The 54,883-nt window shown below is 33.4% G+C and overlaps 5 protein-coding genes, 1 long non-coding RNA gene and 2 other non-coding genes across 9 annotated transcripts; 3 read left to right on the top strand and 5 right to left on the bottom strand.

Moving 5' to 3' along the window:
- Positions 1-4,255: 4,255 nt before the first annotated feature.
- Positions 4,256-6,678, bottom strand: LOC118052330 (uncharacterized). Of its 2 annotated transcripts, none has more exons than XM_035063274.2 (5): positions 6,174-6,678; positions 5,707-6,057; positions 5,201-5,564; positions 4,976-5,104; positions 4,256-4,868 (listed from the first exon to the last, which is right to left on the bottom strand). In XM_035063274.2, the coding sequence occupies exons 1-5, from the start codon at positions 6,459-6,461 to the stop codon at positions 4,762-4,764; spliced, it is 1,239 nt and encodes a 412-aa protein (XP_034919165.1). In that variant the 5' UTR covers positions 6,462-6,678; the 3' UTR covers positions 4,256-4,761. The 2 variants fall into 2 exon arrangements, with proteins under 2 accessions (XP_034919165.1, XP_034919166.1); XM_035063275.2 differs by having other exon boundaries at positions 5,707-6,054.
- Positions 6,679-26,203: 19,525 nt separating this feature from the next.
- On the bottom strand, positions 26,204-31,109 carry LOC118052331 (guanylyl cyclase 1). Its single transcript, XM_035063278.2, has 10 exons — positions 30,999-31,109; positions 30,421-30,691; positions 30,206-30,330; positions 29,150-29,261; positions 28,891-28,965; positions 28,545-28,633; positions 28,210-28,271; positions 27,644-27,716; positions 26,832-26,907; positions 26,204-26,445 (listed from the first exon to the last, which is right to left on the bottom strand). Exons 2-10 carry the CDS (start codon positions 30,577-30,579, stop codon positions 26,407-26,409), a joined length of 810 nt encoding a protein of 269 aa, XP_034919169.1. The 5' UTR covers positions 30,580-30,691; positions 30,999-31,109; the 3' UTR covers positions 26,204-26,406.
- Positions 31,110-35,784: 4,675 nt separating this feature from the next.
- On the top strand, positions 35,785-39,347 carry LOC118052374 (rop guanine nucleotide exchange factor 5). Its single transcript, XM_035063340.2, has 7 exons — positions 35,785-36,429; positions 36,608-36,724; positions 36,826-36,980; positions 37,468-37,542; positions 37,626-37,916; positions 38,194-38,550; positions 38,660-39,347. Exons 1-7 carry the CDS (start codon positions 36,129-36,131, stop codon positions 39,221-39,223), a joined length of 1,860 nt encoding a protein of 619 aa, XP_034919231.1. The 5' UTR covers positions 35,785-36,128; the 3' UTR covers positions 39,224-39,347.
- Positions 39,348-39,461: 114 nt separating this feature from the next.
- TRNAP-AGG (transfer RNA proline (anticodon AGG)) lies at positions 39,462-39,533 on the bottom strand. Its single transcript has one exon. It is a non-coding gene; the product is annotated as a tRNA-Pro (tRNA).
- A 708-nt stretch (positions 39,534-40,241) lies between these two features.
- TRNAD-GUC (transfer RNA aspartic acid (anticodon GUC)) lies at positions 40,242-40,313 on the top strand. The gene has a single exon. It is a non-coding gene; the product is annotated as a tRNA-Asp (tRNA).
- Positions 40,314-44,665: 4,352 nt separating this feature from the next.
- On the top strand, positions 44,666-45,290 carry LOC118052368 (uncharacterized). The gene is made up of 2 exons (XM_035063332.2): positions 44,666-45,041; positions 45,130-45,290. The coding sequence occupies exons 1-2, from the start codon at positions 44,699-44,701 to the stop codon at positions 45,144-45,146; spliced, it is 360 nt and encodes a 119-aa protein (XP_034919223.1). The 5' UTR covers positions 44,666-44,698; the 3' UTR covers positions 45,147-45,290.
- Positions 45,291-45,934: 644 nt separating this feature from the next.
- Positions 45,935-48,221, bottom strand: LOC118052367 (uncharacterized). The gene is made up of 6 exons (XM_035063330.2): positions 47,814-48,221; positions 47,358-47,424; positions 46,899-47,068; positions 46,641-46,716; positions 46,490-46,552; positions 45,935-46,208 (listed from the first exon to the last, which is right to left on the bottom strand). The coding sequence occupies exons 1-5, from the start codon at positions 47,934-47,936 to the stop codon at positions 46,536-46,538; spliced, it is 453 nt and encodes a 150-aa protein (XP_034919221.1). The 5' UTR covers positions 47,937-48,221; the 3' UTR covers positions 45,935-46,208; positions 46,490-46,535.
- A 3,898-nt stretch (positions 48,222-52,119) lies between these two features.
- Positions 52,120-53,133, bottom strand: LOC118052404 (uncharacterized). The gene is made up of 2 exons (XR_004688173.2): positions 52,570-53,133; positions 52,120-52,480 (listed from the first exon to the last, which is right to left on the bottom strand). It is a non-coding gene; the product is annotated as an uncharacterized lncRNA (long non-coding RNA).
- Between the last annotated feature and the right edge of the window lie 1,750 nt (positions 53,134-54,883).

Raw genomic sequence — 54,883 nt, 5'->3', positions numbered from 1 at the left:
TTCTTTGATCTGTTTTGATTTTGTATTTTAAAAGTATTATTTAAAAAATTATTTTTTATTTATTTTCTATTTTTTTTATATTTTCAAATCATTATATAATAATATTAAAAATAAATTATAAAAATAAAAAATGTTTTACCTCAATAATTTTTCAACTAAAAAAAAAACTTGAAAAACAATAATTATCTCAAAATAACACACGGGCTCTTAGGATTAGCCCCTCTTTTATATATATATATATATAATCACTGACTGGAATGCTTAGTTGTTGGTGGGAAAATAATGCGAGGCAGGTCTTAAGTTGTGCTTGGGATCGTCAGGTAGCAGAAACCAGTGACATTGACCGTTATGATATCATCGGGGATATATAATTATCAATCAAGGCACAATCTTTGCTTCTAAAGTCCGGAAGCCGGGTTTGTTGAACGCGAATTTTAGCCTTCAAGCATAAAGGAATCAAGATTTATGGCAATTCTTAAGACTTAACCCAGAATAAAACGTATTTGCATCACAGCTGCGGCTGCGTTTTATGAATTTTGAACCCCATATGGTGGCAACTGGCAACCGATTTTAGCTTTGCATTCAATGTATTCTCTCGATCTGATTGCTTCGGTTGCTCGAAGGCCATTTCATATATGGAAGAGAGTAAGTTTTAGCAAGTAGAGAAAGACCCTTTTATCCTGCCAGACCAATAAAAGCATATCTTGACTCTACAACTTTGAATTAGGAACCGAAATTTCGGAGCTAACCTCCACCCACTCTCGCTATATCTCGAAGTTAAATACAAAAGATGAGGTGACTTCCACTAACATTGCTTTTATCTGAAAGTTCGAAGCCGGCTTTTATCAATAAGAGCTGTGAAAACAAAAATAGATTAGAGTTCTTAATTGATAAAATTCAATCATGATACAGCATTAAATTAAATTAAAAAATAACTATAATGTTTGAAACTCAAACGAGAAAAATTAACCATGAGGTCCCCCAGCACGAATTTAATATAATATAAGGTGCTGACCATGAAACGGTGCAAATTAAAGATGAGTGGTGTGTGTTTGAATAGCGAAGGGTATCACCGGGTTCGTGATATTCATTACAGGGACAATTTCGAGGGGGGAAAAAATCTTAACTTAATTAAATTGCACCATTTATCGGTAATATGTGTATGCTAAGCAACCAAGCTAATCTTCTAGATTGGCTTTTATTTATCGGTAACGATAAAGAAGATGAAGAACAATTCCATGCACCTAAAAAATCGCATTTAGGGATTGCAAAGGATACTAAGTGTTAGGTTTTATATTATTTATACTATTCAAACATGATTGGTAAGAATTCTAGAATTTGAACTAGATCCAATCAGGTTTTCAGTACTCGTGAGAGTATCTATGACCTGAATCCTAAATTCAAAGGATATAATTTGTAGTTATTTGATAAATAATTAGCTTGATATAAATATAAATTTTTACAATTATTTATTTATTTATTATAGAATTCAATGTTTGTATAGGATAAAAAGATATTTACACCCAGTATAAAATTTGATTTTTTATCTAACCCAGTCAAGTCATAAATTTTATATCAATATAAGTGAATTCAAGTTGATGTCCATGAAATTCATATAAAATTGTCATCCATGACCATGCTAAGAGTTCTTCTAGAAATCTACTTGTTACTAACTAGCACTTTCTCCGAGGAAATGCCTCCGCCTTTCATTCTGAAATTAAAGACTCCTACGATTTGGATGTGTATAAATTCAACATGTACTAATCCTTATATCAAATAAATAAAAAAGTAGAAGAACAATGGAAGTTAAAATAAAAAATAAAAAAAAAAAGAAGCAGCTAGATCTTTAGAAAAAAGAGGTGACATTCTCGTCGCTTGCTCAAGGATGACGATGTCAGAACTAATCGGCATTGAGTTGTGTAAGTATAATTTGTTAAGGTCCAATGATAATATTAATAGCTCATACATAAAGATGGAGACTATATGCCTTGTTTTATGCCACTAGATAACGACAACACGAGTTGAAAGATCCACGTAAAAAGTAATTTGATTTACCCATTAACCACCTCTGCCAGCTGGCTTCCCCCGGTGGCCCCCACCATTTGTCATCGATCATCAATTACTAATTTAAAACCTCCTGCTTTTATCCATCCATGTCTTGCAAGAATTCCCTTCATCTACACAAATAGATGTGGCCGTTTTGTCTGTAATTTTTAAAGACAATCATTTTTATCGATGATTCAGTTAGAAGGATGTTTGATTCTAATTGCTTAGCTTGTACTCCTTTTCAGGTGTTAATTATTTGGCCATGGTTAAGTAAGTTCTTACATTTTAATATCAAGATTCCACGATGAAATTATTTTTTATATATAATCAGGTTTATTCTGATTATCCTTGCACATAATAATGCATTCATCGGAAAAAAAAAAAACTCCCTTAAACTTTAGATTTTCATATTATAATAATAAAAATAACATGATAAATCAATTTACTTGCAAGTCAAATCTCCAAACATCTCTAATAAAATATTTCTTTAGAGCTTTGTTTAGGAATATAGTTATAGTTACTTGAATTTTTTACTCGAAAATATATCAAAATAATATTTTTTTTTATTTTTTTTATTTTTTACATCAGCGCATCAAAATAATCCAAAATATTTAAAAAATTTAAATTTAAAATAAAAAATATTTAAATTTTTTTTAAAAATATTTTTAAAATATAAAAGTAAAGAGGACCTTATGCTTAATTTACATTAGCTGCCTGTGTACTATAACGGCGTTTAAAATTATTGAAGTTCCAAAATACTTCAATTAGTAATAATAATTTCTGTATTTTAATTAATTTAGTTTGTGTTTAGAATTATGATTTGAATTAAAAAAACACACACTCTCTTTAAGGCCAATGATTAGATATTTTCGTTGCACATAACCAATCTTGTTAAAAATTCTCCTGCATCATAACACAGCTCGTATTTGATGATCAGGAGTCCACCGAGTCCAGGGCAGGTCACTCGTCAAAGGTCCTTCCTTGTTAACCTAACTATTGACTTTTTTTTCTTTGAAAAGAAAAATGACATCATTTAAAAAGAAAATAATTTTTCTTACTGATTTGACCCCACCAGTTTTCGATTTCAAAACAAAACTAGTGATAGCATGGAACTGTTAACAAGATATCCCAGTTTATCGAGAGAACAAAAAAGATATCCTTACCCTAAGCATGACACGTGTCATTTATAATATCGTTATTTATCCAGTTTGGCCCGGCAAATTAACTTACAAAATTCAACCGAAATATGAGCTCGGCTGAGTTTTAATTTGAAAAAAAATACTTATCTTGATTAAAAATGATTGATGAAGAATTTTTTTTTTTTTTTTCTAAGCCAGACCCTTTCCTAGCCTGACAATTATGCTCTATGCAGGGAAAGTTTTTGGCAGCCCATTAACCTGTCTCTCTTTTTTTCGTGTAAAGAAATAGTAATTCGTTGGGAGGGAGGCTAACGAGGTTTGACTAAGTCTCCAATATTTTTGTCCACAGAGCACCAAATCACAACTCTATCGGTTACTTTTAGAAAAAAAGAACCGGGAAAATAGACCGGTGATCATGGAAAGTGACACAAGACACATAGCAGCAAACACTACGGGGGTCCCATCAAAATCAGCCAGAAGAACGTACGGAAAATTCCACTCCATACCCTGCCCTCCACCTCAATTTTTTTCCCTTCTCCATCACTCCTCTATCAACTTTTCTTCCACCCTTTTCTTTTTTTTAATAAAAAGCAAGAACTTATTTGCCTGGCAGATTTCCCACTCCTCCAACTCCCGAACTATACTATATATTAAAAATGTCCCTGTTGAATATAGTTTATACGCATGGTTAGCTAATAGAGGACAAAGTGGACCCATCTTATCTAAGTTCGTGACATTGGTCCAAATCGAAACTACAAACTTCGAAATTGAAATTTCACATCTCAAAAAAGGCTGTTCGCTCAATCCCATTTCCAACTTGAGATTGGGTGTTCTCCCATGGGGATAACAAATGCCAGATGATAAGATAGCCCTAAAATAAGAATCGACAAATTAGCTTTTAATAGGTCATGGCTGGATTAGTTTAACAATCCAAGCCCCTCCATAGAACAGAGAAGGTTTACGCAAGGCAAAAATATTCGACTGCAGTGGATGCCGGAAAAGCCACCACCCCCAAACGTCACAGGACAGCAATTACGTGGAAGAACATGATCGGAAAAACAAGTAGTGTCTTCTAATAGAAACTAGTAAAGGTATTTTATTACTTTATAATAGTAGCTGCCGAGGGATATTACAACAGGGAGAGTTTTGGGTTTCTCTCCGACAACCCACACATGAACCCTATTAGGAAGAGCCAATCTCTCCCCACATCAAGTAAAAATCAACACAATCCCACCCGTAAACCCCTCCCTCCGTCTCCCTTCATTTAAACATCATAACTTAACCCCCTTGTTATTACAACAAAATAGGAACAGCCCCTCTAGCTAGAAGCGCCACCACTACTATTAAATGGCTTCCTTTTGACCTTCATCTAAAATCTAGTCCACAAAAGCTTCGTTCAGTCTCCCAAAAAGAAAAAACCTGGAACTCTTATTGATTTCCTTTGAACTAAACTCGCGTTCTTGAATTTCCTTTCCTTGCGAGAACCATAAATCCCTATAAAAACTTATACCTTCTATACTTTGCTAGTTTACTTCTTTATCCAACCAAAACAAACACTATCATTATGATTACTGGGTCAATATGTCCACTCTTGAGGCAGCCGTATTTCATGATTGAGCACGCTCTCTTGCCGTAAATTTCGCTTCTGCTGTGCCACGAGTGCACTTCTTATCATCAAAGCATCTACGAGATCAAAAAAACACCCGGCCCCAGGTCAAATCTTCATTGAAAGTTAGCCGCATTAACAAAAGGGGGGTAAAAAGAAAATCAAAATTGAGATATTTGCTTACCATAATCAGAGGGGAAAGCAGCATTACTGTTGAGGCGTGGCTGAGCGAGGCCGTTGAAATCCATGTCCTCAAAATTCAGATTTAGGCCCTGAACAACTTTAGCTGGGAACAGAGCTGTTGGGCAACCCGCTGTTAGAAAAAATAAACACAAGCTATCATCGTCAGAAAAAAAAGGATAAAAACCAAACAAGAGCAAAAGCTACGATTATAGCAGTAACAATATACCAGATTTTTTCTTCGGTTCAGGGGGGTTGCCATATCTACGAGGCAAAAAAACACCAGTGCCAGCACACTCTCTCTTAACACCAGATCCACCTGGAAAAACAGCCCTCGTGCCTGCTGAGCTAGAGTGTTGATTTTGTGCATGTACTTGAAGGGGAGGCCAAGCAGACTGAGGCAGACCGAGAGAACGCACAAACCTCCCATTTTCATTCCCGACACTTGTGCCTCTGCTCTGGATCTGGTGGTGTTGGCTGTGGTGGTGGTGTCGGGGCTGAGCTTGCCAGCTTGTCTTCACTTGTTGCCTTTCCCAAATTGAAGAGCACTGTTGCTTTAGTGCCTGCTGCTCTTGCCTCACAAGTTGCTGGCACTGCAAAACAAGACAAATTGGCTTAATACAATACTTTCATAGCCTACTATGTTACCCAAACGAAAGGAAATCCATATTTTAACTGGTTCTCCTTCATATTTTCATTCCTCTGAAACCAAACAGAGGATAACAATATCTTTACCTGATTAACTTGTGAAGTATTATGGCCAAAAGTAGAGCTACAATGGCTAGGACAAAACCCAGCATGCTGATTCTTGACTGAAGTGAGACCTGGATTTTGAGTCCTAGCTGGACCCAGTAAACCACTCCTTTGATAGTTAGCACTATTATTGTACTTATGGCCCTCATTATTGTTCATCTTCAACCTTGCAACTTCACCAGCAGCAGCATATATCAGATCCCACGTGTCATTCTTGATAGCGAACGGCGTCGTTGGCGGCGACAACACCCTGTTTGGACTCCCGTTGCTAGAAACTGACCAGCTTCTGAGTCCACTCAGTGTCGATTCCGGTGACCCGGCCATGACCCACTTCTTCCACCACGTCAGAACGATGGTAACACCGTTAGAGAACGATACCAAAGCAGAAAAGGGACGAAAGCAAAAGCAGAGGGTGCTTTAAAGATAGCGTTAAAAAAGGAGAGTAGTACCTCGGGTTTGACAGCGAGTTGCTGAGTAAGACGCCGAGTTAACCCAGCGAGAAAGTCGTCCTCGTCACTGCTCTCTGTCTCGGTGGAGGAACCCATACTGGACTCTACAGGGGAGCTGAGAGCGGAGGGCGAGCCGAGAGAGTCAAACTCGTAAGGGAACTCGGAAAAGAAGCTCAGACTAGGTTTCAACTCAGTATTGAAACAAATTTTGTTAAAGTTCTCTTTGTCCATGAGTAACTTTTCCTTAGTAGGCAGCCAAGATACGACGTCTTCAGGAGCGTCGGCCATCGATATTATGTATCTAGCTATAACGCTACGAGGATCTATCTGAGAGACGGGAAGGTGAATGCCAGAAATGAGAGATGCTGTGGTGACCCAGCAGAGGTGGCCGGGCTTGCAGACTGTTAGGGACCCTGCAGGAGAAAAGAGAGGGAGAGGGGGAGTGAGCAGAGAATGTTAGAAGACAAGCTGCTTTTATTGAGGTTTCTGGGTATGTTCCATACAAAGATTCAAAAAAGAAAAGGAATAAAATTAGCAACTTAAATTAGGATATGATGTGCAAACAACTGGAAGGAAGGGGCCCACAAACATTTGTCCTGCTGTGTAATCCATCTGCCATTTGTTCTGGACTGCCAATAACTTTGATATTATTTGCTGATGTTGGTGTGGGGGTGGGGGTGGAGGTTGATCTTAATTTCAGCAGTCTTCCTTGTGATTGGAGTTGGGGTTTTAATTAACCGGTTCTTGGTTAATTACATTCTTGCGGTGGATTATTGGATTCTGATGATCATTCTCTTTGTCATTTGGTGGGTTTTTACAAATATACGGTCCGGGTGCGGAGTTTTTCTTCTTTATTTTTTATTTTTGTTTGCAATTTTAAAAAACTCGACATTTAAAAGGCCATGAATGCAAATTTCAAATTTCTTAAAAACGGAGAAACAGACAAAATCAAAGAAAAGGATTGAATTTGAAAGCAGGTGACTGCATGTGCCAGGTTAAATATTTAAACATATGCTAGGAATGTACTTGGAACTTAGTTGTGTTTCATCGCTTCTTTTTTTTAAAAAAAAAAAAATTCAAGAGAAACGGCTTTTTGTGTTTTACTCAAGTAATCACAAATGTTAGTGTTCTGAAAAAATATATCTTTTAAAAAATAAACAAAATTATTTTAATATATTTTTAAATAAAATACAATCACTACCATAAAATATCAAACAAGCTCTAGTTGAATAACCTGGTGATTTTCATCTCAATTAATATTATTTGTTATTGGTTGCTTTTAAATAATTTTATACAATAACATCAAAAATTATTTAAAGATATTTTTTAAAAATATTAATTTAATGATTTATTAAAAAAAATATTCATAAAATACATTTCCAATCATGTCATCAAAGACGTTTCATAACTAAAGAGTAGTGAACAGGTTGGCGCAGGAAAAGAAAATTAACACGACTTTTTTATCAGTGAAAAAAACAACCAAGGAGACGTTTAGCTTGAAAATCAATCATAAAGATTCTCCAGAAAAAAAATAAATCACAGAACATGAGTTAAGAATTATGAACTCATTATGTGATGCTCTTTCTGAAAGACTTTATGAGGATAACGGATTAAAGAACCTAAATAAACTTTGCCTGCACACGCATATACATACACACACACACACACACACATACCTGAACTAGTTTTTAAATCCACGCTTTATTCAATTATATATATATATATATATATATATACATAAAAAAAAAATTAATATTGTTATCAAACTTAGCCTAGAATGAACTTGAAATCTTTTGACATTATTTTTTATATGGTTTGTTTCAAATTAAATTATGTTAAAATTATTTTGATGTAATCTAGTTAAATTAAAGTGTCCAAAATTAATTTAAATAATAAATAAAAAGTATAGCTTGACTTAAAAAAAAATCATTATGTCATTTTTTCAAAAATAAATATTGAAATATTAATACATATTTTAGGCCTCATTATTTAATTAACAAACTCCTAATTCAAACCATAAATTTCACTAGCCAGCAGAGTCTTGAGCGAACCCAAGGGTAAGAGCGTAACCTCTTGGTAGCCCGGACGCGGATAATAATCGTGTCCATCACAAAGCCTGCTATGTCCAACTGTCTCCCCAAAGCTAGAATAAACAAAGCAAATAAAGGTAGGGAAGGGACATCGTACCACTTAGTCGGTTTGATGATTTTATTTTTTTTAAATGATTTTTATTTAATTATATAATAATAAAAATACATGCTTATAAAAATAAATATCAATTTTTTTTCTAGAATATGATAATTTATATAAAATAAATTATTAAAATCAATTTAAAATTAATTAAATATTAAAACAAAAACTAAAAAAAAAATCTTAAATGTTTTCATTTATAGTACAACTGTAGTATTAATTAAGAGCACATGCATGCAATGAGCGATTCTCATCATTATTAGGTACAAAATAGTCGAGCTTGGACTGCTAATTGAATTTCAATTCAAGACTTGCAAATCATGTGGCAATTTGTTAAAAAAAAAAATTAAAAATATAAATTTTTTTGATGTTTTTTAAATTATTTTCATATGTTAATATTAAAAATAAAAAATATATTATTTTAATATATTTTTAATAAAAAAAACATTTTAAAAAACATTTATTACTATAGCACCGAATACAACCTTAATCTAATACACGTGGAGGGAGTGGCTTTTAAATAAATAGATTTTTTCCTTTGATTCTGTTATATATTTTATTATGTAGATTTAAATCATATTCTCACATAAGAACTCAGTCAAATTATCATTTCAATAAAAAATCATTCCTTGTGGAATCTAATTCGAACTTAATTTATAAATAAAAATTATTTTGAATAGATGTTGACAAATATATTCATAGCTTAATTTACGTTTGATAGATCCCACCTCATCATTATTAGTTATTATTATATTCCATGTTACGGTGTCGTTGGCATGACCAGTGAATCCAGAAAATCATGCACAATGCATTGAAATCTCGATAAGGTTTCCGGTGGCTGTCATTGCCGAATGAAGGGAAAGGGAAGCATCGAACCTGTAGCAGCCGAACTAAGATTTCACGCACCGAATTTTACCTGGACTGCAATGATGGGCATCTGTCCCGTTCGCATGATCATGCATATTCGCAAAATCATGCAAAAGGCTCCGAGATGATTTATTGACCACGGGATGTCCGACCACGTCGTTATCATGCTAACCACTCAGAATCCCAAAGTTATCAAACCAAATCCACATTCCTCGGCTCTCCTAAAGCCATGGCTACAGTAGCCCATGGTCTCATTCCATGCTCGCTTATCTGACAAATCAATGGATAGGTTTGTGATGCCCTCTCTTCTTTATTGCTGAGGTTTCCGATTGAAGGACTCCTTTTCCCGCTTGGGGTGGGTTAATGGAGGTTATCCAGATCGATCTGGTTGGGCTAGAAATGTCATGCTGTTGAAATCATAAACCATTGCTGCGAGCAAGGACAGGGAGAGGGGGTTTTCAAAGTGCAAGGTGGCGATTTGCCCTGCACATGACGGCTGCCATTAATAAAGGTAGAGGAGTTTGCATCAAAAACCTTCCAGTTTTTTTTTTTTTTTTTAAATGGATATCTTTTGTTAACTATTTTTTAGAGTGATTGCCTCTGATTGTGAATCATCGTGTGATAATTCTGCAATTCATGTTGTGAGCTCACTTTCTAAATCAAAGCTATCACCATCTAAGCAAGAAAAAAAGGTGTGAGCTACGAACAGATTTTAGTTCAAAGGAAAACATCTCAAAGTTTTAAAAAGGAAATAGTACAGAAAGAGAAAACATGGGTCCTAATATCTTGATGTCCTTCTGAGTATGCTGCGGCTACTTCCCGTGACAACAAACGAAGATCACAACACACAAAACCAGGTCTTCAGTTCTGCTTTATGCCATTCTATTTCTTTTAATACTTTGCATATTGGAATATGTGGTCCATTTAAAATCCTATTCGTTTCTGTATTTTAAAAAAATTAAAAAATTTTAATTTTTTATTAATTTTAAATTAATATATTTTTAATGTTTTCAAATTATTTTAATATACTAATATAAAAAATAATTTTTTAAAAAAATAAAAAAATATTATCATCATATATTTTAAAATAAAATATTATTTAAAAAACAATCATCATTATATTATCTAACAAGCTTTAAGCTCTCGCAACATGAAGAGGATTCTGACTTTGCAAACAGTCTGAACGCTAATGCCTGCAGTAATTGTGTAGGAGCACCATGATTAGGCCACCAAAATGTCAAGCCCCGAATTCCATTATCTGAAAGCTAGTGCTGATTCTCACACCATCGATCTCTATTTACGCAGTCTTCTTTATCTCCATCGTTCCTCCTCCCCCCAATTCAAGCCAGCTTTCACTGAAAAATCCAGGAACCAATGAATGTGCCATGAAGATATTAAAAGAGTATAACTTTTATGAAAAATCTAGCCCATCTGCTCTCCAAAATTTGATGAAGGGCATAAAAATAAATCTAGCATCAATGCCTTCATGCCGGTGGATAATCGATAGCACATTTTCAATCGTTGTCTCCCACATGACATTAATTAAATATAGTACCATCTTTGTCAGCTGCCCTAGTCTTGTCAGTAATTGGCTTCGCAGATTCCAAAAAGTAATTCAAATAACCCCTCGTATCATTGACAGCTGCGTTCTTTTGACAGCACGAGCTCTAATTTCAAATTAGGGCATGTCCACTCACCTTCAACTTCTTCCATTCGAGATCCATCACCATTTTTTCAAGTGCATCTTTAGCCGCTTTCAAACGTTAGCCACAACAACAGTACTGGAAGCGAACCTTGTCTCGGCCACTTTCATTAAATTCCCACTTGGAAAGTCGTTTGAAATTCATCAATGGCATACCGTGATTGATAATGAAATTCCGAATATCTTGTACATCAGCTACTATAAATCTTTCAAACATTTACCTTCAGTACATTGAGGGGACTTTTCTGATGGATCACACTTGCTTTTCAAGGCTACATTCAAGCTATGAACCACACAAAGAGTCCAGAAAATATGGGGGGGTGCTTTGCTTCAATGGCCATTCCAGCAGCATTCTTACAATCTGACCCACATTTGCAGCCCCACTTAAATGTATAACTTCAACAAAAGAACTTGCTTACCTGATCCATATCTTTAATGTTGAAACTTACATCAATAGCTTTCAAAAACGCTGGCCCTCCTGCAGATGCTATCATTATATTTAAAATGTATTTAAATAATATTATTTTTATTTTTAAAACATTTTTTAACATTAACCCATCTGAAAATACTAAAAACAATAACCAAAAAAGCGAAAATTTATAAAAAGACACTTCAACCACGGCAACAGACCGATCTAAAAGTCATTATTTGCCTATCTGACCACCCATCAGAGCATGTTGTTCGCTTGGGGCAGCAAGGTTGCTCGAAGCCTATTAAAATAGGGATTTTTTTAAGAGGCTGAAAGGTACAGCACTGTTGTAAAACATTCTGGTACAATCTTTATCACAGTCACCCCTCTCCATCACATTAAAAGCCTTCTCCAAGTGTCCTGGATCTCAAATTTTACGCCTCTCGTGTTGCAGTAGATCTAACCAGCAGGAAGCGATGCATATTCTTCTCTGTTTCTTGCATCTAGTGCCGCCTGGGTCCTTTTTTCTCTCAGCTCGAGGATGCTCTTGGTTCAAAACTTGAAGTATGTCATCGCCAATTGCTTTACGTGATTCAACCCCTCGATATGGAATCTTAAACAAGTGAGCCGTAACTTTTGAATAAGAACCGGCAACCCTTTTATTACAGTAGTTACAACAGCTCCATGTTATGTTTCCCAGAACATGATCTGAAAAAAATATGTGAAATTCATTTGAAATCAGAATTGCAATTATTATTTTTATGCCTAAAATCTGTTTGAAAGCAAAGAAAAATGTTAGCGGGCGTACATGTATATATGAATGAACTCGTGTCTGTCTTCTATATTCTCCCAACTGCAAGAAAAAATCAGAGCTTTCATGGTGCCACTACCTATGTTAAAGCTTTGATCATATATGAAATTGTTAAGAAAAAAAAAGGGAGAAACTAGAGGAGTGGACATGGAAGGGGTAAAAAATGGAGAAGGTACCGAGTAGATGGCTGAATTGATTGATCAGCAGTGGATGAAATATTTAAAAATGAGTTAAGTTAAAATTAAGTCCGTCATCAAAGCCTATAGCCAATATCTTTTTGAGTCTTGACCCCAAGCCTATAAACAAGATCACTTCGCTGTTAAGGCCGCCATGCGTAGATCTCTCTGTTTTTTCTATCAGCGTCTCACCTCCTCCTTCTCCTCCTCCTTTTCATCTTCTTCCTCTGGAAATGAGCTTTCGATGTGTCGTCCCTCCACGCATGAATGTTGATAACTAAAAAACTGTAATGAATGGGGTCAAAATGAAGGTTGGTAACTCCAAATTTTACAGTTTGAAAAATATCAGTGATTTAAATGTTATTTTTTCATCTCTTTTAATATAATAAAAGACCGGGAAATGATTCATCTCACTTTTAATGATGCAATTGAATACCAGAAATTAAACATTTAAAAAATTATATTTTTCATGAGATTCAATTTTAAAAAAACTGACTTTCCAGCTAACAAATATTAGCTTGTTAGAGGTAAGATTCTCCGATTCAAATGCCCAAATAGAGCACCAAACAGGACAAAAGCTGTCGGTATTCTTACAAAATCAGTTGAGATGGTTTTCATTACTATGGATAACTGAATATCAAGATTTTGAGACCGTAAATGAAACCCATAATTATTATTTTTTGTTTAAAATCAGGGCTATGCATCCCTAAAAATTAAATCAAACGTGTAATACAAGATCTAATTAGATCATATTACAAAATTAAATACAAAGTCACCGATCCAATTATCTAGCTAATCATTCAGCATACTGATTTTGCTTCCCGATAAACATGATGATGAATCTTCATTTCCTATTCTTTATCCATCAACCTCCTAGTCTTGTCAATTAAATTATAGTCTTCTCAAGATAAGGTTGATGACAAGAGTTGAATCTGAATCAAGAATTAATTTTGTAATTCCCAAGTTTCAAGCCAATTAAACCCATAATTAACCACGCAACAAAATATCATCATGCCCAGTATCTGTTGAACGACATTGATGTAACCATGTAAAGATTTGCAACGAAATTAATTTTTTGTGTTTATAATGCTTTATATGAATGCATTAGTTTGGTCTCAAGTATATAATGTATATTAAAAATGATTTATGAATAGAAAATGACTTTATAATGCTTTCTGGATGGAAAATTTTATGATACGATTTATTAATGATTTACTTTGAGAAAAATTCAGATACAAAAAAATTAATTATGGGTTTATACATTATTTAATATCAACAAAATTATTATTTTTCTCTTGTAAAAAAACTGTCTGAACAATTCATTAAAAAAATATAATATATATATACGATCCGATGGAGATGGATCTTGCCCTCGGAATTAACATAATTATAATATAAAATGGATAAGAATTTCTTTCTCTCTCTCTTTAACATCCAGATTAATCCTGAAAATTTATCGAGCAAAAACAAGTCATAAACAACCAATCAATGCCCCCGCTTCGGGTTCTTTTTCTGTAAAATGCGATGATTAGGGTATGGGAAGTGGTTTTGATTTCTTTTATGATATCAACCACGGCATAGCATTCTCAGGCCTCGTTACTTTAATTACGTTGATTAGTCTCCCTTGTAAAAGCACGAACATAATCATTAGGATGCTTCTGCATTATTTGCTATCATTGTTGCTTAACATGGTCAAAACATCCAATCATGTCCTGTAGCATTCCCAGAGATGTCGCCATATGTGATCCCAGCTCGAGCTCCTTTTCCCACCAGAAAAGGTTGGGGGGATTTGTCCATCCGTAAAGTCAATATCGTCAGTGAAGTCATGATCAGCAAACGTATATTTCCTTCTGCGGTTAATTATTTTACCCAGAACATGCAGTGAAACTGGAACTGAATTCGATGGATTCCAAGCTCTGCATTTTGATTAGTTTCTGTAATCTAGCTGGTCCATGCTTATAAAGAAAGATGAAGAACAGTTAAAAAGCCCCTCCGAATTCACATTTACAGCAGTGGAAGAATGGATCTCATCATGGGAATTAGGAACCCGTCACTGGTAGTGATTCTTCAGAGAATTTACTTCGTACACCAGGTTTAGAGGTCAGCACAGTGAAGTGGATTTTTTTCTGTTTTTTTTTCTTAATTTCCAAATTATTTCTGCAATTCTGATGTACAAATTGTTGATCATAATTCACAATTAGTTCTCTTTTCTTAATAAATCATTTCCCCTGTATTAATTAAATCTACCTTTTCTTAATTATTTGTTCAAATTAAGTTTCTCAGGGCCAGGTTACAGCCAGTTTATTTGGGCTTAAAGTGAAAATTTATTACATTTAAAAAATCATTTCTGCATAATAGTTTTTTTTTTTTCTTGGAAACTCTTAGATCTTTTATCTTTTTTGAGAAAAGGATGTTCTAGTACGAAACCATGATGGCTTAAGATACATTACACGAGTGCTAAATTTACAGACAACCGTGTAAAGTACCAAGCGAATATATCTATACTCTACACGGTTTACTAGATTAAATAATTAAAAAAAAAAAAGCCACAAACTATCATGGTATTTATCTATCAATTAAAAAAATGGATAAGTACAAACAATATGTTATTTTATTTTTTTTATTTTTTATATATCTTTAGAAACTACATTTTACATCGTAAAGTTTACATGTTAAACAACAATTTATATACTCGACCTTCCATGCCTATCTATTTATTGGTTTGTCATTGTAATTTAATATCTAGAGTGTATCTTAAACCTCAAAATAACATAATTATCCCTTTAATTAATAGCTAATTGCTACTTTATTGACCTTTCAAATGATATTTTTGTTATACTGTGGTTCCTCGTGAAAACATTTTAACAAACAAGTTGTTTGTCTGCTTCAAAAGAAACATTTTAACATTAAATTGGCTAGGTTTCCACACTTTTCCATGCACTCGATGTGCATGCTTTATAATAAATTTCATGTTTTAATTTCATCTTCTAGTAATATATTAACAAACATTTCATAGATTTTTCAAGTAGACAATAATAGAAAATAAAAACAAAAATTAAATTGATTGTTTTTTAATAAAATAAAAAAGATAAAAAATATCATTTAATATTGCATATATTATAAATGTTATTGATTTTTTTTAAAGAAAAATAAAGTTTATCCATACAAGATAATAAAAAACAAAAAGATATACAACTCTTTAAATTTAAATGCGTGAAAAAAAAAATATCATTTAAAAGAGGTTCTCGAAATAAAATAAAAGAGAGAATGAGTATTAATTTAAATATAAATTAAAAAAAAGAAAATCCATAATAAAAATAAAAATAGAAAATAAAGGTTGGATAGTGCTAGGCTTGGCAAGCCAAACCCACCTAGTATTTGTCAAGTGTTTTTTTTTTTTTTAATCACAACGAGTCTCGATTTTAAAATAAAATAAAAATCAGGCAATGCGTCCCTGCTGATGCAAATGAACATGTCATTTGGTGTTTCTAAATTAAAAGTACTGTACTGGCTGAAAAACCAGGACTTTAGTTTTTTTATTTAAAAACTCATTTTTTAATTTATTTTGACTCAAAACACCCTAATAATCATAATAAAACTATTTATGACTACAAAAAAACCAAAAATCAAAATCAACCCGAATAAAAAAAATCAATTCGGACTCATGTTTGTTTTTTTCATGAACCTTCTAGGAAAAAAACATGTAATATGACCCCCTCGTCAAATAAAAGCATTTGATATAAATATTATTTGTTTTGGCAGCTTAAATTAGTGTTAGCAACATATTTCTCTATTTATTGTTAGAATTTGACAACCTCTATCTCTTACATCTTGATCAAAAACTAAAAACTAACAAAAATAAATTTTTGTATCAAGATTGAAGTTGAAAAATATTGAAGGTACGAAAATTGTATAATCTACATTATTTTTTAAGTTTAACGACTAAAATGTATTTTTTGCGAAACTCATGGCACATTATATATGTTTGATTTTTTTTTTCATTTTGATCCTTTACCTTTTAATTTCATCATTTAATAAGAAATCAAAATCAATTGATTTTTAATTATGACTAAATTGCTAGGAAAAAATATAAAAATAAAATTGAAAAATAAATAAATTACACAATCTACTCACAGTAAAGTAGAGGATCAAAAGTGCACTCCTGCTTAAAGAAAAACCCATGCAATTTAGTTTTATACTTGACAAGGTTTGGTGATCAATAGAAAAAACGAGTTTTAAAATTAAATTGGGTTTTTTAAAAGGTTTTGATAAAAAAAGTACCTATTATATTATTCTGAGGCCAAATGGATTAAACAATTCTTTATTTTTAGGGTGAAGATGGATTATAGAATATGATTTCATGGGGGGTGCATGATATGTCATTTTCCCTCTATTATATACTACTACAATTTTTTCTTTTTATTCCTTTTAATTTTTATGTTTGATATGGGATATAAAATATACTTTTTAAAAAATACAAAGAGAATGAAAACAAGAAACAACTATAAGAGATTTTTTATACCAGCCCCTTAAGAAAACTACCTGGCAGTTGCATTCGCTGTCCTAAAAGGTGTTTTCGCATGTAAATTCCCAGTACTTAAATGTTCTTTTTACTTGTGATTGTCAAGTTTAATTGAAATTAAAATTTATTTTATTATATCTGGTTCATCATGATGGTGAATGTAGAAAAAAAATTATCGCTTTATTTTTAAAACTTAAAATTATCCTATTCACCCATAGTATATTCATTTTTCAGTACAGATGTACATATTATTTAAAATAAACACATCGAAAGGGATCAGAAGTTAAATCTAATTAACTTTATAAGATTAAAACTATCAAATAAAATAATATACAGATACTAATTAGCAAATCGTGGAAATATATATTAACCAAGTTTATATCCTTTCAGATGCATATTTATCAATCATCTAAAACTATTATATCAAAAAAAATAAAGACACGCTAGTCAAATCAATATAAAAAAAGGGCATTCAATTAAAAATCAAATATTAAATGTTTTTATATTTTAAAATTACTGATACGGTGTCAAAAATATTTTTATATATATTTTTAAATAATTTTTTTATGTAAATAATATTAAAAATAATTTTTTTTAAAATAACTGCTGTGAGATTGCTTAACGGGCTCCTAGGTAGTAAAACTGTCATTAACGTTACAATTCACGGTTTTGGCTGGCCAAATCCTTGCAGTGTTTGACCGTGATGGGCATCCCGTGATATGTCCAGTGAGAATAATATGGCCCTCCACGAAAATCTTTTCTGCAACATTGGTGACGTGGCCGTTAAACAAGATTCTTCAGCTCATATATCATAATCATTATCATCTATTCCCACCCTACCCAGCTGTCCCTCCAGTCTTCCCGTCTCTTTCAACGTCCGTGTCTTTTCAACCGGTTTTGCCATTATAACGACAATGCACGCTATTATATTTTCCGTGTATTTTTGCTGGTAAAAGATAAATAGTTTTCACACTTTTTTTTCTTTTTTTTACAATATTGACTTCCTTTAAAACCGAGATATGATTTTTAAATAATATTATACTTTTTTTTAATTATTATATGTTTGACGTGGAGATTATAACAATAACATTAATAACACAACAATAAATTGTTCATGAAAATTTATTTTTTTATTAAGCATTTTAAATATTTTAAACATAATTTTATTATATTTATAATTTTTCTTAGGTTTTGATAACACAAAATACAAACATTTTATTTTAATATTTTTTGTTAACTTGCTACAATAATCATGAATATTTATATAAAAATAAATAAATAATAATTTAAATTAAAAATATTGTGGTGGCTAAAATAAACAAAAATACTCTTATATAAAAAATTATCTTAATTAAAAAAAATCAAAACTATTTTGTTTTCAATTATTGATAAAAATGCAGACCTCTATATTTTTATTTTTTTTTACGTCTAGGAGAATTTGAGTCTCCCTTGGCGTAACACATAAAATATAAACTAGTAATGCCTAAATCACACAGTAGCACAACAACACCCAAAAAAAACCCCATAAAATATCATTTTGTCCGTTTAAATAGTACAGTATTTATAAATAAAGAAATTTCCCTGCCATGGTTTATAATTAGTCACAAGCTGCTAATGATATGCATGCCACAACTACTATTGGACTATAAATAGCTATTTATAATTTTCCTGTCAAAAATGGATTTCTTGCATACAGCGTATTTCAGTCAAAATATTATTTGCTAAAATGTAAATTTTTTTATTTAAAATTTAATTTTTTTCATGTTGATATATTATTTTATAGTATTGATATTAAAAATAAATTTTAAAAATATAAAAAATGATTTTAGAAAAATAATAACTGAAAATTAAAACAAAAAACAACAAACCTTAATTTGATATTTTAATTTGACGTCGAATGTCATCGGAGATATTTTCCTTTCTGTTGTAAAAGGCCTCAGAGAACGGACAGGTGCCTACTCCATGAGTGGAGCTGGAAATTTTGGACTTGGAGGGGTAATATTGTATTTTAAGTAACTGACACGATCTGCTGCGTATTGCAATCCAGTTAACTGGATGATCTGGTCAGAGTATCTTGATAGAACCAATTTCTTTATCCACACACGATGACGCGCGTGGTAATCATTCCTGGGTTAAAATTAAGGAACGTTTTTCTGGGATAAAATTAAGGAGAATCCTCGAGTTCCTTTTCAATGGATGCATCCATTATTTCGCAGTGCGGTTATAATTAATTTTTAAATAATTTTTTATTTTAAAATATATTTTAATAATATTTTTTTTATTTTTAAAAAATTATTTTTAACATTAACACATTAAAATAATTTAAAAAATTAAAAATATTTTAATTTGAAATAAATAAAAAAATAAATTTTTTTAAATTTTTTCAAAAACACTTTTAAAATACAAAAACAACTAGACATGATTGTCTGTTGACTCCCTTAATTAAGTGATTCTATATTAGATCTCAATTATGAAGAGTTCATGGCCTTTTATGTTAAAGATTCATAATAATTGTAGGTTAAAGGATTTAAATGGAATGGTTTATCCTTTTAGAACGAAGATTATAAATAAACAAATTGGATGGAGTTGAGGATAAGGCGAGGTGTTAGATATCAAGGTGATATTTTTATGAAAATTAACATACATGCAATGAGGTACTGAGGTTTAAGCGCTTATAAAACTTACCGAATCAAGATTGAAAAGAAAGAAATTATAGTTTTTGTATTATTTTACCGATTGAAGTGTTAATATACATTTTTTTTTCACTTGAAAGCTGTGATGTGAAGTGTAAACTCACGTTAAATTTTAATTTTAAATTTATTGAAATGTTTACTTGCAAATATTACAAGAAGAAAGTTATATTTGATTATATGATTTCGAAGAAAGCTTCTATAAAAAACTATAAATATTACATTTAAAAATAATAATAATTTTTTATCATGAGAGATAATTAATTTTAATTTAACATGCATTGCAAGGGAAAAAGAAGAAGAAGAGAAAGACATAAAAAAATATTGCTTGAAGGGTAAAGTTTACCCTTAAAAAAACACCAAGTACCCCTTCAATAATTAATTACTCTTCAAAAATAAATAAGAAATGATAAAAGATATCAAGATAGATTCTAACTACCATATCCTTGAACTAAATATAACTTGGAAGAGTAAGTAATTTTATTTTAAGCCTTTTAAAAGTATATTTGTTCAGAAAAAAAATTAATTTCATTTGTTTTTATGTTTTTTGATGATTTTAATATATTTATATATAAAAAAAACATATAAAAATATTTTTTATGTATTTTTTTTAAAATTATGTGCCATGATATGAAAATGTGATAGTAAATAAAGTTAAAATTGCAATAATAATAAATTTAATTCATTAATATATAATTACTTGCTGGTCGTAAATCCAAGCATAAATCTCTTATCGCTTGAATACCATTCCATTCACAATAATAATAATAATAATAATAAAGAGCGCATTGGAAAAATAGCAGCGCTTGACAAGCTTCCTGAAACCAGCGCGTATTGCCTGACATACACGGACATAAGAAGGAGAAAACTTGAGCAGGATTCGAAATTGTGTCAGGTTATTGCTTTCTAAATTAATTTTTATTTAGAAATATATTTAAATAATTTATTTTATTTAAAAAAAAAATTTAATACTATTCTATCAATGATTTAACAATATAAAAAAATAATTTAAAATGGAATAAAAAATATTTTTTAAAAATTATGATTTGACAGCATAAACAAACAATACCTTAGATTGTGGATGGGTGGAGACATGTTTTCCAGCTCTTCTGTTACCACTCACTTTAATCACCTCAAGAAATTAAAACAGTGGCAATAACATCTGGTCTAATTGGCTGTATTAACATGCAAAAGGAAAAAGCAAAGCAAGGCCTGCCTTTGCTTGATTTTCCCGCAAAAGATTTTCTGAGTATCCCAACTCAATCAAACGTCACTGTCAAAACCAACTCCCTGTCAAGAAGTTGGTCTGGAAATACGCCGTTCCTGTCGCTCGAAATGGGACCTCAACGGTCAGATTTGTTCACCAGCTATTTCCATCTGGCAGCCGATTCCCGGCGATTTTCCCCGCTGCCATGTGAGAAAATCCTGTGCGGCACTGATTTATGAAATTGGAGGGTGTTTGATACTGCAGTCGCCTGAGATGCTGGGAAAATACGGATACTGGTGAGTGGTTAAAATCCAATGACGGGCCAGATGAAGCCTGAACACCTTCTGTTTTGTTTTATTGTTTCTGCAATTTCCAGTTAGTTCTTGACTCCCGTCAATTCTCATTTTAGTCCGTAAACTATTATACATTTCACAATTTAGTCACTCCGTCCATGTCCTCTGGTATTTTATGTTACTGCTGTGATAAAATGATCTCATTGGTTAGAGAATTTGACATTTTCAGTTAAAAATCTGCAGTCGCTTGGGACAAGCATGATTGAGGAAATCGATTTGAAATAAAGACTTCTAGAGGATGGCTTTTGTTTGATTGTGTTTTAATGGTTTTTGAAGATGTGATCATCATCGCAAAAAACCATCTTTCAGTGTGTTTGATAGTGTAGTAGCGGTTGCTTTTCAAATAGTTTTTTGTGCCGAAATACATGCTAATAATGTTTTTTTATTTTTTAAAAATCATTTTTAACATCAGCACATCAAAACGATCCAAAAAGTACAAACCGAACTCAATTTTAACAAAAAAAAAAATCAAAATTTCAGCAAACACAGGTTCAAACTCACTACCAAACGGTCTCTCACAGGATTGTATTGAGTCCAGTCTGCTTTTAACACTGCAACAATCCATGACCAGCGATAATCATAAAGATACCAAGGAACCTTAAGTTCATAGGATTGTATTCGAAACTTGTTAATTAAGTTGTTAAGAATTCAAATCTTATAATTTTCATTTTAATCGGTAGAAATTAATTGCAACGAAACCTAAATGATTTTTATTTGAGGTATATTGAAGAATAATATAAAAATATTATTTGGATTTCACATCACAGTTTAAATTATTGGGTTAGATTATTATTTTTATATAATATTAAAGTTTTATTGATTAAACAATTATGGGTTTAAATCTCAAAACTCTTATTCTATTCTATAAAATTTAAACATGATATAGTGTGGATCAGTCTAAGCTGTTGGGTTAAATTGATTCACTGACATGTTATTAAAGCTTTATTGATTAAGCGGTCATATGTTTAAATCCTACAATTTTCATTCTATTTAACAAAATTTAAGCACGATGTAATGTGAATTTGTTCAAGTTTCAAGCTCTTAGAATTTTCACTTGAGATAATGTGTTAAAAAATTATATAAATCACATCCTATAGTTTCATTTAATAGTCTAAATTTTTTATATTACTTCACATTAACATTGAAAGAAGTAAATTATCTTCACTACCAGAAAAATCAATAAATACAAACGGAAATACTGAGGGAATATTTCCGTCGGTAAATTTCCGAGGGATTTTGCTGACTGAAAGATTCCCTCGATATATACTGAGGGAATTACCGCGGGAAAAAAAATTAAAACAGAGCAAAAAAAAAAAGATGACGTGTCATTTTTTACCAACAGAATTACCGACGGAATTTTTCCGTCGGTAATTCCGTCGATAAATCCGTTGGTAAACTCTGAACACTGTTCATCATGTCAATTACAAAGGGAATTACTGACAGAAAAATTCTGTCGGTATTTTACAGAGAGCCCAGAACTGTTCATCTTCCAATTGCACTGTTAATTGTTTTACTTTACGGACAAAATCACCGAAGGATTGAAAATCTATCGGCGTGTTTTGGCGGTTTTCTGAAAAAATTCAATTGATTTAAAATTTTCATTTAAATATTACAGACGGAATCACCGACGGATTGAAAAATCATCAGTAATTTTTGACGGTTTCTGAAAACTTTTTACGAAATTGAAAATTTAAATTAAATATTACCGAAGAAATCACCGACGGAATAATTAAAAAATATTAATGTTCAATTATCCATCGGTAAATCCGTCGGTAACGCGCTCCAATAAAAAACTTGAATCCACTTATTTCACAAGAGACAGGCTCATTATTTATTTTTCTCCTTCTACCACTTTTACTTCTTCTTCTTCTTCACTATATGTAAAAAACATCAATATCTATTTCTCTCTTCTTTTCTCTCCTCATCTCCTTCTCTTTTCCTCCATGCTCGGGTATGTCTTCTTCTTCTTTCTTCTTTTATCCTCTTAGTTTTTTTTAATTAATATGCTTCACAAATTTTTTTTTCCTTAGCTTCACTTGCAAGTATATTAAGGTAATATCTTTCTTTTTTCTTATTTTTTCATGATTTTTCACTGTATTTGTTTTTTATTTAATTTTGATTGATTTTGTTCTTAACAATTGTATAAGTGCTGTTGTGAGATTTTTTATTTTTTTTTTCATGTGAGATCAATTTTTAGTTGATTTATTTATAGGATTTTTAAATTTTTAGCAATTGCAACTTCATTTTTTTCATTTGAATTTTTTTAGTTGAATTAATTTTTTTGTTTTATTTATTTGTTGCAAATGTGTTTGAGTTGATTTTCTTATTCTTTTTTCCAAGCATTTTGAGTATATATTATACAATGTTGATTTATGTTAATTTAATTATTTTATAATTTTATAAAATGAATTTTTTTAAATTTTTTTTTTAAATAATTACCGACGGAAATTTCCGTCGGTAAATCCGTTGGTAAATCCTTCGGTAATAAAAAAAATTTACCGACGCGTTTGTTTTGCCAGTAAATCCGTCGTTAATATTATTACCGACGGATAAAAAATTACCGACGAAAGATTTACCGACGTAAATTCTCCGTCGGTTATTTCGTCGGTAAATTAATTACCGATGGAATATGTGTCTTACGCCGACGGAAAAATTCTATCGGTAAAACTGTTAAATCTTGGAGTGCTTATAGATGCACAAAGATGCTATATTTATCATTGTCATTAGTATTGATATAAATAAAAATCAGTAACAATACTAGGAGAAAAGGAAATTCCCATGAAAAATGAAGAAAAAATCAGGATTATAAACTCTCTATACACTTGATTGCAAAAAATAAAATAAAATCACACTACATCGTGAAGATCATTAAAAATCAGTCGGCTATATTTATCATCGAGAAGATCATTAAAAAAAAAAAATCTTAGCCGACTTGATTGCAAAACAATCAATTTCTTATTAAAAGAAATCCAAGATATTATTTGAACATCAAGAGTGTGATTTCTTTTTATTGACTAAAACTAGTTTTATTTATATAAAAATTACTTCAGCACAAGCGTATGCGCACAGTTAGTTATTATCCGTACTTATACCTTGATTTATGCATGTTAAAAGCATAATTTTTATAATTTTGTTAATTTAAAAATTTATTAAAATAATATTTTTATTTTTATTTTTTAAAACTTATTTTAAATATTAAAACATGAAAAAAATTTAAAAATATATAAAGAAATTAATCACAAATGTCTGAAGAGATAGTAGGCAGCACCCTATTTCTCGATCTGCAATTTGATGACTTTAAAAAACGCATCATCCAAATTGATCGGTAGACTGTGATTTTGACACGGCACCATCTTCCACGCGTAGGTGTATGAATTACAGAACCAGCGTATCATCACCACCCCCCTCTTCAATAACAGCGACAGCAACCACAATAATTCCTCATGTTCGCCTGAGAATTCTCGTCTAAGAATCTCATCATTGCCGATTAAGAAAGTAGAGATTAAATGGCTGGACTCGTGACCCACTGACTTGACTCTTTGTCAAAAATATCAACACACCTATATATCTCTCCACCGTGCCACCGCTAGTCTATAAAATTACTAGCGCTTACTGGTTTGTAATTTGCTTATTTACAAAACGTGGGGCTTCTATGTGTGAGGTGTGGTCCCTCTGACCGCCGTAACTATTCCCGGTCATGGGAGGTCATGTTATTTCATGGATGGACGACGAGATGCTCTGGGTTGACTAGAAAAACTCATGTTTGTTGGTTCTTGAGAGCCAGAAATCCACAGATTATCTAATAATATGACTTAAACCCAAGGTCTCTCCGTGTCCAAGATTTCTCGACCAGTCGTGCTAAACTCTATGCTTATGGGTTTACAAACGGTGATTTAGAGGATGTTTAAAAGTATAATAGGGATTATTTTTTAAAGTAGTTTTTAAAAAAATATATTAAAATAATATATATTTTTTATTTTTTATAAAATATTTTTGACATAATATATCAAAATAATATGAAAATATAAAAAAAATATTAAATTAAAAAAAATCTTAAATTTTATTAAAATATTTTTAAAACTAAAAAACAAACATGGTTTTTTACTTACCAGGTGAAATATACGGCACGTGCCATCATGACAGTCTCTTATTTTCACCACAAAAAACACCCTTCATGATGAGCTTGGCCTTGTTTTGTATTTTGTTTTTTTTATCACAGCCCTTTGCATAAATCAATAATTCTGGTGGTGTTTAATATTAAGATTAAATCATATTTTTTATGATTCAATTATAAATATTATTTTAAAATATTTTTATATAAAAATATTTTAAAAAATAACATCTTTACATTTCCAGGGACTTCATGGCTATCCATCCGAGCCGAAGGTTTAACTCTCCACTTACAAAGGCCGAAGTCCATATAGAAGCAAGCCCGTCACGGGCTCTCAAAGGAGACAATCACAAAATTGCATTTAGGGCCATCACGCACTTCCTTGATGAAGTCTCCATAGGGATAGCTCCCATAACGAAAATGTCGACATTTTAATATTTAGCACATAAATTCATGCATGGAGCCCTGAAACAGTGACGAACACATGTGGAATGCCTAAAAGATAATTTGACATTGCAGTTGAAATTGTGTCTAATAAAGTTTTAAAAGCGTATTTAATTTTAAAAAATATTAAATTGATATTTTTTTTGTAGTGTTTGTAATATTACAACAAATCTTAAAAAAAATTATTTTAATATATATATATATTTTTTTTTTAAAAAAAACAGTTTTCAAAAATACTATATACCACGATATCAAATTCACACTTGTACTATTCGAGGAACCTGCAAACAAGGTCAAGAAAAGAAAAAAGAGAACATGCAAACTGAACCTAGTTGCGTCCAGTTGGCTGACCTTGAATTTTGGAGAATTACTACATTCAAAATGTTTTAGACCAGTTACAAGTCATAAACAGTTGCTCTATGTATGAAATGGAAATGAGGTAGCAGATAGGAAATAATTAAATCACAAAAAGGTAATATTGTTAAGATAAAAAGTTTCGAGTGCATAAACTTGTCTAGAGTCTGCTCTAATATGATATTACATTTCAATTACATGGAAAAGAAATCTACTTTATTATTTATTTAATCGAGCATAAAAGAATAATATACATCGCTTGAAATATATTTATGGACAAATACAAGCAATAAAGGGCAAACTATCAGTTTCTTTATGCACGTATTATACACGCGTATAATAATATACATGGCTAGCCCATCTGAAGAAGGAAATTCGTCAAAGAGAAAAAGTTGCCCTAACAAGCTCTTTCACTTGTCGCGTTCTCCAGAGATATCTGAATGGAAATATATATATAAAGAAAAGGCGATAATTATCAGTCCTGTGGATGAATTTGTTTTAACAGAATATAGACTCACTTTTTATTTTTTAAAATCATAGCAGTAATTGAATTACAATGCTAGAATTAAAAGTGCAAAACGAGAGAACTATATGAATTGGATTTTCATGATCATATGTAAACAGGAGAGTAGAAGTGTGCTTTTGCAAGGTTCTAGGTATTAGGTTTGACACTGGTCACCTAGAGCAAGCATGCTGAAGGGACTTTCCGAATTTTCCTCCGAGCCTCTCTTATATGGGATGGTATAATTAACTTCATATCATACAAAACCTAGCATCTTTAAATCCATGCATAACACAAAAAATTTGATAATGTTTGTTTACCAGAAGGAGATCTTCATCGGTGCCAAAGGATTTCCGTGCTTCTTCAAGGCATCTTGACGACATTCTCTCATGTTTTCTGAATTAAAGTAAGTTTCTCAATCATAAAATCACAGGGAAGCATACATTTTTAAATTTAAAAAAATATAATTGTGAAACTTTTTTATAGTACTATATAGCACAGCAAATAAAAATGCCTTTGTAGCAGGGTCTTAAAGATAGTTCCTAATTTGATGATTCGGCTGAATGCAGTTAAAATCAAGTGATATTATACACCCATTACAAAAGCACGAATGATGTAGCAACTAACGTCACATTTTCCCAGTCTTCTAATAGTGCTCCATGGAGGGCTCAAAGCAGTACAAGGGAAAGTATACATGGTGGGATTTCAGATGGATGGAATCCCAAACTCATCAATACATTAACTGGATGCTAGTTCCCATAGTATATTATTCCGTTAAAGGATTTTCAATCAAATATATATTATTCATACGCTGATTTGGCATCATATTTGAGCCACATGTTTTCCTGACACCTCCATGGCAAACTATGAAGTATTCTTGGAGGCAAGTAATTCCTAAATTAGTTGTTTCTTGTGCTTGCCACCACAACATTGCAGTTTTGATTGATTCTTGAAGAATCGTGTCATGCAGAATGCAAAAAAGCAGGGCCTCACTGGGCAAAGACATCTACACAAAGTAGAAATAGAGGACGACAAATTTTGCTAATCCAAAAAAATATTTCCTATATCTGAGATCTTAAAAGGAACAGGGGCTGAAGGGAATTACAAATCATGAGGAAAATGAAGGTCATACCTAGAAGCGGCAGGATCTCGAATCTCAAACTCGTCCGTGCCAGCATCATAGCCGCATATCACAATGTAATGACCTAATGCATAAATAAATCACAAAAATATCCTCAGAAAATACTTCTCAAGAAATTTCTGACATGGAAAGATTAACATTAAAATAAAATAAAATAATCCTAGACAGTTTTAATCTGATTGTGAACAATTCTCTAGAACTCAATCATCATTGAGATTCAGATGAAGTAAATATATCATCCTATATTACACCAATCAAACAAATTGCAGGAGAAGCTTGTGAGGAATTCAATAATATAAACAACTTGAGTATTCTAACATATGATTACAAACACACCCTATCATAAATAATTATCATGGGATGAAAATTGTGTCAACATCCACAAGGTCTGACCTACCATGCCTATGGCATGAGCTGTGATTATTTTTCATAGGTTAATCCATTGCAATGAATCACAATTATTTTCCGCTACAAAAAAGTAACAAGAAAACCAGGAGTCCATTCTTATGTGATAGAAAATAAAGAGATAATACAGGCAGAAAAAAGCATCCCCTCACCAGCATAGCCTGAGTTGCCACCGTTTAAACCTGGTAGAATAGCATTCTCCAACCAAGAGTGACTGTGACAAATGTTTTACCAGAAACAGTTAACATTAAGTTTTTCCATGTTTTTTTTTCCTTTCTTATGAAGTGATCTGTTAGAATATGTGAAGCCAAAACCACATGAATAAATGAAGAACATACAAGAAAGATAAAAGAAGGTAAGGGATAAAGTAAGACAGACAGAAAATGGGCATGGGTATATACAATCATTCTAGCGTGTGACAGTTAAAGCAGAAAGTAATTCCAGAAAGAATAACAAGAAATATGATATATGAGATCCTCATTCACACCTCAATTTGTACTGGTTAACCAATGCAATTGCAATATATTTCCCCGACAATATGAAAAGAGAAATTTCCGTTTCATTGATCGACCTGCACTGTAGAAAGGAAAAGGCTTGTAAACATTATCTACACAAAAATTGACATTGATTTTCGAAAGTTACATATAGTGGCTGGTGTCTGAATTTAAGGCTTTAAGTGAAATGAAAAATGTTTTGCTAATCATAATAGAAAGTTTTGAATTTTCTGTCAATGCAAACTACTCACATACATTAACTGCACAAAACTGGCATGTGAAAAACAAAAACACACACTTCATGACAGATGACTATGAATTATGTGCTCATAGATATACCTGTATATTAATGCCTTCTCCTCGTGCCTTTTGAAATAACATATCCACTCGCACTAGATCTGCAGGCAATTGTTCCTGCATGAATTTAAAGCAGATCTTTACGAGCATTACAGCAACAATCAGAGAAATTTCACCAGCCAATCAAAAGAACCAGAAGAATAATGCAAAAAATCATCAGAATGGCCTATATACACAAGCAATGCTCATGGAAAATCCATAAAAAAACTAAAATACAATATACAAAGCCATGGAACATCACCTTGTAAAATGTCTCAACTGAATAATTTGGATTTGCTCCAAGTGTTACCGTGTAGAAGGAAAAACTAACAGAATACTTCTGCAGTAAATATGCCAGATCCACCGTCCAAATGCTGCAAGAAGATATCGATTTAACAATTCATGACAATATGTTGGCATTGATTCACATGAATACAGAAGTTGTGCGCTTGATTCATTGTTATCCATGCAACCATATCTTTATCTGTATGCCATGGCATGATATAACCAATTACATTGAACACAATATTATCTATACCTTTAGACTTTCTAAGTGATAGTGATCCAAATTTTCTACAATTTGGCAGTATTAATAGTCATTTCATTTTCATTCTTTTCTGAATGTCAAGAAATAGAACTGGAGCAGCAATTTCCATATTGGAAAAACGATGTCCAAAAGCAGTCAGCAACTTGCCAAGGTGATCAAGTAATGTAAGACGCATAGAGCTATAACTATGTTCATAGGAAGAAATGAAATCAAGTTTCCCCAAAAAGAGCAAGGAAGAACCTGGCCTACATTCATCAACTGCTCTCCACAAGGTTAAAAAAGTATGTTCCAGGTGTTGAGTTTTATTCTTGCAATCTACGTTAGAAATTCTAAAAGTATAACACGTCCATAGTTCTTAAGATATTATTACAATCACACCAGGACACTATGATACATACAAGAAATGCTAAAATCATAACCTTTTCAATGCCATCTCCAAAACCTATTTTATAGAATAGCAAAACAAGTTTCAAACAATCAAGTAAATCTCAAAAGAAGTCTCGATTGCTTAGCACAAAAACCTTCCTCCAAAGTTTTCTAAATAGTAAATGTTAAAGGATCTAGAAAAGGCCTGCTACCAAATAACTCAAACCAATCATCAGTGGTTGCAAAAATAATATCTAAGCCCTTATCGGCTATAATATAGAAATCACGTCCAGGATTTCCAGTAGTGGAAAACCCCGAGTGATCAATCTAGGCTACATAGAGTTTCACAAAACCGCTAACAAAAAACAACACATAAAGCTCAGATTTCTGTGAAGAAGAACAAACCTACTAGTGCAGCATAAGTCCACCAAGCCCTGGATGCTGCAATTATTGATACCAATTGTATTCAAAGCCATCAAAACACAAGCAAGGCCACAATCCCAAGAGTGAAGCTGCTTTATATGCGGTACCTGTAATATTTGCACAGACAAAATTAAATCCAATTCCAAGCAGATAAAACTACAAAACGACTGGTTGAGAAAAAGCTTAGATTTTCTTACTTGAACAAAATGTGAGCAGGGCAAGACAGCAGCAGCATCTTCACATTTTCTACTGCTGGACGATGACGATTGCTGAACCAAACCATCTGGTTTTCCTTCTTCCACTACTAAATCTTGTGTATTAAGAATTTTGTTTAATAGAAGATACAATGGCCACATCAGTTGTGACCAAATTAAAAATAAAAAACTCTGCGAAACCACTAACACTCAAGCATCCCCCGAATAAATTAGCCTTCCCTTGCGGTCATTAAGGGAAAATAATTTCTTCACCCTGATGTAAATTAAAAATAAGAGAAAGTGAGGCTGTCATTCAATTTCTCGAAAAAGAAAAAAATAACTCAAATAGCTATACACTAAAACAATTATAACTCAGGGCGATGTAAATATAAAAGAAAGGATGGATAATTCAAACAGAAAGGTTGATATCTAAAATTACAAAAGATGATAGATCCAAATTACACTATCTAATCGAGTTTTCAACAAGAAATGAATTATATTATCAACTAAATTATGCAGATAATTAATTATATCACATTATGTAACGTTTATCATGGATAAGGAGGAAAAGAAAAATGCACCTTTGCAGAAAAGATGATCCTTTTCGAGTTTATTATGCTTGTCGAAGGCAGATTCAGCTGGTTTGCTTTTCGGTTTTTTCTTTTCCTGTGAGCCTTAATTAAATAAATAAATAAATCAATCAATCAATCGAATAGCTGGTTACGTTGACGATGGTATTGAGGGCCTATTGGGCCCAATGTGGACTGGGTTCATTTTTAACTCCAGTGGCTCGTTGTCAGGAGTGTGGTTCTGGGTGGTGGTTAATTAGGCCTTAGCCCATTCACCTTCCACCACCCACATTCCTACCCTTTTGCCTCGTGCGTGGTTCTGGGTTCTTTTTTAATTCCTCAAATAATGCACTAAAAAAAAGACATGTTAACAGGACTCAGTTGAAAAATACATGGAACTCTGATGAATTAATTGGGGATTTTTTTTATCAAGACGACCAATCAAGAATTTTGTTGGATTTATAGATTTTTTTGGAAAAAGCTACAAGAAAAGTAATTAAGTGTGATATCCTACCAAAAAAAGGTTCTGACATAGATGCACGAAATTAGCACAAGGATGCCCTTGCGGTTAAGACCTCCCAAAGCCACTGAGTTGAATGTTATGGTCTTGTGCACAAGCAAAATTGTAAACTCATTAGATATGAAACAGGGGCTATGACTTTTGAGCAAGACAGGCCTGCCCATCTCTTTAATGGCTTGGTTACACTCTGGTCCATGCTGTTCATAAGTTTAGAAGACATTGATAGCTTCATCGAGGAGTGGAGGTGTCCGCCTAAATTTGCAAGCATGGTAACTACTAGAGTATAATTAACTAGTGATATATTGAATTTATTTTTAGATATTATTAGTTTGAGTATTATAAATTTTACAGTTTTTGAAAATGTTATATAATTATTAATTTTAAAATATTAAAGAATTAGTTGAGATACATGTAAATTTCAAACAATAATAATTAAAAAAAAAAAAAAGACAAGCATGGGCAAAACCACCTATGAACATTATTCATTACCCTGACTTGTTTGTACTGTTTCTTATTTATGAGGAGTCATAGACTGTAAAATGTTGCACATGCAGTGATTAGTGAGCATTAAGGACTGAGTTTTCCCATCCACAGAAGACGGGCAAGAGCTCAAATCTTAAGCTCCACAGCCTCCAGAGAGTTACTTTCGGATAGCGAAAAATACTCTAGAAAGTTTGCCTGGACACCATGCGTCGAACTTTGAATTTGAATCTCTTTAAAGATGAGTACAAACGTAGCTGTCGACTTAAAACAACTTCGTTCAACCAAAGGCCACCTAACACTCCAGCACTTATTATGGCTTGGATTTTCTCATGACTGTATGTGGAGATTTGCTATTGAGTATGCTTGACTGCCTGGTTTCCTAACCATAGCCAGAAATTGAAGATGACTTCTCGATACAAAAAATTTAAATGAAAAATTCGTGTAGTATATTGATTATCAATTTCTTTTACTTGAACTAGTTGAAAGTTTGTCATCCTTTTCACTCATGACACCTTTGTAAACTGAGAGGGTCAAAATGTATAGTTTTGCTCGTTTTCTTTCTTTTTTTTGGGGGGGGAGGGGTGGGGTGCTTTAAAACCTTTAAAAATTGTAACTGATTTTAGAAAAAAATTCAAACTTTGGGTGGGCTAGTCTTGGCCAACCCCATGTATAGTAAAATACTAAAATGTTAAGGAGATGAATCTGAAATATCATATTTAATTATTTAATTTAAAAAAAAGAAGAAGGATGATTCAACGTTTTCAAGCTATTGAAGTGACATAATCACGCCTTGTCAAGGTTGAATTGAAAAGGCGGGATGAGAAAATGAAAAGGAAAGAACACTATGGAAAACTAGCTAAAGTTCCTGCATCAAAGCTCATCGCCTTTTGCTTTTGCCATCACGGACGGCTATAAAGCAAGCCCTTTCTGCCTTTGCTTGGTGGATTCTTAACACGCTTTTAAGTAGCCGTTGGTGGGCCTTGCCTTTAGCTAAGCGGGCGGAAGTTGAAACTCGAAGTAAAGCAGTGACAACTTATATATTATGTTGAAAGCTCAACGACCCTCCAACATCACATGGAAATTTCTCGAGGGACTTGCTGATTTTATGATAAATTATCCAAGTCCTCGTGTCTTGTCCCTGTATCTAGATAAATGAAATTTGACGTTGCTTCAAAGAAGCATTTGAACCTAATAGCTTAAGCTGTTAGGTGAAGTTTTAGGATATGATTTATATTATTCTCTAACAGACCTCTTCAAGTAAAATCTCTTTATACTTGAAATTTGCACAAGTTCACATTACCTTGTATTTAATTTTTATCAAATAAATAGGAATGATGAGATTCGAATTCATGACTGCTTGGTCATTAAGACTCTAATACCATGTTTAAGAACCAACTTAACCCAATAACTTAAATTGTTAAATGAAATTACATGATATGATTTATACTTTAACAGCCAGCAATGATGCATGGCAACCCACCCCCAAAAGAGATCAGTAAATGATCAAATTAAATAGTTCTTGGTACAATCCATGATTAAACAAAAACTACAGCACATCCTAATCATCCTGCTGGGATTAGATGCATTTGCGAGGCTGAGCAGATTCCCGGGGAGATGGCAGCAATTTCTGGACAGTCAGCTTAAGATGGACATTTCTGTATTGTTGATTAATTGAAGTGCAAATAGGGCTTGATGGTTGGAAATGGGTTCCAAGGCCCTCTCTCTGCGGTGCCGAAACCCTTTGCTGCTTGCTTTTTGTGCCATGATTAATGCAGTCACGATATTAGAGACAATAGGCTGGGAAAAAAAAAAAAAAACATTCTAGGATTTTCAACTTTTTTCACAAAAACACAAGTCAAAGGGTTAGCATGGCCTGTTTGGAGCAGCGATGGTAAGTTTATGTTTGGCATTGAAGTATACCTGTTTTGAGAAAATTCAATTTTTTTTTTTTGTTAAAATTAAGTGTGGTTTGTACTTTTTAGATCGTTTTATGTGCTTGATATCAAAAATAATTTTTAAAAAATAAAAAAACATTATTAACATGTTTTTCTACACAAAAAACTATTTGAAAAGCAACCGCCACCACACTACTAAATAATGCAGCGGTGGATTAGGTAATATACACAGAGAATGGTAAAAGCACTTTCCGCTGCGTGTCCTTTTCCAATATCTCTCAGACAATCAAACGGCTATATCACCCAAATGGGTGTTTCCTGTGTACCATTCAAATAATAGGTCAGTTTACCATATGGCCCTTGTTGTGAAATTACCATTTGTCTATCACCAGCCAGCTGGCCACTGCCCCCTCCCATCCATGAGGCAAGAGACACTAATCTGCTTCGGAAAATCTCGACGCTAACGTCGTTGACCATCATTAGTAAACGGGGCGCAGTATTCTGATTAATATTTTGATAATGTATTAAAAGATTATTTTTTAAAATATTTTATTTAGAAATATATGGGTGATCTCATACCCTTGTCCATTAATCATATATATTTGGTGAATATTTAAAAATGTAGTTATATTCATGTTTTCAAAAAAAATTAATTATTTTAATTAAAAATTAATTTTTTATATATATTTTAGATCGTTTTAAAAATAAAAAAAATATAATTTTAATATATTTTAGCAAAAAAAATATTTTAAAATACAATAACAATCACTCCCAAACAAGCCTTAAAAAAAACCACCACCGCTCATATATAGGGTTGAAGCTAATACAATTCAAATCGTGCATTAAAATTTTTTTTTTCAATTTAAATTTATTAAAAAAAAAACAATTTAAACCCGTACTCTTAAACATCCTGTTATCTCGTTGATAATCAACAGGCACCATTCCCACCTGAACCCGCCCTCGTGGGATAGATTAATGAGGAGAAGATTGCAATTTTTTAGGCTGTCACCTGCTGGTCCTAAGTCCTAACAGGCTGCGATGCATGCTCAAAGCAGTTCAAGGTAATAAAATTTCAAATGAACATTATGCATTAATTTTCTGGCTAGAAAGAGCTCAGGCAAACCCAAAATTTAAGCACTTATAAATTCCTCACTTTTTTTTTTTTTTTAATTCTTAAACGCCAACCTAACTCACCTGTTCCATTCATTTATATTTCCTTGCATAAAAGTTACAGGTAGACAAATAAATGCTAAATAATTGCATAAGCATTTCCGGTAAATGAATGCTCTGCCTTGAAAAAAAAGAAAAATAGAACCCACGAAACTTGAGTGTATATTCCCTTTCCTTCTTTTTTTATCCCCTCCATGTAAAGAACAAACCCTAGAGTTATCTCGTTTTTTTTTTTTGTTTTAAAGAGTGTTTGTTTGCATGATTGAATATACATTTCAAACTGTGTTTTTGTATGAATAATTTTAAATTAATATTTTCAGATGACTTTTAATTGTTTTGATGTATTTATGCTGAAAAAAATCAAAATAAATATTAACTTTTCAACAAAGCTAGAGTAGCATGTTCGCACTCTATCGAAAGCAAACAGGATTAAAACAAAATTAAAAGGATCGTACTGATCCATGCCTAAAATTTCTGCTTTCATTCATTTATTAATTTAATAGCTGCCAGGTACATGAATTGTACCTTTAAAGTTTGCTTTCAAATACCTACTGATATCCAATCGTATTAACCAGTATAAAAGTACGTTGGAAAAAAAGATGGTATACGAATTCAAAAATGTATGTGGGGAAAACATGCAGGGCAGAAATGTAACTTTATAGGGCTTAGGCACATCCGTCCGCCAACAGCTACCTGACTACATTATTTTAATATTATTTTGAACGTATTCTCTACTCAGGGGCTGAGAGAGAAAGAGAGCCCAAAAAAACAAAGAGAGACGTTAGCTCATGGCATGTGATCTGATCTTTTGACGGTAACCTTTTGATCTTCAAAAATCAAAATTTGAAGTGAGACAAATAGTCTTGAAATATATAGAACAAGCCCCCCAAAACCTTTCTGGTTGATTCTCTTTCTATTCTTGTAACCACTTGTATTTACTGCAACCTTAAAAATCATGACCCACTTCATAAACCCATGTAGTTGTAGTAACTAGCCAGTGAAGAAATGTTTTTGGTGGTTCTTACAAGTAGTTGAGTTTTTGGGTTTCGAAAAGTTTGTTCCTTTTTGTCGAGAATGGAAACAATGTTAAAGGGGAGTTGTGGTGGTGGAGGATTTGAGAAGAGGAGGAAAGATGAGTCTGAGTTACTGACCGAGTCTGGGACCGAGTCAAGAGAGAGTAGCAGCTCGAGTTCTGAGAGTAGCTCAACTGAGGGAGTTAAGCCAAATAACGGGTGTGCTTCCCCATCTCCTTTGGGTTGGCCTATAAGGAAAGCTGGAGAGTGCAAGAGCTTGGTCTCTAGTGGAAATGGAAGTAAAGAGAAGAAAGCCCATTTGGAGGATTCAAATTTCAAAAAGCTAGGCTCAAAGCTTTCAGGTTGGTCTTGGTGTTTTTTCTTTTACCAGTCATAGATGGATGCCTCTCGTGTTTGAAATAATTCATATTTCAAAATTGCTCCTTTTTTTTTCCTTTTTTTGTTTGTGGCATATGCCCCAACTTTATGATTATTGGTAAGTTGACGTTTTCTCCTTTTTTGGGGGTGGATTTTGTTTAGAGATTGACATGATGAAGGAGAGGTTTGCAAAATTGTTGCTTGGTGAAGATATGTCAGGGTCTGGGAAAGGGGTTTGCACAGCTTTGGCTATATCAAATGCCATCACCAATTTGTGTGGTATGATCTCTTTCTCTTTCAATCTGTGTCGTGTCTATGGCAGCCTTGGCTCCCAGTTCTGCAGTTTCATTTTAATTTGATCTTGGTTATACAATATGTAGGTACTATTTATGGGCAACTTTGGAGACTAGAGCCATTGCCTGAAGAGAAGAAATCAATATGGAGAAGAGAGATGGAGTTGCTTCTTTGTGTTGGAGACCATATCGTGGAATTAATACCCTCATGGCAGACATTTCCTGATGGTAGTAAGCTTGAGGTAATTGTAATTATAGTCCCAAATTTGGAAATGTACCATGGGAATTTGCTCACAAGAACAAGGAAAGGATAAGAATATTAGAATACAGCTTAATTAAGCATTTTGTCTGTTGGATTTTAGTTTGTCAACTATTCTGATGTTAAACCAACGTACCACATGACTGTAAGATATGCTTCCCTTTCCATAATTAGATAACTGATATTCGAACAGCGTATTGTTTGTAGCTTTAACTTTATTTTAAGATGTTATTCCTGAATTTGTAATTTTCTTACCCTTGTCAGACATTACCAATTGAAGAAAGATTAAGCTAGCTGAAGATCTTACGTAATTTGATTTACTTGTTTCAGTTTCTTATAATGATCATTCCACATTTTAGGATAGAATACTCGTAAAAAGGACAAGTGATAGAACTTATTCATTAGAAATCAACTTAGTTTTCCCATTCTTTTGTTTGTTCCTCAATGTAATTAGTTTCTGCATTTTGCAGGTTATGACTTGCAGGCCTAGATCCGATCTTTTTATCAATCTGCCAGCTCTGCGTAAACTAGACAATATGCTTCTTGTAAGATTTACCCTTATTTATTCCTTGTTTTTTTTTCAAACATGATCATTTTGGAATCATTAGCCTGTCTCCTTCAATGACAGGAAGTTTTAGATAGTTTCGTAGACACGGAGTTTTGGTATGTTGATCAAGGGATTGTAGCCCCAGATGGAGATGGGTCAGCTTCTTTCCGTAAAACAATGCAGAGGCAAGAAGAAAAATGGTGGCTACCAGTCCCTCGTGTCCCTGCTGGTGGTCTCAGTGATGATACAAGAAAGCAGTTGAACCACACGCGTGAATGCACCAATCAGATACTGAAAGCTGCAATGGCAATCAACAGTGTCGCTTTAGCTGAAATGGATGTTCCTGACACATACTTGGAAGCTCTCCCAAAGGTAAAATCTGGCAATGCAACAAAGTTTTTTGTTACATGCCTGAATCAAACCGTGCTTGATTTTTTTTCTTTTGTAATGTGATGAAATCAACACCATATCCACAATTTTCTCAATATTTCCTAATCGTGCTTAACATTTTTGTATTGACATAATGAAGTTGGTGCAAATTTTTATGTTTCTTCCTTGTATTGTAGGTAGTTTCTGAATTATAGTACATGTGTTTTTCATAGATTTTTAGCTGTAACAAGGGCATGTGAGTCATTTATTTTATTTTCAGAATGGGAGAGCTTGTTTGGGAGACCTTGTGTACCGGTATATTACTTCAGACCAGTTCTCCGCAGAGTGCCTGCTCGATTGCCTTGACCTGTCATCTGAACATGTTGCTTTAGAGATTGCAAACCGTGTGGAATCTTCAGTTTATGTATGGCGTCGGAGAGCTCATTCAAGACCTCCACCCAATCCAAATCGCTCCACGACAAAGTCATCATGGGAGATGGTCAAGGACTTCATGGTTGACGGAGATAAGAGGGAATTGCTTGCAGAAAGAGCTGAAAGTCTCTTGCTTTCCTTGAAGCATAGGTTCCCTAATCTAACCCAGACCGCCTTGGATACCAGCAAAATTCAATTCAACAAGGTTTTTGTTCTCTCTCCTGCTCCATTATTTACTTACAATCGCCCCATTGCCCTCCCTTTTTTCTATTTCCTAATTCTTCGTATCAGCTTGACTCGTTTTCAACTTTCAGGATGTTGGGAAATCAATTCTCGAGAGCTATTCAAGAGTTCTGGAGAGCTTGGCATTTAATATTGTAGCTCGTATTGACGACTTGGTATACGTTGATGACTTGACTAAACGTTCGGACAATTTGTCTTCAGTTTCCACAGTTGCTGTGATTTCTCACAGGAAGGTTTCAAACCCCTTCTCCGTGCCAGTCTCAGGCACTCCATACAAAACAACGTTCAGTACACCGAGCTTTTCACCCGTGCCGCTTATTAGTCCTGCACGGGGTGAGAGAACTCCATTCCTCCACAGTACCACCTCCTCCAACAGCAATAAAAACAAGCCTCCTCGTCGTGGTTTAGGTGTGAAGAGGGCGCTGACAAACTATCTTGCTGTTGATTCAAAACCCAAGATCTGTGGCAATACAAATGTTGATTCAAAACCCAAGATCTGTGGTAAAACAAATGAAGGATCGTGTCCAAATCCAAAGACAAATGGCAGAGAGGATTTGGGGCCGGAAAAGAACTCACCGACCCAAAAAAATGGGACTAAATTGCGCCAAAGTGCTCCCAAATATATTGTAACTTGACGAGAAGCATTGAGATTAGGAAAATTGAAATACAGTTTGACAATTAGGGGATTGTTCATGCTAGAAAAACCTTCTTGATTGTAACCGATATTTGATATTTGTTGTTTAATATTTTCTTTGAGTTCTTGGTGGGCTGTCATTGTTTATACCCTCATTTAAATCTCTCATTTCCTTTCCTCCGGTGATATGAGGGATTTCCCGTTGACCTACAAGATACGGAGAAAAAATGAAAAGCAAAGGGGCATTCCGAGAATTGAACTCGGGACCTCTCGCACCCTAAGCGAGAATCATACCACTAGACCAAATGCCCGATTCGAAAAGCAGCTAACCAAGCTTTATAATACCTAATATACTTCTTCGACCTTGCTCAAGAATTTTGCAAACACGTGATTTTTTCTATTAAACTGATGATAGTTTCATTGTGTTAATAAAGGGTGACAAATCTTAAACAAAGAATAGTAAAGATGCCACGGAGTGGGAGCTCGGTTTGAATGATCTTAAATCAACGCTAGTTTTGCCACAAGTTAGTTAAAGGATTTCCTGCTGTCTAGGTTTTAAAGTTAGAATTTAATAAATTATTTTTTAAAAGGAGCTTTGGTCATCCTGATCTAAAATAAAAGGAGTTGATTAGGATTCGGTGCTAACGCATAATGGATTGCTGTTAGAAAACTGAAGCTCAATATATAAGTCGCTGGCTAAATGAAGTTTAATGTTTTTTAACAAGAAGTTATCTCTTGTATAGTTTTTTATTGGACAACATCTATTATTTTATAAATATATTGGAAATCCAGAGCACTTATGTATAATAATTTTTTTTTTTCCTTTTAAATATAAATTATCGTTTACTAAAATATGAAAAAGCAACCATTATTTTCCATACATGGTGACCTTAGAGATTACGATGCATATATGATGAATTTTGCAGCATTTCTTACAGGTCGATGACATCAAGAGGTGGTTGCCAAAGGGAGAAATGAATAGAATTAATTAATAAAATAAGTTGACGTAGCACAGCAATGTCGTTGTAGTATAGTGGTGAGTATTCCCGCCTGTCACGCGGGTGACCCGGGTTCGATCCCCGGCAACGGCGTAATTTTTAGTATTAAATCCCTTGCAAAGAAAAGCACAAGACCCATCTCAATGACGACCAGCGTCCACATCTCCGCTTTGGTAGTGAAATTGTTGGAATTATTGTTTTTTATAGGGATTTTTTAGCTTGAAGTTATATTAAAATAATATTTTTTATTTTTTAAAAATTAATTTGTATATTAATACATTAAAATATAAAAAATATTATTTTAAAATAAAAATAAAAATTTTTTAAATTTTAAATTTTTTCAAAAATAAACTTTTACAATTCAAAAAATAATCTTAAATGTTAACTCTCTCTTCAGTCTCGCCGTCTTCGTCGGCCTGGTGTGGAACCCAACTGAGCCCATCTCCTGCTCTCCGAGCCCCAAAATCGCTTAAGACTCTATCGCTTTCCACGTCTACTCATTCAGCTCCTTTCTCTCCTATAGCCTAGCGCTCTCGCTCTTAAACAAGCTATTAGGATCGCTAAAACTTCGAGTCACAATCATGGAACTTATTTGCAGATGGCGGAGCTTTTGTTAGCGCACGTGAATAATTATTTGGTTCGGGTTGGGAAGTTGGTTTCGGGTATTGGGTCGGTTTGAGGGTGTGTTTCTGATGTTGGGCACTTGTTAATGTTATTCAGTTGAAGCTTGGGGTTTTGGGTCGTGGAGGTGTGAACATAGTCTTGTTATTTTGGCTTTTTTGGGTTATGTTTCCATTGTTTTGAACGCTTTACTCGCTAGTTGTATTAATTGTAACGAATGAAGTGAAAAAGGAAGTGTTTCTTTCTTCCATTTTGTAGGTCTCCGACATGTAGTTCATTCATGTGCAAGTTGGTTTTTATTAATGGACTTGGAAAGTGGTTTTATTATATTTTGAGGACTTGTATTATATAGGTTTATATTAGTTGTAGGGCAATCCTATTTCTTTTAAAATATCCATCATGAATCATTTTGTCTTAATATCTAAAAAATATTCTTAAATGTTATGATATTTCAAAATATTCAAGTAGTCTATGAAATGTATGATCAGTTAATTAGTTGGTTTTAGCAATTTTATTCATTTTTTATAGTCAAGTTGGTTAATAACTTATACTTGTTATTTGGTAGACTAAAATGACTTGTGGTTACTACTTGCAAAAAATTCTTTTAAGTATAGGTGATGACTCTTCAATGTTTTAATAAGTATATTTTTAAAGAGAGAAAATTCAATAATATTCTAGCAGAGATATTTTGAAAATATATTTATGGTAGAGAATGAAAATCATGAATCTTTATTCTAAGGATCCGATGGTGTATTTATAGTTCATGAGTCATGTTTTTTTTGTGAAAAGGAGGCTATGAAATGTAATTTTTCTCTTGCGATTTTTTGAGTTACATTCTACTAAAAATAACATGTATTGGATCAATATAAAATATCGAGGGACTTGAATGGGGTCTCAAAAAAGTTCCTTAGAAAGTGTTGAGTTTGGACAAGGTGCCTGAGCTCATTAGAGGTGATAGTGCATTCGGGTATGCTGCTTTGACCCAAACATGTCAGGCTCGAGCTTTCTCGGGCGTGAAAGCCCCAGCCTATGAGAGGTGAAAGTGGGCACAAACGTGCTGCTTGGACCCATACATACTAGGCTCAGGTGTATTAGAGACGAGTAATGGGTCCAAACACGCTACCTGAATCTAAGCATGTTGAGTTTAGGGTGCACTTCAGATCCTGAGTACGTTAGGCTCGGGTGTAGAAGCCCGAGCCCACGGATGCTGGGCATGTCATGTCCACGTTAGGCATGCGCCCTACAAGGGCTTGAGCTTCTTGCCCTAGTCCAGGCTCCTTGTGTGATGGGCTTGGGATACCAAATTAACCCGAGCTCAAAGAGCGTTTTTATTGGGTCTATTTTAAGAGAATCTTTTGGGTTTATTTTGAAGGGATTTTTAGATTCATTTTATTTGTATCCATCAAAATGAATATTTTGGGATAGATAGGGCCAGTCTTGTTTGTATTTAGTTTAGCATTGCTATGGTCTGTATAATATTTTGTAAATCTTAGTTTAATGTGGTCGGTGTAATAAATTATAGATGCGATAAAAATGGTGCGAAACGAGTGGGAGTTGTTTTGGCAGAAAGAGGAAGTGGAAAAGTGGGAACCTTGATGATGGGGGATTGAACTTGATGTACTTGCAGACTTGGGTTGAGTTATGACGAGCAGCAATAGCCGCTTTAAGAAGTGGGTTCATGCTTCCACTTGTATGGTCGTTGATTTCTTATCAGGTTAGTATCAAAAGTCCTATGATTTGGTAAAGGCTATTAGGATAAGATGGATGAGCACGCCGAGCGTGCAAGAAAGTCCGGAACAAGGATTTGTGTCGCGACAAGCAAGAGAGGAAGCATGCATGTGGCAGGCTCTTGTCAGATATAGCTTAGGAAGTGATGGATTTACAATAAAGGAGCGAGCTGAAATAGAAATGGCTATGGCAAGAGTTTAGATTTTTCTCTCCTTTCTTCCGATAATACGATCTACTTCCCTGGACAAGGACTATTGTAATTTCCTAATCTTCGATATCTTTTCCTGGGGAAAAAAAATATGGCAGCAATAATGCTGAAAGATTGCAGATGATTTTGTCCTCTGGTGGATCCTCATGAGGATGGCCTTACAACTTTGAGCTGACAAATGAGTTGTGCCATGGATTTCTTATGATCGCTGGTTGTCTATACATTCCATTATTCCAAGCTTGGATTGATCATCTCTTCTGTTTGTCCCGTGGATCTGTTCTCATTGATGTTCACCTTCACTACTCTGTTACCTGTACCATAAAAGTCTACATTAATTTTAGCAATTTTTTATAGCTGTCGATGACGGAGAGGGAAGAAATGTCTTGGAGGTGTCTGAAAAGAAAACAATTACTCCTGTAGAATGCATCGAACTCCAATTAAGTTGTAATAAAACTCTTATACCAACAGTTCGAAGTGCGTATACGATGCTTTCTGCAGTGGTGTGGTGTTCAGATGGAAGAGCAGAAGTAAAGGAACTGTGAGGCTATGGTTTCAACTGTTTGATTGATGTTGCGTAGAGAGAAGTTGGATTTTATGTGATTGCCCTTTATTTTTTTCCCACCGTGAAGGAAAACTGTGCTTTGTTTCTCCTGCCTAGAATTCAAAGTTGCCTCTTCTGTTGTTCCTCCTTCTCAGTCGGAATGAATGCCAAGAAACATTTTTTGCCGAAAAGGGAAATGCGAGCAAATGACAATTCTCGGATATTTGATAGTTGTATCAACTTATGCTAAGCTATACTCCATGAGGGATCATATTTTTCTACAAGGGATGATTCTCCTAGTCATGTGGCACTAGGTGCTTTAGGGCATTTGGAGAGTGCTGTATGTTTTATATATATTATTTTTGTACAAATTTAATAGTTAAAGAGAGATAAAAATAAAGTGAGAACTCAACATATTTTAATTTAGTTATGAGCTGAATTTAAATAGATACAAGATTGATAATCTTTATAAATTCTTTATTGGATTACAATTTTTTTTTTTTTATCATCTTTAACATAAAATATTAAGATTAAAGATGCTCATCTTTTCACATCATTAGATATATAAAAATCTTTTAAGTATCTATCATATTTTTATTAACATTAATAATGTGTAAGGATATTTATCTTTTATTAATGATGTGTAAGGATATTTATTTCTTATTAAATTCTATAAGGAAAAAAAATAACATTTGGACCCCTTTTCTTTATAAAAAAATAAAATTTATAAGCTATAAATACTCTAAAATCATTTAGATGTCACGTGGACAATCTATTCTTATAAAGTTTTTTTTTTTAAAATATCATTATAGTTTTTTTTTTAAAAAAATACTTAAATACATATCATATAATACTTAAAGCTATCAAATATAATTTTTTTTTTTGCAGTTATCAGTCTAAGTGGCTTATTAAATAATAGTTAGCTACCAATCAAGAAAAACAAAACAAATTACTATAATTGTTAATCTTGGTACTAAATCACTTCGATATTTTGGGACATAACGAGGGAGTAAACTCAAGAGTCTTTCATAGTTGTGAAAACCAGAGGGGCTTCAGGAAACAAAGGTGATATCTTTTGTAGAATTGAGTGGCACTGCTATGCTGTCAATTGCTCATGAAAAGCACCCATTTTCCCTTTCGTGAACAAAAAAGCAAGGAAATGGTTCCAGAGACTCTAGGGAGCGGTTGCCGTCATTTACTGTAGCCATGTAAATCTGGAATCCATCGTGGAAGGAGTAGGTGATACAATAAACAAATGACCTTGTGTTCATAGTGCTTCTTCCACTATGATTTATGGGTTCACATGTAGGCAACTTTCAGCTACTTGTTTCAGTATAAAATCCTGCGAGGTAGAGCATTGCTTGTGCACTGCATTGAAAAATGGCGACTCCAATGAAGTACATTTGCTTGTTTATGTTTCTTGCAATTCTCACCATTGCTGGGCTCAATCAAGTTGACGGGGCCGGTGAGTGTGGGAAAAACACCACTCCTGACATGGAGGCTTTCAAGATGGCTCCTTGTGCGTCAGCAGCACAGGATGAGAACTCTTCAGTTTCGAGCCAGTGCTGCGCTCGGGTGAAGAAAATTGGACAGAACCCAGCGTGCCTTTGTGCTGTTATGCTTTCCAACACTGCTAAGAGCTCTGGAATCAAGCCAGAAATTGCAATGACCATTCCCAAACGATGCAACATTGCTGATCGTCCCGTGGGCTACAAGTGTGGAGGTGCGTTCACAAATTTGATCTCTTTCATGTCTTCTTTATTTCTACCTGCTGCCCTTAAATGTTTAAATTTGCTTGATTTCTCTTGCAGCTTATACTTTACCTTGAAGAGTGAGACCATGGACTGTGCTCTCCCTGTAAAGTACTTTCTATCAACCTGCTGGAGTTCACATCATTGTTGCTAGTTCTTCTAGCTAACAAATGTAGTTTAACATCCAGACATCTGAATAATAAATAACTATTGGTGCTTAATCTCCTCTGGCTCGATCAATTGCTCTTTTTTTTTTTTTTTTTCCCTATTATTCTTTTACTATTCTACAGCAGATCTACTCTCTTTCTAATAAAGATTAGACCACCATCCACTGTCAAACCAACCTGGCAGATCAGAATGATTACTTTAATACTTAATACCTAAACATCATAAAACTGCAAGTACACAATTAGTATTTAGCTTCAGTAATTTTAACTCACGTTTGCTGGCATGAAACTAGAAGAGGGAACTCCTCTTCTTAAATGGGCTTGAATATCATGGAAAGAAGAGCATGAGCCTCAATCTAGTGTTTTATTAATTGGACTTGCAGACAGTGTGGATGAACAAAAAAACATTCTGCTACAAACAACCATTAAACTAGTAATGCGTGGCCATTAGATGTTTGTGCTGATTTAGATACCCGATTAATTCCGTTCGAACCACATGTTTAAGGCAGCCACGATCATGATCTGATCATGTTTCTAACATTTGCAGTTGCTGAATTGCTGGGAGCGTTTCTAGTTGATTCAAGTAATTGTTTCTCCATTTACACTTTATGAAATTAATCAATATTTGTGACAGCAGTAGCTATAAACTGGCATAAGCTAGAATTTGAACAGTACAAGTTTTATAGGGAGAGAATAAGTTAAGAGTATAAAGTCCATGGACAGGTAGAATAATATATTGATATTAGTCGACTAGACAACATGATGCATTGTTTAGTAGACAAGATTCTGCAAGGAGTGAAGATATAAAACCCCGACAGAACTATATCTGCTCGAGTAGACGACTAGTTGGGACAAAAAGAACCCAACAATTTACCACATTGTCCTTCCATATGACACTGTGCTAGTCTTATACTAATCTGTATTAATTTCTTAGTTCCATAGATTACGTTGAGAGAGCTCATAGTCATATTCCTGCATCACATTAAACAAACACCATTTTAGTCATCTGAATAACGTACAAAAGGCGAAGAAGAATAATAACATGCATATCTATGGAAAGAAGAGAGATGCAACATACATGTAAGTTACAATGTTCTGGTGAATTTTATAATGGCAAATTCCTGATGCCTTGTAACATGGTCTTGTGAGAACATTTTCGTATTCCTTTTAAAAGCCTTTTCCTTTCCAGAAATCAGCAATTGATAAAAAAAGTGCTTATATGGATGCACGATGGATCCACTAATTTTGCGCACCTTAGTTTACTGGGATGCTGCATTTGCATAAAATGGGGCCGGACGCCTAATAATACAGTGAACCTGCAAAAATGCATGTGATCAAGATTTACCAAACTGTCATTAAATAACATCATAATGAATCATATTTACAACTATACGGCTACCATACCCTGCCACCAGTTCCCTCTTGAAGCGCTGTTTGGATCGTTGCCATTCGGATCATCCTTTCCATAATCTTTCTTGAACTGTTCAGGAGAAAAAAAAAAAAAAAACAGTCAGTTATCACTTCAACAACTTAAGCAAATGGAAGAAAATGAAGCTATCATGTTCCACTATTATAATGCATCTTCTGATGCATGATCCGTATTGGCTGAAATAATCTTATCTTCCAAATAATTATTAGTTTATTGAAAGATTCACTACTCACAACATGTTGAGATTCTGAGTTCTTGGTCCTTGGGGAATAGTTTTCTTGGCCCCCATAGTAGATTGACGAGCTAAAATAGCTTGGTTCTGACGTTTCGTTCTGATAAACTGAACTCTGGCCTTTGCCACTTATGCCGCCGCTCTCTCCCTTGGCTTTCCGAGCGGCATTATCTGAAAACACCCCGAAGATGTAAAGCATTCACAAAATGATTTAGAGCACTGATCAGCGAGCAATCTATTAATGACAGAACCAGATTTCTGCTATTTATGCAATTTGAACAATTCACACAAAGCCTTTGTTATACTGAGTTGTGACTGTGCAATATAGATAATATTGGAAGCACATATCATCTATACAAGAGATAAGGATATTTAGTCAACGTAATTAGCAATAAAGATGGTCATTACAGATCAAACACAAGATGTTTCTATTCTAGCAACAAAAGTTATGATCACACACCTGGATTCACATATGTTTCATTCCCAACATGATTACCCGTGGTTCCAGAGTCCCTTCCAGCTGGCACCTGAAATTGGAACAGTTAAAAGGGAAAATATTCATCCTTTCAACAAGGAGTTCAATAATTATCTGTGAACGGCCACTACCTTCCTAGGCTAATAATTATTCTAAAAGGGTTTCTTCCTTTTCCTGTCTTTCTATTCTATTTCTCTATCTTTTGCTTACCATCCCTTTTGCTTTTTTATGTGCTAATCTTAGTGGTTGCTTTGCTAGCCCCCGCAACTAGATATGTTAAGAAAAAAAACCAGGAGAACCATGGAAAGCAATCATTTTCTTTCGTCATTTCTGATTTCTGGGCTAATGGCAAGACGGCAAAACCCCCATAATATATAGTAGTACCCTGTCACACATCATAAAATTAAGCCTGACAAATTAAAAGGTCTCCGAGTAAAGTACCTTCGATGGAGGAGGGAAAATGGACCCAAATATCCCACTTGAGGCGGACGATGAAGAGGAAGAGTCTTTAGGACCAAAAAGATGATCAAAAGAAGAAGCACCGACTTGCCTGTTGTTTTCCATGCTAAGATTGGATTTCTTTTTTTAACCTTTCTTTGTCAACCAACGAACAAAACTACTCTTTAATAGCCTACAGTAACGACCACACTGACCCCAAAAAGACTCCAAACAAATTGAAGAGGGAGCAAAGACCTAACTGAGCCCAAAAAACAGCACAAATTAAGAGGGTAGGAGTGGTAGACAAGGTTTGCCGAGTGAAAAGTAAAGAAAGAAAGAAACAGATAAAAGAAAAACTTCAAGTGTGGATGCAAAGCACGTGAAGATTTGCAGTTGTGGAGATATAATGCAAACGATCTCTGCTCTATTTATAAGCCCAAAAAACGGTGCTTTAGGATGCTCTTGCTGCAATCCCATGTGCCTCTATTCAATCCTCTTTACTCTTTTTGACACATGGGGTGCTTCCTCTGTCTACAAGTGGACATGCTGCCAGTTCCAACCCCTCTCTGCCACGTGTCTCCCATGCCCATATCTTTGACTCTCTTTCTGATGTTATTTTCTTGCATGAGGATAACCAGATAAGGTCTTGGCTCAACTTGGTCTCACAGGATATGCTTCCAAAGAGTTGGCCTTCCACCCCTTTTCCTTTTTTCTTCTATCTTTTCTTTTCACTTAGACTAAATACTAAGAAGATATACCAGTATTCCATGCATTGAATATGTTATGGATTTCACTTCAACTAAATACTAAGAAGATATATATACCAATATTATTCCATGCATTGAAGATGCTGTAGATTTATTCTTTCCTCTGACCCTGCAAAATCTTCCTAGGTTCAATGACAGAATATATGTTTGTTCTTTTTGTGTGTGTGGACAATGTTGGAGCGCTCATCATGGCTGCTAGCTAGGTTGTTGGACGTTGTCGTGCCACCGATTCTGATCAAGATTGAGTTACTCGAAACATATTTGCGCTTCGGAATCACATTACCTGAGGATAACTCGGCATTTTTATCACATGTTGTGAAAAAAGAAATCAAGTATTTCAATGTTTATTGCCAAATTAGCACACATACGCATATATCCACGATAACAACTGCTATTTTTCATGTTTATCCTGGATTCAAGATAGCAGTACGCTAATCTTGGATTTGTAAGCACGATTTCTTATTAATAAATTTTGGCATTTTCATGTTGACAATAACATTTGTGGTCGGTAGGGTAAGGGTGCTAGCTAGATAAACATACAATTTTCGAGATAAGGTTATTAATTAATTTTGTCTCGATGAGAACGATTAAGGGACAAGGAAGATGATAAAGTCCACGTCTAAGCAAGAACAAGGACGTCGGAGTATTAATTATTGCTCAGAGCAGCAAGACAAAGCGTTGTGGCATTATCGTCATTGAAAATACAAAGCTATCAAATTTGCTCGAAAAGATACATAAAAAAGTGTGAATAGAGGTAGTCAAGGGTCGTCATGGCTGTATAATCTGAGTTTCAAGCGTGGATAAATTCTCAATCCTTTGAGGATAAAGGTGGATGTTGTGGGTGCAGCCCATACAAATATTTATCTGCGGTCCTGATCGATGATACGGTGGTTCAAAAAAAATTATAATATATGATTCTTTTAGGTTCCTTTTGGATATAAGCGGATAAGTTCATTCGAAGGACAGTGACTTTAATGACGTGTGGCATTAGAGTTTTCTAGGGCTAGTCTCTAATTGGGGCCGGTTTTGTGGCGTGATATGTCCGACTGGTCATCTGCGTCCTTACGTTTCTATAATCCGAAATGCTATTCCTTTCATCCGTCCTTGCGTTTCTATAAAATCGAAGGATATTTTTTTTATTTTGTGTGTGTGTGTGTGTGTCAAAAGTTCGTTTGATTTTGGGGGATGCCCGCTTAAAATTCCCTTCATATTGGTCTAAGAAGAAGGAAAAGGTAAATTAAGAAAAAGAAGTACTTTAAAGTAAGTTTTATTATTATATATAAACACACCACACAATTAAAATGTTCTTTAATTTTTTTTTTACTATAGGGGTGATAAATCTTCAATTTTTAGGTTTTTTATTTTTAAAAAACAAGTTTTTCTTTTATTTTTATTATTTTACACTTGGTTTATTTATTACAATTTTTTTTTTCTTATCTTCAATTTTTGTAATATTTTAATAGTTGTTTCTTTTTTTTTCTTTATACTTTTTTTGAAAAAAATATTACTTTTAATTCTTTAAACTTGGAATATTTATCACTTTACACTTAGCCTATATATAAACATTCTTTTTATTCTCATCTTTATTCTCTTGTAATTTTTTTTTTCAAAAAAATCTTATACAAACACTAAGAAAATAATGTTCTAATACAACAATTGGAACATTATTCTATTTTTTATTATGTTAAAAATGATTTTGAGATTTTACATTTTCTAATTAATATATATATATGATATTTATTATATTTTATCATATGTAACTATCAATTTTTTGATTTATAATTTTATTTTTTTCTGAAAGTCAAAAAAACATGTTAATAATACTTACATATTAATTTATTTGCATTAGAAAAAAATAATTATTAGAAAACATGTTAATAAGGATATCCCTTAACTAAAAGAAAAGAAAAGAAAAAATAAAATGTAGCAAATTTAATGAAATTTTCGTGGCAGCCGAGAAATTGTCACAGTTTGCAAAACGGCGAGAATATGTATTTTCTTGCAATAAAAAACAAGAAGCTAAAACTTTTGTGTTTTATATATTTTAAAAGTATATTTGCTTTAAAAAAGTTGAAAAAAAATATCTTTTTAATATAAAAAAAATATATTTCAAACAAAATTATTTTTAAAAAGCTGCCGACAAACTCTTGATAACATATCGACCGCTACCTTGAACTCTAAGTTTCATGACTGCCACGGAAGTATCGAATAGTTAAGGTGGTCAAGTCCCGCACAATTGCAGAAGAAGACGGCATAGCTGTATTTTCTAGAACCTGTGGCAGACACGAAAGGAAATGATATTAAATTCGTTGCCGATCGATTTGGGCTGCTGATTTCTAGAAGTTGTTGAATCTGGTTTTGGTTGAAGATCTTCGCAATATGCCAAGAGTATTTTATTAGTAGATAATAGGAATATCTAATACTTAAAAGCTAAGTCTGTTTAGCCTGGGGGCTGGATCCCCGAGAGACCAACTAGTCAAGTTGTGGGAAGTCCCTCGGAATCATATATTCCAGGCTCCAGCTTTTATATATTGATTCTGGAATACAACCAAGCTTCCATATGGCTAGCCTTGACAAACTTGATTTGTAATTGCTGTGTTCTGTAAATTTGGTTGACATTTGGATTCTACATGGACCAGCTGCAGCACAGCAAGACACCAAGTAAATGTCTTCGATGAAAATCAAAGCATTCAGCTCCCTAGAGGACCACTCGAGCATGGTTTGTGTCGCTTCGATCACAAGAAAAAAACAGAAGAAAAGAAAACGACATGAAGAAGCAAGCAAGCAATGTTTAAGATTTTCAGTTATGAAGAGCTCGTGTTCAAATCTTAGAATGAGTTGGGTTCAAGCTATTTCATAAGGGCCGATTTCCTTGACGCCTCCTCGTATTCTTAGGCCCACAAACATATCCGTGTACGCGTAGTTGAAGCAGCAGCTGCTCCCTTTGAATTTCTTTCTGGTTTTCTTCTAGATTTGTAATTTTGCGAGACAACTTTGGCGTGATGCTCTCAGTATGAAACTGGAAAAACCTCTGTCAAGGGTCATGATACTATGATTACCATCACACACTTCTAGCACAGATTCCTTACCCACAATTCGAACACAAGTACAATTTGATCCTAAACTTTCATAACTATGCAAGACTTTCCTTAGTGTCAGAAATCATTACATACAATTCGAACACAAGTACAATTTGATCCTAAACTTTCATAACTATGCAAAACTTTCCTTGGTGTAAGAAATCTCAGCATCTTCTTATTACGTTGTTTGCCATGGAATTAACGAGCCTTGGATAGTTTTATAAGTAGAGTTTGATTCTTGAATTTCTTTAAAAAATGTGAAAGATTAAGTTACATTAGGATTTGTTTGCTCAAAATTTATCGGAACTCTTAAAGGACAAAAAAGAAAAAAAAAAGAGGATTAATTATCGTATTTCCAAATTAAGTCTCGCCTCAGTAAATCTCTTGCTTCAAGACTTCCCTATTCTAGTTTCCAGCATAAGACCCTATTCTAGTTTCCAGCATTTTTTATTGCAAGTGACGGGAATAAAACGCGAATACTTACATAGTATATTTTTCATAAATTCCTTCTTGACAAGTTAATGAAAATTACATGTGATTATCTGATATAGATGACACAAATGCCACAATTGTTTCTTGAGTATCGAACAATTGAGCGCGTGGGAACAACGTATGTATTAAGAAAACGATCTGCATCTATCCATAAACGAAAACGTAAGTGGAACAAGAGCATCAAGATATTAAATAATTGAATCAGTGGATTTCCATGGATGGCACTTGAGCTTCGGGCATGATGAGTCCCATGAGCTTCTACATTCACCTTTCGCACCATCACAGCACTTGCATTCCAGTCCTAGGGAGGCAAAAAACCTCTTCGAATTCCCTGTTAAAAACCCCAAATAGATGATATTATAACTTACAATTCCAGCTAAATCATACATAATTGAACACGAGTAACTCCTTTCCCCTTACCTTGTTGGAGTGTTAATGGCCTGGCCTCTATAGTTCTTGGATATTGAGATATGGCAGAAATGATCAATAATAGCAGAACAGATGCTAGAAGTTGCTTGGGTGCATACATTTCTCTCTAACTTTCTAGCAATGGTTAGGTCAAGTAAATTAAAGGAAGCAGAGAGAAGTTAGCACAAACATAAGATTGCAACACACACACACACACACACACACACACATATATATGTACACACACAGGGAGAGGGAGAGAGTAGCCTGAGCCAATAAGGAATTCACAAAAAGGAATGATTGGCATCAGGCAACGCGTTTACACCTCCCGTAAGTCATTCGTGGGTGGGCCCGTAATAGGGGCCTTCGTTAGTTCCTTTCACTCAAGAGCTATGAATGTGGGTCCAATGCGAATATAACTTTTAATTATTGGTCGACATGTTACCGGAACTTATCTGTTTCCACGAGCATACCGGGTTTCAATTCCAGTTTTCTAAGGTTAGAAACATTTTTTTTTTTTAATTTAAAAAAAAAAGAAATAAAAGTTTAAACCGCACACGTAGAGTTCAGATAAATTCTGGCCGACGATAAATACTATAAAAAACGTATTAAAGGAGTCATCATGTCCACCAGAATTTTAAAATCGCATTGATCACTCAAAAACACACACGCATATTATAAAATTTATGATGCAGTTTTATTGAAAAAAAATATATTCATACACGGGTGCTCATATAAAAAAAAATTGAAAAACAATTATTCTAGAAGAACAATAGCTTAAATAAAACTTTAATTCATAATATATTTTCTCCAAATTAACATAAAATAATAATAATTAATCATTAATCCATATTATCATTGCCTGTACGTGTTGAAAGGGTTTGAAATGGTATGAGGACGACTAGAGAGCAGAGAGTGATTGATGCTGTGTTTTTGGGAAACGTTGGTGACGGGGTAGCTAAAGTCGTGAATGAACAACTATTTTGTGTTTATGCAGCAATTCCATTAATTCCAGTAGCTAACCGGAAACCGGAAGCATAGACTTGACCATCCTGACAGAAAATTAATCATCCATGAATTTACATATGCATCTTAAAAAAAATAAAATAGATTTGTTGGAACTCAATGAGTTCACGCAATTTTCCGGCCGATTGCTATCGTTTCTAAAATAATTTTTTGTTCATTTTAACAATGGAATTAGGCAGAAGCCATGCAAGGGGGGGAAAAACCAAAAATCATGATCGCGAATCACAACAAGGTTAGGATGAAAAATAAAAAAAATATAAAAGAAAACAATAACGTAAAAAATTTAAAAAGCACATCTGAATATTGCGGTAACTTGTATTTTTTGTGCAAGTACAAAAAAAAATAAAAAAATATTTGACCTGCTATATGATTTTTGCCTTTTATGTTGAGCCATACATGTAATTATACTTTAAACATTTATTTTGTAAATACTAAAATCTAATGTATTTGCAAGCTAATATCAATGGTTGAAATTAAAAATAAAAATTCTCAATAAAATAACTCATTAATTTTAAAATAATATTTTATTTATTTTAATTTTAATAATGATTATGAGGTCTAATTTACGTCAAGCTTGCGCATGCAAGCTTTATCTAAATGCAATCTAGAAGAGCAATAAATTCTCACATCATATCAAAATAATAGTAGTAACAAAATCCTTGATGCAACCCAAATTGCTGCGAAATTTACTGATCTAGCTTCGCTAGCTGCAAAAGCATGTTGATTTTTTAAAAAATATATATAATTACATAACACCAATTTAGTGGATTATATACGTCCCGTGTAGGGCGGCAGATCCTTCCATTGTGTTTATCTCTTTTCAAAACAAACACATGAAATAACTATTGATAATTCCACCTTAACTACTTCAAAATCTCTCATCATGCTCAGCGTCTCCGCTGGCATTTTCGCTGATGGCCATTCATTTTTTCTTTTCTAATTGTTCAAGCCAGAAAGGTTTTATGAAGTCTCCGCAGGCATTTGCCTGGTTAATATTTATGTTTTGATTGTGGTTGTATTTATTTTTTTAAAGTATTTTTTATTTAGAAATATATTAAAATAATATTTTTTATTTTTTAAAAAATTATTTTTAACATCAGCATATTAAAATAATTTAAAAATACTAAAAAAATATTAATTTGAAGAAAAAAAATAAAATAAATTTAAATTTAAATTTTTTAAAAAATATTTTTAAAATATAAAAACAAATAAAATACAACGGTATACCATTTCAGAATAGCAATAGCAGGGGCCAGGAGAGAATTTGTGATTTTTGTTTATCAAACATGATTTATGAAAT

This window comes from Populus alba, chromosome 8 (assembly GCF_005239225.2).
Source record: "Populus alba chromosome 8, ASM523922v2, whole genome shotgun sequence".
Lineage (NCBI taxonomy): Eukaryota > Viridiplantae > Streptophyta > Magnoliopsida > Malpighiales > Salicaceae > Populus > Populus alba.
Note: the sequence above shows the minus strand (reverse complement) of the source record. Positions and strands in the feature narration are given on the sequence as shown.

Excerpts from the sequence above, each read along its gene's own strand:
- LOC118052368 (XM_035063332.2), top strand. The coding sequence starts at position 44,699 with ATGGCGACTCCAATGAAGTACATTTGCTTGTTTATGTTTCTTGCAATT.
- LOC118052374 (XM_035063340.2), top strand. The coding sequence starts at position 36,129 with ATGGAAACAATGTTAAAGGGGAGTTGTGGTGGTGGAGGATTTGAGAAG. Across the intron at positions 36,981-37,467 it reads CTGATGGTAGTAAGCTTGAG|GTTATGACTTGCAGGCCTAG; the intron begins GTAATTGTAATT and ends TGCATTTTGCAG. Across the intron at positions 37,917-38,193 it reads ACTTGGAAGCTCTCCCAAAG|AATGGGAGAGCTTGTTTGGG; the intron begins GTAAAATCTGGC and ends TTTTATTTTCAG.
- LOC118052330 (XM_035063274.2), bottom strand. The coding sequence starts at position 6,461 with ATGGCCGACGCTCCTGAAGACGTCGTATCTTGGCTGCCTACTAAGGAA. Across the intron at positions 6,058-6,173 it reads AACTCGCTGTCAAACCCGAG|AAGTGGGTCATGGCCGGGTC; the intron begins GTACTACTCTCC and ends ACGTGGTGGAAG. Across the intron at positions 5,565-5,706 it reads ATACTTCACAAGTTAATCAG|TGCCAGCAACTTGTGAGGCA; the intron begins GTAAAGATATTG and ends CTTGTTTTGCAG.
- LOC118052367 (XM_035063330.2), bottom strand. The coding sequence starts at position 47,936 with ATGGAAAACAACAGGCAAGTCGGTGCTTCTTCTTTTGATCATCTTTTT. Across the intron at positions 47,425-47,813 it reads TTTTCCCTCCTCCATCGAAG|GTGCCAGCTGGAAGGGACTC; the intron begins GTACTTTACTCG and ends TTCCAATTTCAG. Across the intron at positions 46,717-46,898 it reads ACTCAGAATCTCAACATGTT|TTCAAGAAAGATTATGGAAA; the intron begins GTGAGTAGTGAA and ends TCTCCTGAACAG.
- LOC118052331 (XM_035063278.2), bottom strand. The coding sequence starts at position 30,579 with ATGTGGCCATTGTATCTTCTATTAAACAAAATTCTTAATACACAAGAT. Across the intron at positions 30,331-30,420 it reads CCTGCTCACATTTTGTTCAA|GTACCGCATATAAAGCAGCT; the intron begins GTAAGAAAATCT and ends CAAATATTACAG. Across the intron at positions 26,908-27,643 it reads CGAGATCCTGCCGCTTCTAG|AAAACATGAGAGAATGTCGT; the intron begins GTATGACCTTCA and ends ACTTTAATTCAG.